The sequence below is a fragment of the Natator depressus genome, chromosome 11 (genome assembly GCF_965152275.1).
Source record: "Natator depressus isolate rNatDep1 chromosome 11, rNatDep2.hap1, whole genome shotgun sequence".
Classification (NCBI taxonomy): Eukaryota; Metazoa; Chordata; order Testudines; family Cheloniidae; genus Natator; species Natator depressus.
In genome coordinates this window covers 2,076,584-2,146,576 of record NC_134244.1, presented here as the reverse complement: position 1 = coordinate 2,146,576, position 69,993 = coordinate 2,076,584, and the positions used below count along the sequence as shown (strand labels likewise).

The 69,993-nt window shown below is 58.1% G+C and overlaps 1 protein-coding gene across 1 annotated transcript; it reads left to right on the top strand.

Moving 5' to 3' along the window:
• The first annotated feature begins 19,852 nt into the window (after window positions 1-19,852).
• Window positions 19,853-68,105, top strand: WNT10A (Wnt family member 10A). Its single transcript, XM_074966757.1, has 4 exons — window positions 19,853-20,003; window positions 25,393-25,655; window positions 45,981-46,357; window positions 67,638-68,105. The coding sequence occupies exons 1-4, from the start codon at window positions 19,942-19,944 to the stop codon at window positions 68,103-68,105; spliced, it is 1,170 nt and encodes a 389-aa protein (XP_074822858.1). The 5' UTR covers window positions 19,853-19,941.
• The last annotated feature ends 1,888 nt before the right edge of the window (window positions 68,106-69,993 follow it).

The following is a 69,993-nucleotide window of genomic DNA, read 5'->3' as shown; positions in this document are numbered from 1 at the left end:
ACTGTGGCCAGAGAGGCCACGTACGGGCCCAGTGCCCCGGGCTCAGGGACAAACTGAGCAGACCCAACCTACCCAGGGTTAACTGGGTAGGGACTCAGCTGGACGAGGGGCAGGCGACCCAGGAAAGGGGGGCTACCAGTTTGCCACCTGCTCAGGAGGGAAGAGTACCCCCAGCCAGCCCCGCCAGAGGGCTGGAGGCTCTGGACTCAGGGTGCTCGGTTTACAGGGTGGGTGCGGGGCTGTCCCTCCGGAGAGAGTGCCTTGTTCCCCTGGAGGTGGATGGGAGGAAGGTCAATGGATACTGGGATACGGGCGCGGAGGTGACGCTGGCCCGGCCCGAGGTGGTGGCCCCAGATCGGGTGGTGCCCAACACCTACCTGACCCTGACGGGGGTGGGCGGGACCCCATTTAAGGTGCCCGTGGCAAGGGTACACCTGAAATGGGGGACCAAGGAGGGCCCCAAGGATGTGGGGGTACACCACCATTTGCCCACTGAAGTTTTGATGGGGGGAGACCTAGAGGACTGGCCAAGCGACCCCCAGACCGCCCTGGTTGTGACCCGTAGCAGGAGCCGGCGAGGGGCACTGCGACCTGACCCTGGGGAGGGTACCACACTGGAGGCGCGAGACCCTACTCGGGTGGGGAGGGAGCGCCGAGGGGCACGGCTCAGAGAGGCTGCGGCCTCAGACCTGGCCACGGAGGGGGAACCGGGCCCCATCCCTTCCCCAGCCGCTGAGTTCCAGGCCGAGTTGAGGAAAGATCCCTCCTTGCAGAAGCTCAGGGACCTGGCCTGTCACGGAGTGCCCGGGCGATGCTCTGGAACTGCTCCCCATGAAGCCAGTCAGGACTCTGGGGCAGTCGCCTTCCGGTGAGCAGCCTGTCCGCAGGGCAAACAGCTCACACGGCTTCCACCCTCCTGGGGCTGACCTCGGAGCATTCAGCATCCTCTGCCCCTCCGTGTGCTTCCCACAGCAAGACCGCTCAGGCGGGGCTCCTGGGGAAGCCAGAGGGTCCTGCACCCCAACTTCGCAGTCAGACGGGACTCTCAGCCAGCCAGTAAAACAGAGGTTTATTAGACGACAGGAACATGGTCTAAAACAGAGCTTGCAGGTGCAGAGAACAGGACCCCTCAGCTGGGTCCATTTTGGAGGGCAGTGAGCCAGACAACCACGTCTGCACTTCACTCCATGTCCTAGCCAGCCCCAAACTGAAACTCCCTCCAGCCCCCCCTCCTCTGGGCTTTGTTCCTTTCCCAGGCCAGGAGGTCACCTGATTCCTTTGTTCTCCAACCCTTTAGCTCTCACCTTGCAGGGGGGAAGGGTCCAGGCCATCAGTTGCCAGGAAACAGGGTGTCGGCCATTCTCTGTGTCCAGACCCCTGCACACACCTGCCCTCTAGGGCTCTGCAGTGATCATACACCCTTACCCCACCACCTAGATACTTAAGAACTGCATAAGGGAAATTGAGGCACCCCCACAATATTCGGAGGAACCATTAAGAACAGTCCCACTTCGTCACATCTCTCCCCCCTTCGAGATCGAACTGAGCGGGGTCACTTTAGGCGGTGACCTGGGGAAGTTCGAAGCCACCAACGTTCCCATGGATGCCCCAGCGTTTCTGCCATTCCTTGGTAGGAGTTACACCAGGCCCTTCCAGTTTCACGCCCTCCCTTAGGTCGGGGGTGGTCGATAGCACTCGCAGGCCGCATGTGGGAAGGTTTCTGCGGCCCGCCCTTTGGCCACCCCAAAACCCCAGGGGGTCAAACTTGGATTGGGTCTTCTCCCCAACAAGCTGGCCAAACACAGCCACTTGGTTATAGGACTGTTTAAGTTTCTTAACAGCTTTCACTCCATCTGAGACCTTCTCAAAGCTATCCACACTGGGTCTTTCAACAGGACAGTCAGTGGATCCATTCACAACAGAAAATTTCTGGCTGTTAGGAACTGAAACTTTCTTGATTAAATCACTTTCACACCCTTCAGTTGCAGTAAACTGCTTGCAAAGACTCCATGAGGATTCCTTTCCCTAGGGCTTTTCTATGCAACAATTCACCCCTCCCAGAAATTCTGCTCTTACCCTCTTTACCTAGGGCTTGCTCTAGAGGAACACGTTCCTGAGCAACAACAGACTCTTTCTGGGTCTCCCTTACATCCAGAATTACCTATGGCCCGTCCAGTGGATTCCTACACAATCCCCTTTCAGGCAAACTGACAGACTTCCTAGATAAATGGTCAGAAGCCTTCTCCTTCCCTTTGCCACACACAAGTTCAGGAATCTTTTCCTTCTTGCTACAGGTTTCCACACCCTCCATAGGTAACACAATCACATCACCTTCACGCTCTCCTTGTGCCCTGGCTAGGATCTCACCCTGATTAGACAGAGTTGCGACACCCTTTCCCAACCACACACGAGCAACAGGCAAAATACAAGCACCAGAATTGTCTGGTCTCTGGGATTTTACATAGACACTAACTGGATGCGACCTAGTTACAGGGCCATTCTCCTGAGCAGACACAAACTTAGGACCATTCCCTTCCTGGGCTTTAGCTGAATCCAGAACCAGCTCTGAGACAACTGCACAACGCTCAACCATCACAGGCTGCAAGGCCCCTTCTGTCTGCTCCACAGACCAAGAAGAGCCGGACACACTTTCTCCTTTACCAGACACACAGCTTGGGATCTCATTCCCCTTGTCCCAGCACACAAGGCTGGTCACAGACACCTGCTTGGAGATCAGGGTAGCTCCCTCCACAGGCAAGTCAATACCTCTGACAGGCACAGGCACGTTTCCTTCACTGTCCCAATTCTCCACCCAGCTAACAGGTAAGGTCCAGGGACACTCATCTTCCACTCTCCTCGCCTTCCCACCCTGCTGACTGGACAAAGCCATCAGATCACAAGGCTGCCTAGGCTCATCCAAACTTTCCTTACCAAGCACCTTGCCACTCCCCACAGATCCCCTCCCCTGCCTGTGTCTCCCCCCACTCAGCTGGGGTCTCAGCTCCCCCTGTGCTCAGCGCTGCCCTTGCTGTGCCAGTGGGGGTAGGCAGCGAGCTCGCTGCTTTCCTCACTGCATCAGAGCCAGCGTGAGCCCCCTCTCCGGAGTGCAAGGGCGCAGGGAGCATCTCTCTGTCCCACCCAGCCCCAGGGGTCTGCTTACAGGCAGGCAGGTAGCCTGAGCCTAGCGGCTCCTCCCTGCTGCCAGCCAGGTCATCTGCATTTTCACTGACCGTTTCCCTCTCCACCGATTGGTTCCCTGGATTCAAATTCAAACCCTTGGCCGTTACAGGAGCAGGGCCTGGATCCTGTCCCAAAGAGACACAGTTGCCCCACAACAGGGTCTCGCAGCTGGTGTCCTGGAGCACCCCAAAGACCAGCCAGCCCCACCCCTCCTGGGTCTGCACAGGGATCTGGGCCATAGGCAGGGCGAGGGGCTTCGTCCCTGGGACCCTCACCCAGCTCACACAGCCCCTCAACCTCTGAGGCTGCACCACCCAGGGCCTGACAACAGTTCTCTCTGTCCCAGGATCTCGCCACCCCAGGAATGTCTCCCCATTGACCATCACCTTCCGCTCCCACTGGGGGTCCGAGGGGCCTGGCCCCAGGAAACTCCACACAGACATATAGGTTGGGGTCAGGAGTGGGAGCCTGTCCACCTCCCCACCCATCTGGCCGACAGAGTCTATGGCCTTGGGACCCAGCAAGGGAGCTAGACACCGGGGCTTTTCCGCAGGGTCCCCCTGGTTCAAATCTCCAGCCTGCTCAAAGGCAGTGAGGTGGGCATCCACATCCTCCACCTCCTTAACCAGGGGCAGCAATTTAGTCTCGAGGTTCCCTGCGGAACTGGCCCCCCGGGGTCTATCCCCACTCACCCCGGGGAGGTTCCCTAGGCCTCTCCGCTCCCCCACCGCCAGTTCATGCTGCTGCTGCTTCTGCAGCTCTTTCTCGGGCTCTCGCTGTCTCTCACGGTCCTCTAGCTCTCTCGGACTCAGCTCCAATCCCGTCCATCTCCGATCCCCGGATGGGGAACCCGATCGTGAAGACCCTCGTCTGGTCGGGGACAGGAGTCTTGGCGATGCCTGGCTCCCACTCCAGCTGCTCCCAGATCCTGCTATAGCCCCATTTGGGGTCAGGAGTCTGTCCCTTAGAGCGGTCATCCTCCTCCAGCTGCACGATTAACTGTGCTTTGGTGAACTTTCCAATGCTCAACCCTCTCTTTTTGCACAGGGTTACAATGTCCTTCTTCAGGAGACGGTGACAGGCCATCACTCCGCTCTTCCCAAGTTGTTGTGGACTCACAGGCCTGTGTGCTCGCAGCTCCCCACGGTTTCCAGGGAGAACCCCTAGTGTGCCAGCCCTTCTCGAGGTCACCACCTCTTTGCCAGGGTCGAGCTGCAGACTCCTCTGCCCCTGGGACCGCTCGCTGCAGTCCCCCGGGGGACCCTGTTACTGCAAAAGTCCTTTTCTCTGGTCACACAATCCTAGGGGTTAACCGCCCCCTGAAACCGTCTCTCTCTGAATCTTCAGCACGCCTAGTCCCCATCAATCCCCCTTTGTTTTACTGCTCCCCAGTCACTTACTGCAGGAAGCGCCATCCACGGGGTGCAGTAGATCCCACCGCTGCCACCAGTTGTCACGGAGTGCCCGGGCGATGCTCTGGAACTGCTCCCCATGAAGCCAGTCAGGACTCTGGGGCAGTCGCCTTCCGGTGAGCAGCCTGTCCGCAGGGCAAACAGCTCACACGGCTTCCACCTTCCTGGGGCTGACCTCGGAGCATTCAGCATCCTCTGCCCCTCCGTGTGCTTCCCACAGCGAGACCGCTCAGGCGGGGCTCCTGGGGAAGCCAGAGGGTCCTGCACCCCAACTTCGCAGTCAGACGGGACTCTCAGCCAGCCAGTAAAACAGAGGTTTATTAGACGACAGGAACATGGTCTAAAACAGAGCTTGCAGGTGCAGAGAACAGGACCCCTCAGCTGGGTCCATTTTGGAGGGCAGTGAGCCAGACAACCACGTCTGCACTTCACTCCATGTCCTAGCCAGCCCCAAACTGAAACTCCCTCCAGCCCCCCCCTCCTCTGGGCTTTGTTCCTTTCCCAGGCCAGGAGGTCACCTGATTCCTTTGTTCTCCAACCCTTTAGCTCTCACCTTGCAGGGGGGAAGGGTCCAGGCCATCAGTTGCCAGGAAACAGGGTGTCGGCCATTCTCTGTGTCCAGACCCCTGCACACACCTGCCCTCTAGGGCTCTGCAGTGATCATACACCCTTACCCCACCACCTAGATACTTAAGAACTGCATAAGGGAAATTGAGGCACCCCCACAATATTCGGAGGAACCATTAAGAACAGTCCCACTTCGTCACATCGCCGACCTCAGTGAGGGACGGACCATGAGGAGAGGCTGCCAGGAGAGGTTCCTGTGGGAGAAGGGGTTCCTGTACCGAGAATGGGCTCCCCCAGGGGAAGGGGAGTCCTGTGGGATCAGGAGGCAGCTGGTGGTCCCCCAGAAGTACCGCCGCAAGCTCCTGTCCTTGGCCCATGACATCCCCCTCCCAGGGCACCAGGGAATCCGGCGCACCCGGCAGAGGTTGCTACAGAACTTTTACTGGCCCGGGGTCTTTACCACCGTCCGGCAGTATTGCCGATCCTGTGACCCCTGTCAGAGGGTGGGGAAGGCCCGGGACAAGGGGAAAGCGGCGTTGAGACCTTTGCCCATCATAGAGGAGCCTTTCCAGAAGGTGGCCATGGACATCGTGGGGCCTCTCAGCAAGACGACCCGGTCGGGGAAGAAATACATTCTGGTGGTGGTAGATTTCGCCACCCGCTACCCCGAGGCAGTGCCCTTAGCTTCCATTGAAGCAGACACCGTGGCAGATGCGCTCCTGACCATTTTCAGCCGAGTGGGGTTCCCCAGGGAAGTCTTGACAGACCAAGGGTCCAACTTCATGTCGGCCCTGCTCCGGTGCTTGTGGGAGAAATGTGGGGTCCGGCATGACTGGGCCTCAGCGTATCACCCCCAGTCCAATGGGCTGGTGGAGAGGTTTAACGGGACGCTAAAGATGATGCTGAAAACCTTTATGAACCAGCACCCGCAGGATTGGGACAAGTACTTACCTCACCTGCTGTTCGCGTACAGGGAGGTGCCCCAGGAGTCTACCGGATTTTCGCCTTTCGAACTGTTATATGGAAGGAGGGTGAGGGGCCCCCTGGACCTGATGAGAGACGAGTGGGAGGGGAAGGCCACTCCCGATGGAGAGTCAGTGGTGGAGTATGTCCTGACCTTCCGAGAGAGACTGGCTGAACTCATGGGCCTGGCCAGGGAGAATCTGGCCAGAGCCCAGAGGAAGCAGAAGGTCTGGTATGACCGCACGGCGCGGGCCCGTGCCTACGCCACCGGGGATCAGGTGATGGTTCTCATCCCCGTGAGAAAGAACAAACTACAGGCCGCCTGGGAGGGCCCGTTCAAGGTCGTCAAGCAGCTCAATGAGGTAAACTATGTGGTGGAGCTGTCGAACCGGGCCCACCACCGCCGGGTGTACCATGTGAATATGATGAAGCCATATTATGCCAGGGGGAATGTGGTGTTAGCTGTGTGTGGTCAGTGGGAGGAGCAGGGAGATGACCCTTTAGTAGATCTATTCCCTGGGACCAGAGCTGGTTCCCCCCTGGAAACAATCCCCCTCTCGGATCAGCTCACCCCTGCCCAGCAAGCTGAGGTCAGGGGGGTGCTGCATCCGTACCGACAGCTGTTTTCCAACCAGCCTGGACGCACTAATCTGACTGTCCACCGGGTGCAGACAGGGTCGCACCCGCCGATAAGATGCTCCCCCTTCCGAGTCACAGGGAAAACTGCTCAGGACCTGGAAAGAGAGGTCCGGGACATGCTGGCTTTGGGGGTGATCCAGCCATCGGCCAGCCCTTGGGCCTCGCCGGTGGTGCTGGTCCCCAAAAAGGATGGGTCAGTCCGGTTCTGTGTGGACTATCGGAAGCTCAATGCCATCACTGTATCGGATGCCTACCCCATGCCCAGGCCGGACGAGCTCCTAGACAAGCTGGGAGGAGCTCGGTACCTTACCACCATGGACCTTACAAAGGGCTACTGGCAAGTGCCGCTGGATGCAGATGCCCGGCTGAAATCGGCCTTTATCACCCCTCTGGGGCTCTATGAGTTTCTGACCCTGCCTTTCGGCCTCAAGGGAGCGCCGGCCATCTTCCAGCGCCTGGTGGACCAGCTCCTGAGGGGGATGGAGAGTTTTGCCGTGGCGTATATTGACGACATCTGTGTCTTTAGCCAGACCTGGGAGGACCACGTGTCCCAGGTTAGACAAGTGCTGGACCGACTCCAGGGGGCTGGGCTGACTGTCAAAGCGGAGAAGTGCAAGGTGGGGATGGCTGAAGTATCTTACCTGGGCCATCGGGTGGGGAGCGGCCGCCTAAAGCCGGAACCGGCCAAGGTGGAGGTGATCAGAGACTGGCCCGCTCCCCACACCAAAAAGCAGGTCCAAGCCTTTATTGGGATGGCAGGATACTACCGAAGATTTGTGCCCCACTTTAGCGCCATAGCCACCCCCATCATTGAGCTATGCAAGAAGGGGAAGCCAGACAAGGTGGTCTGGACCGAGCACTGCTAGGAGGCTTTCCGGGTGCTGAAGGAGGCTCTGGTTAGGGGCCCGGTTCTGGCAAACCCAGATTTTGACAAGACCTTTGTGGTATTCACCGACGCCTCCGACACGGGACTGGGGGCGGTGCTAATGCAGGAGGATGAAAAGGGGGAGAGACACCCCATCGTGTACCTGAGCAAGAAGTTGCTACCCCGGGAGCAACACTACGCGGCCATCGAGAAGGAGTGCCTGGCCATGGTGTGGGCCCTCAAGAAACTAGAGCCCTATCTCTTCGGGCGACACTTCACCGTCTACACCGACCACTCTCCCCTGACCTGGCTGCACCAGATGAAAGGAGCCAACGCCAAGCTCCTGAGGTGGAGCCTGCTCCTGCAGGATTACGACATGGACGTGGTCCATGTGAAGGGAAGTGCCAACCTGATAGCGGATGCGCTGTCCCGGAGAGGGGGCCCCGAACTTCCCCAGGTCACTGGTCACAGTGACCCCGCTCAGTTCAGTCTCGAAGGGGGGAGAGATGTGACGATGTGACGCAGCAGGGAGGGGGGAGTGTTGACCTGGGAATGTGCCCTGGGGACGGGAGACCTGAGAGCCTGTCACCGGAGCCAGGATGGGGAGGGGGAGGTAATACCTCTGCCCGGGAATGTGAACAGAGGCTGCAGAAGGGGGCCTGCTGGGGGGGTTTAGTTTCAGTTTGGGGCTGGGTGGAGGAACACAGGGAACCCCAGGGCTGGGGTCTAAGCTCCCTGCTCCCCCAGAAGGACTTCACTGAGGGGTCCTGGGTGTACCCACAAGCTCTGTTTTGGACTGTGTTCCTGTTGTCCAATAAACCTTCTGTTTTACTGGCTGGCTGAGAGTCTCAGTGAATCCCAGGAAGAGGGGTGCAGGGCCTGGACTCCCCCACACTCCGGGACAAGGGCAAACAACCATGCAAGATGGTCGCATTTTCTTATTTTCTGTCAAGCTACCAGATCAGCTTTGCAATACAGCCTGGCTACTGAACACTCGAACCTAATCCCGACCAGTTTGGGAAGCCTGGACCATCAGTTCCTCGGGCCTGCCAGAGACAAGGCTGGTCCTCTGTCTCCTACTACCGGGTCTTCAGGGAAGGGTGTGAGTATACTAGCTTAAGTAGTCTTTTCGAATAGAAATGTTACCCCCAGGTGTCATAGAATTATATTACTTCTTTGTGACTCTGTGTTTTGTAGGGTTTATGCTTCTTACATTTATTTTAATAAAGATCTTAACAAGTTAGTATTGTCCTCAGCATAAGTGTCCTTACCATACGTATACCCTGAGAGTCCTCTCACGATATCGAACTCTCTGTGCTCTCTATCCCTGTAGCCTGAATTGGGACAAGAACCTAAAACATCTTCTGATCAGATCAGTGATGAGCCAGAATAAACTAGCCCATAAATTCAGGTCAACACCAGCTTTGGGAAGGGAGTGGGGTCTAGTGTTTAGAGCACGGGGGTTGGGGAGTCAGGATACTGGGGTTCTATTTTTGACTCTGCTACTGACTCCCTGTGTGACCTTAGTCAAGTGCCTTCCCCTCCTGGTGCCTAATTCCCCCATCTGTTTAATGAGGTTAATAATGCCACTCTCCCATTAGCTCTGCATTACGCCCGGCAGTGGGTGGTGATACATGTGCAGGGAGTGCCATGGCAGTGGAGCTGCTGCCAAGAAGGCTGTGCCCCCTCTCCCAGAGCTCGCCCACATGGGGGATGCATCCAAACTTCCCCGTCACCATCCCCACAGAGAGAGCTGTTCCGTGATGGGGCCCAGGTCTGGCTCAGCTGGGGACAAGGGTCTCCGACTGTGATGAAGTGGGACTGTTCTTAATGTTTCCTCTGAATACTGTAGGGGTGCCTCAGTTTCCCCTATGCATTTCTTAAGTCTCTAGGGGGTGGGATAAGGGGGTGTAATTCTTGCAGAGCAAAGGGCCAGGGTACATAAATGGTGACACACTGTCTCCTGGCAACTGATGGCCTGGGCCTTTCCCTCCTGCAAGGTGAAAGCTAAAGGGTTGGAGAACAAAGGAATCCAGTGACCTCCTGGCCTGGGAAAGGGGCAAAGCCCAGAGGAGGAGGGGCTGGAGGGAGTTTCAAGTTTGGGGCTGGCTGGGACATGGAGTGAAGTGCAGACGGGGTTGTCTGGCTCACTGCCCCCCAAAATGGACCCAGCTGAGGGGTCCGGTTCTCTGCACCTACAAGCTCTGGTTTAGACCATGTTCCTGTCGTCTAATAAACCTTCTGTTTTACTGGCTGGCTGAGAATCACGTCTGACTGCGAAGTTTGGGCGCAGGACCCTCTGGCTTCCCCAGGACCCCGCCTGGGTGGACTCGCTGTGGGAAGCGCAGGAGGGGCAGAGGAGGCTGAATGCTCCGAGGTCAGACCCAGGAAGGTGGAAGCCGGGTGAGCTGTGTGTCCTGCAGACAGTCTGCTCCCAGAGAGGAGACTCCCCGGAGTCCTGCCTGGCTTCGTAGGGAGCAGTTCCAGAGCATCGCCCGGGGACTCCATGGCACAGACCCAATCCCGTAGGGGCGAGAGAGGGGTGCCCCAGGGCCACGTGGCCTGGCTTGTCCTGTATTGCTTAGCAGGTGCCCTCCAGCTGCCCACCGCCGGGCTGGCTCCTGGGCAAAAGTGACGTCAGTCTCTGAACCTGGAGGTGACGAATGCAAGCGTTGCTAGGGCCAGCCCATGTCTGAGGCGGGACTGCACCCACCCCCCAGCCCTCGCCAGCAAGTCCGGGACCCCCCCGGGGCTGCCTTTGGGCTTGATGCCCTGAGGACAGACGCCCTCTAGCGGGATTAGCCAGTGCTGGGAAGTGTCCCGCTGCACCCGGTGCCACGGGGTTAGCTGGGTCCAGGCGTGGCTGGAGTGGCTGGGCAGTCGGCCTGGAAGGGACCTGGCGAGGTCATCGCAGCCCCCTGAACTGAGACCTGGCCATGCGAACCTAGACCAGCCCTGGCCAGGGTTTGTCCAGCCCGGGCTTAAAAACCTCCAGTGACAGGGATCCCACAACCCCCCTGGGAAGCCGGTTCCAGAGCTGAACGGCCCTGAGAGTTAGAAAGTTTCACCTAATATCTAACGTAAATCTCCCGTGCTGCAGATTAAGCCCGTTACTGTTTGTCCTGCCATCAGCAGCCATGGGGAACAAGCAATCGCTGGCCTCTTTACACCAGCCCTTCCCAGATTTGAAGACTGTTCTCAAGTCCCCCCTTCCTGTCTTCTTTTCTCCAGACTGAACATGCCCAGGGTTTTCACCTTTCCTCACAGCTCAGGTTTGCTAAACCTTTGGTCAGGTTTGTTGCTCTCCTCTGGACTTGCTCCAATTTGTCCACCTCTTTCCTGAAGTGCAGCGCCCAGAACTGGACACAGGCCTCACCAGTGCCGAGCAGAGTGGGTCAGTTACCGCCTGTGTCTTACATACAACACTCCTGTTAATACCAGAGTAAGACTGGCCTTTCCGCAGCTGCAGCATGCTGTTGACTTGTATTTGATCTGTGATCCACTAGTCCCCCCAGATCCCAGTTTGTAGGTGTGCATTTGAGTTTTCCTCCCTACCTGCTGCACTTTGCACTTATCTTGCATTTAATCTTGTTGATCTCCGACCAGTTCTCCAATTAGTCAAGGTGGTTTTGGATTCTAATCCTGCCTCCAAAGTGCCTGGGACCTCTCCCAGCTTGGTGCCATGTGCACATTTCATAAGCATCCTCTCCACGTCGTGACTGAAAATATTGAACAACACCAGACCCAGGACTGGCCCCCGCAGTACCCCCCAGATAAGCCTTCCCACTTGGACAATGAACCATTGATAACCACTGTCTGAGTAGGGTCTTTCAGCCGGTTGTGCACCCACCATCTAGTGATTTTATCTAGTTCCGTGGTTCTCAACCAGGGGTCTGGGGTCCCCTAGGGGGCTGCAAGCAGGTTTCAGGCGGTCCGCCAAGCAGGGCCAGAATTAGACTCGCTGGGGCCCAGGGCAGAAAGCCGAAGCCCGGGGCCCTGAGCCCCACCACCCGGGACTGAAGTTGAAGTCTGAGCAATGTCGTTTGTGGGGACCCCTGTGGCATGGGGCCCCCGGCAACTGCCCTGCTTGCTGCCCCCTAACACCGGCCCTGGCTTTTTGTATGCAGTTGTTGTGGCACTGATGGGCCGTGGAGTTTTTATTGCATGTTGGTGGTGTGTAAGGGGGGAGGCTCAAAAAGAAAAAGGTTGAAAACCAGGATCTAGATTACATTTCCCCAGCTTGTTTATGAAACTGTCACGTGGGACTGTGCCAAAAGCCTTACTGGTATCAAGATACATCGCGTCCATGCTCCCCACCGCCACTGGGCCGGCAGCCCTGTCGAAGAGACGTACAGTTGTGTCACTGTGGGGCCCGGGAGACCGAGGCATCTCACGATGTGTCCTAGTGATGAGGGAGCCGGATGAGGAAGGGGGCTCAAAAAGGCCAAGGCAGGGAACTTCTCTCCTGGCCAGCCCCATGATCTCCAGCCAGCCCAGGCTGCCCCACAGTCTGTGACCCAGCCATGGGTCCCAGAGCACTGGAGTTTCTAGCAGAGAGCATCTCCCCCCAGCTGTTAGCTCCGGCATCTGGCATCACTCCCAAGGAAGGCTGGTCCAGTTGCTGGCTAATATTTCTAATGACTCTGCGGAGGACGGGGCTGGGACGTGTGCCTTGGTTGTCCATTCTTTTTGTGCTGGAAATGGCCCACCTTGATTATCATACACATTGTAAAGAGAGTGGTCACTTTGCATGGGCTATTACCAGCAGGAGAGTGAGTTTGTCTGTGGGGGGGCGGAGGGTGAGAAAACCTGGATTTGTGCTGGAAATGGCCCAACTTGATGATCACTTTAGATAAGCTATTACCAGCAGGAGAGTGGGGTGGGAGGAGGTATTGTTTCATGGTCTCTGTGTATATAATGTCTTCTGCAGTTTCCACAGTATGCATCCGATGAAGTGAGCTGTAGCTCACGAAAGCTCACGCTCAAATAAATTGGTTAGTCTCTAAGGTGCCACAAGTCCTCCTTTTCATTCTTCCCTGGTTACCCACAACTTTTATAGCCACTTCTGAAATGCTGGGCCAGCGCTGGTCCTGCCAGGAGAAGGTCCCAGTGGGTGAGGAAGGGATGAGCCGGCGCCGGGAAATGAGAACCCACCAGAGCCCTCTTGGAGGTTTGGGGAGGCATCTGCTCCTCCCTGCTGTCTCTGCATGGCCAAGCTGCTCCGGAGCGATGCTTCTCCTGAAGAATGCTGTTCTGCTCTGAGCCCCAAGCCCTGAGCCCTGGCCCTGCTGGCTTCAAAGCATCAGTCGAGTTTGGCACAGGGCCCCCAGGAGCAGCAGCAGCTTCAGGTGCTTGCCGAAACCCAGCAAAGCATTTGAAGTGCCGGCCGGCATTAGCTGCCTGTCCCCCACCCAGGAAAGCCGAGGAGGGAGTGCCGCTGGGAAGCGGTGAGAAACCTCCCGAGGAATGTGGGTGCGATGGAGCGCGGCGGGGCGGGAGAATCGGAGGAGACGCTTGCTGATGTGGCCACCAGAGCTCTCAAACCACGCTGGGTGAGCAGCCTCCAAGGAGAATCTGGGCTGCTGACAGGGCTGGCGTGGGTGAGTCAACAGGGGATGGGCAGCACAGAAGCTAGAGATGACACAGACCTGTTAGGTCCTGCAGTCCATCCCCAGGGACCAGGGCACAGTTACGCTCCACCGCGCATCATCTAGGGCTCTGTGCCACCTAGTTTTAAATGTCCTGAGTGATGTGGCTCCCGGCCCTTCCCCGGGGGATAAGTTCCGGTCTGGATCCATCCCCCTGTTGGAGAACAATGGGCCCCCAGCCTCCCCCTGGGGATGATTTCCTGGTTCAACACATCTTCCTGTCTGGAAGTTTCCCAGATGCAATTCTGCTGTCCTGATTAACCCAGCACGTGCCACTCTAAATAATTCCTCTCCCTTCTGGATGTTCATGTCACCCACACTGGGAAGCATAGGTCTTTGTCCCCCTCCAATGGTTGGTCACTTTATGAGAATAAGAGTCTACTACTGCTGCCAGCTAGAGGAGCTACTCCCTTAGCTCAAGTTGTAGACCCTGAGTTCAGTTCCCCGCTCTTCTTGTTGTTTGCGGATGCCGGGAGAAGAATGGCCATGGCAGCAGGAAGAGTCAGCAGCAGAGTACGGAGAAGAACCCAGGAGTCCTGTGTTCACCTGCCTCTGACAGCAACACCTGAACTCAGCTGGCCAGTCTTCCTTTCAATAACCAATGAAATGCTGCACGGTGTGATCATCCTAGCCAATCAGAACTTTCCAGGGGGAGCCTGTGTCATTATGGGCTGTATCTGCCAGCCAGCTGATCCACAGCCATTGCCTATGGCAGGAGTTGGGGGCGGGGGGGAGTGCTGCGGCCTCTGCTCAGGGTTAAAGGTGCATTTGGGGGGCTCTGTAAGTGCCTCAACCTCAGGATGCCAAGAGCGCGGGCTGGCGACCTCCTGGAGGGAGCCAGGGTGAAGGGAGCGGGTTGCCCCTGGCTCCGGCCAATCGGAAAGGGAGGGGGAGCAAACGTGGGCCCAGTCGTAGGAGGTGATGAGTTTGCCTGAGTCACCGGTGGGCTGAGATGCAGTGAGATGACCGAGCACTGCTGGGCTAGGGCATCGCTCTCTGGTGACTAATGTCACAGGCACAGGCCAGGCCACCCCACACCCTCCCCACGGGAGCAGCCCCCCACAGTAGGGATGAGTTGGACAGCTTTTCCCTTCGGCCATGGCAGCAAAGGCTGGGGGGTGGTGCTGGAACCATTGGCCACCCCGGAGGACGGAGCAGGCTGTTCTCCAGAAGCTGGGAGGGGACGACAGGGGATGGATCAATCGATGATTCCCTTTTCCGTTCATTCCCTCTGGGGCACCTGGAACAGTCACTGTCGGAAGACAGGATACTGGGGTAGATGGACCATTGATCTGACCCAATATGGCCGTTCTTACATAAAAATAATTATAATAATAAAAAAGTTTAGTGCAGAAACTCCCCAAGATAATGACCTCTTGAGCCAGTGATGATGTGAGATAATGACCTGGGCAAATAATGCATTTTAAAAATCTTGGCCCACTAGGAAACATATATTTATATAAGTTTCCCAGTCACAGAACTAGCTTCTGGAGAAAAGTCACTAAAACACATAGTCCAGTGCTCTGGCTGCCGTTGTTTGTCGTGCCACCCTTCACTTTATTGCTCTGCCCCAATGGCCCTGCGCCATCACCTTCTGCGGCCACCTGCCACGGTGACCTCTGCGAGTCGGCCTCTCCCCCGGCACTCCGTGAGTTCAGCTCTCGGGGCGGGAGCCTCGGTGCTCGTGCAGGCCGGGCCGTCTCTTCCACAGAAACCAGGTCCCACAGCCGGTCTAAACACTGAGTATCAGAGATTTCAGCTCTAGGGGTCACGTAACAAACCAAAAACTCTCTATGGAGCCTAATCAGCTCTGTCTTTAAACAGTGGGCAGGGGCAGGTCCCCACCCGCTCTCTCGATGCCCTCAATCAGCACAGGCTAAGGACAGTTCTACTGCCCTTTACTCCTACAATAAAAACATTTCATTACCCCCCCCCCCCCGCATTCAAGTGATTTGTAACCCAGCCCCAGCCAAAATCCATCACTTGAGCAACACGGCTCTGTTTGCTGGATACCTGGGTAGATTAGGTGTGAATGTAAATACAATCTGGTCCTGAAGCCTCCCCCCCGCCCCAGCTCATCACGAGCTGTCAGGGAGAGCTCCTTTAGACTTGGCTTACAAATCATCATTTGAAATGGTTAGGCTGGCCAGCATCACCGACAGGAAGGCACTGACATGGTCATTAAAAAGAACAGCTGTAGAAGGAAGCTCGTCTTGTCTTCATACTTTTCAAATCTGTGATACTTTTTCAGATACAGGTATTTTATCATACCCTGCATATGCTTTTAAAGTGTGTATTAATGTTTCAATTTAAATTCAAATGTCCAAACAATCATTAAATTGGCAACACTGCATGTAATTTGTTCATAAAACTGGGGGTGGGGGGTGGTTGGAAAATTCGGGGGGGGGTAGGGAAATCCCTGCAGGGACTCCTCCGTGCCCCCTCCTGGCTGGGGGATCCTTCTGGGCCCCCTCAGCGGGCGAGCCTGGGGGCGGCCTGGCTCCAGGAGCACGGGGCAGAGCGGCCGGGTGCCCAGAGCTGCCACGGGCCTGTATCCGCAGCGGCTGGCTGGCGCGGCTGCCCAGGTCCTACCGGTGACAGGTGAATTCTGCCCTGGCCACTCCTGCAGCCCTTCCCCACCAACACGGGAACCTACCCCTAAGTGGAGCCGGTTACTGGCAGCCCCCATTTACACAGCAAACCCCGACAGGGCAAGGCCTGGAGCTGAGCAGGTTAGTGTTCCCTGGGCCCCTCCTCTCCGACCCACCCCCAGGGGCGGCTCCGCCCGGCCCCTGCCCACCAAGTGAGGGACCCCCAGCGATATCTGGGACACCCCCTTCCCCACAGGCACTGAGCCCTTGTCCGGGGACGATAAGGGCCCAGCAGCCGGCACTGGGACGCCAGGGCGCCAGAGACAAGGGGCTGGATCCTGGAGCCAGGAGTTTGCGGAGCCAGGCCCAGTGCTGCTCCCCGGGCTGCCGGTTGCTTTGGGGTTTCGCAGCTGGGAGCGAGGGTACGGCTGGGTCCCAAGAGAGGAGCAAAGGCTGGAGCTAGCCAGGGGCACTGCAGGGAAAGGGGACCCACAGACAGCTGCAGAAATAGGGGGAGGAGCCAGGGCACCCAGAGAAACGCGGGGGGCGGGTTACTGGGGGTAGGGGGGCAGGTCGGTTTGCCGGTGCTGTGGAAAGATCCCCTTGCCCCACCCCCAGTCAGATCACTCGAGGGGGGGGCGATTTTATGGGCAGCATGGACCCCCTCCCTCCATCCCCGCACAGGGACTGGCGAGCTCCTTCCCACTGGCCAGCGTGGGGGGCTCTGTACCTTGGGTCCCGCCCGGAGCCCTGCACTCCGCTGCCCCGGCCCATCCCGCACTGCGACCCCGCACCCGCCCTGCGGATGAGCCGGGGCGGTGGCAGGTCTGGGACGCTGCAGAGCCGGAGGGGCCGCAGGGCAGGAGCCGGGGAGCTGCCCGGAGCAGCAGGTGCAGGCTGGGTGCCGCGCGTCGCTCTGCTGGCGGCCAAAGTTACCGGGGATGGCAGCGCTTCCCCGGCAGCCCGGCCGGCGGCCGCCCCCCGGCTCCGGCCACCCCAGCCGCCCGGAGGGAACCAGGGCCAGTTTACGCTCCCAGAAATCAGCGGCTCTGAGGCCCAGCGGGGCGGAGAGACTGGTCCAGGCGCACGCAGGGAGTCGGTGGCAGAACTGAGCCCGGATCTCCTGAGTCCCAGCCCGGTGCATTAACCCCCAGGCCACCTTCCGTCCACCAGCGGCCGGGCTGGGCTCGCTGCAAAGGGAGGTAGTCTCTGGAGGGGAGTCTCTCCGATCTCCGGCCTGGGACTATTTCGGAGCACTACCTGCGCCCCCCCCCCCCCCCACACACACACAGGGTGTTTCTCTCCCCACAGCCCGTTACCAGGCCTGGAAAGGTCCCGCCCGGCAGAGAGACTTGGCCTGAGCGCCGCGTCCCTGGCAGGCCGGCTCGCTCGGGCAGGAACAGAGCCGTGTGGACACAGCCAGCTCCCCACTGCAACAACCGGCAGATCTGAGGCAGAGCCCCCAGGCCAGCCGCTGACACCTGGCCCCACATGCAAACCGCCGGCCCAGGGTTACCGGGACGCAGGGAATAAGGGGCGCTTAGTTAGAGGGAAACAGCAGAGCCGGAGCCCCACGGCTCCCCCCACCCATCACAACCCCACCGCATGCCGGAGACCGCTCCGGCCCCCCGGCGCTGTGGCGAGCATCAGTGCCAGCGGCTGCACCTTTCCAGGCAGGGCCCAAGGCGGCCGGGGGGCTCCGGGGAGCAGACTTCAGGGATGTGAGCAAGGTACAAGCCGAGACAGGGACTCGCAGCAGCCACACGCTATCTCCATCAGCACAGCCATACGCCTAGGGGATTTACACACCCACCTCCAACGTGCTATCTCCATCAGCACAGCCACACGCCTAGGGGATTTACACACCCACCTCCAACGTGCTATCTCCATCAGCACAGCCATACGCCTAGGGGATTTACACACCCACCTCCAACGTGCTATCTCCATCAGCACAGCCATACGCCTAGGGGATTTACACACCCACCTCCAACGTGCTATCTCCATCAGCACAGCCATACGCCTAGGGGATTTACACACCCACCTCCAACGTGCTATCTCCATCAGCACAGCCATACGCCTAGGGGATTTACACACCCACCTCCAACGTGCTATCTCCATCAGCACAGCCACACGCCTAGGGGATTTACACACCCACCTCCAACGTGCTATCTCCATCAGCACAGCCATACGCCTAGGGGATTTACACACCCACCTCCAACGTGCTATCTCCATCAGAACAGCCATACGCCTAGGTGACTTACACACCCACCTCCAACGTGCTATCTCCCTCAGCACAGCCACACGCCTAGGGGATTTACACACCCACCTCCAACGTGCTATCTCCATCAGAACAGCCATACGCCTAGGGGATTTACACACCCACCTCCAACGTGCTATCTCCATCAGCACAGCCATACGCCTAGGGGATTTACACACCCACCTCCAACGTGCTATCTCCCTCAGCACAGCCACACGCCTAGGGGATTTACACACCCACCTCCAACGTGCTATCTCCATCAGCACAGCCACACGCCTAGGGGATTTACACACCCACCTCCAACATTCTATCTCCATCAGCACAGCCATACGCCTAGGGGATTTACACCCACAGGCTGTCTCCATCAGCACAGCCATACGCCATGGGGATTTGCACACACACCTCCCCCTCCATGCACACACCCTCACCTCCATTCACTCACACATCTGCACACCCACCTTGGCAGGCCCAGCCCTCTCAAAACCAGGCACACCCCAGCCATGCTCCCAGACCACATCCATAGACACATCTTCACAACCATGCTGTCAGGCCCACACCCCTCATCCAGCTACACCCACGCGCACACACACACACACACACACATACCACATCCATGACCTCAGCCAGCCAGCCACACATGTCCATACCCCTATATCCATGCACACTTTCACATCCACAGGCATGCATAACCAGCGATGTACACCCCTATATATCCATGCACGCACACCTCCATCCACACCCCTATGTATCCATGTGCACACGCACACACGCATCCATGCACCCCCCTATAGATCCATGCACACGCACCCACCCGCCCCACCCATGCACCAACACCTCCACCCCCGCCCCGCCCCGTCCGCACGCCCCCTCCCCGGCAGGCCGTGTGTGGCACGCTCCCTCCCCGCCCCGCCTGCCCCGCTGCCGCTGCCATCCTCTGCCCCCGTCCTTCCCCTGCGGGCTCCTGCCCAGACGTGTCGGGACGAGGGCTCCGGGCGCCAAGGAACGCAGCGCGCGGCGCGATCCCAGGCAGAGCAGCCGCCGCAGCCCCTGTGCGAGGCCGGCCCGGACCCTGCCCGCTGCGCTCTTCGCCAGGGGACGGTCCCAGGCGGCTGCGGGGCGCAGGGAGGCGCTGAGCCGGAGGCAGCTGGAGAAAGCGGCGGGGAGGAGGGAGCAGCTGGGGCTCCACTTGCGCCTAAGAGATCCAGGGGAGCTTGCCCCCCCCACAAGGAGAGACACCCCCCCGCGCGCCCAGCCCCAGGGACCGGAGCGCCCCGCCCGGGGCGCACAGGACGGGGAGCTCTGAGCAAAGCGAGGCAGAGTGACAAAGAGGGAAGCCAAGGGGGGCTGGGCAGGGGGGCAGCCTGCCCCCTCATTCTGCCTCTGCCAGCAGCCTGCAGCTAGGCCCCCCTCCCCCCACTGGAGACTTGGGTGGGGGGCGGAGGGGCAGGACCTGTCCACATGGAGCCTGGAATGAGAGCAGCTCTCCCCCCTGCAAGCAGCCAGCAGCTCCTTGGAACTTGGATGTCCTGGTAGAGGGGGGAGCGGCCCTGCCTGGCCCATGTAGTTGGGGTTGTGTTGGGGGTGGGGGGCTATGGGCTGCCTGCGGCGAGGATGGCCCCGTCCTTCTGGGACTGTCAACCCACCAATCCAGGCGGGGGATCCCTGAGGTCCTGAATAGCAGAGGGAAGTGCAAGAAGCAGCGAGAAGAGACAAGAACCAGCAGCAGCCGGGGAAACCACCACGGGAAACCCAAAGGCCCCACCGCAAACCCGAGCCCGGCGCGGCTGCCAAGCCCCGCACCGAGCCAGCGGGACACGAGATGGGTCTGGCCCTGCTGCCCGGGTTCTGCCCCCTGCTTCTCCTCGGCCTCTGGCTGCGAAGGTAAGAGAACTCCCGCCGCGCTCGGGCTCCCACTTCTAAACTCGCCTGTTTTTAGCCGTGGTGGGGCCTTTAGGACCCAGGCTTGTGTCTTGGCCAATGGTCCCTCGGCAGCTGCCCCGTGCTCCCGGGAGATGAACCGCGCACCCGCACACGGGCCCTAGGAGAGGAGATGTCACTTCGGAGCCTTGTGATAATCACAGCGCCCTGTGCCTCTCCGGAATGCAACGTTTAACCAGATTGTCTCTGTTCTGTGACTGATTCGGGAGGATTATTTCCCCCGTGTGCTAACCCCCCTCCACCCCCGCCTGCTCCAGATAATCCGGGCTGCGGCTGATCGTTTCCCTTCCTAGAGATCTCCTCCGTCGTGTGGAAATTCTCCCCGCAGGGGGATTTGCTTTTCCTCGCCAGTGCCATGGAAGCCGCCTCTGCTCGGCCTTGCTTTCTGGGTCAGGCGCTGATTGGAGGACCAGCCGGGCGAGGGCCTGACTCCCGGCTCACCTCCACCGCGGCGTAAACCGGGAGCCGCGTCCCTCGCGTTGCCCCGTGCGGAACCCCGGCGGAAGCCAGGTCAGAGCCCAGCCCCTGCCGGGCCCACCTGGACCGCAGAGCAAACCCCGGGAAGGGGGAATTGTGCGTGTGAGGTGGGGACGGTCTGCTCGCCCAGGGCTCGGAGACAGAGCCCAGCGGCTCCTGTCCGGCTCCGAATCGGGTCCTCTCCTGCTGTAGCATGTGGAGAAAATAAGTTCAGAACCAGCTGTCCCGCCACCTGCTCGTGTCTAAAGGTAGCGTCCCCCGGCCAGGCCGGGCTGCCTAATCGGCTCCGCTCGCCCGCCGGCAAATGACTAACAATTCAGGGCTAAGGAGGGAGTTTTGTCCAAACTGAGGCCCAGGACTCCTGGGTTCTTTCCCCAGCTCTCTCACTGCCTTGCCGGCCGAGGTGGGCCAAGTTGTGTCCCGGGGTCGGTTCTAGGGTCCCAAGATTGGGGGGAGTGGGTATTTGGCGGAGCTCAGCTGTCCCTATTTAAAAAACAACCTCCCAGGAGTCGAGGGGCTAGATGGACCCCTGGAAAATCTTGGATTCACGCCTACAAGCCAGTCCATGTGGCTGCCGGGGCGGCATTTTGCTGGGGTTTATTGAACACGAAGACTCGCACTCTAGGCCAAGCTCCGTGCCTCTGACGGTCTCCTGGGGGATTGTTTGCCTTTCCTGGGCTGGACAGAGGGGGGTTTCTGGGGGAGGTGCGGGGCGCTCACCGACCAGCCCCTGTGCACGGCGGGGTTCGGGAAACGCCTGGAGAGCCTGGCGCTGGGCCCTACAAATGGAAGCGCAGCTGGGGGGTGTTGTTAGTCCAGGCAACTCGGGGTCTGTCCGTGCATGGAGGGTTCGGCAGGTAGCGCTGCACCCCGTCCCTGGAGGGGAACGGGGCGCCCCTGTGGCCACCCGAGCTGGGATGCTGGGGGTGGGGTGCGGGGGCCGCTCCCGAAGGGCGGGGCCAGGAGAACCCAGCTCCTTTGGTCGTTAGGTCTCTGCTTTTCCTTTCATCCCAAATCCGAGGGAAACAGAGACTGGGGGCGGGGAGCCGGCTGGTGCCCCACGTCGAGTTCCGGGGGGGACTCCCACCTCCCCCCCTTTGCATGCCATGATCCCCCCCCCCTTTTCCGCATCACAGGGCCACTCCAGAGTCTTCCTTTGATCTCCCCTGATCCCCCGCCAGCTGCCAAACTTCCGGGCGGCGGGCAGGGAAGGGTTAAACTCCCCTGTCTTTTCCTCCCCGGCTCGCTCCAGCTCCTGTTTCTGGGCTGGCTTTTTTTCTTTTTTCCCTTTCCTCCCCTTCACACAGAATGTGTTGACGCCGGGACGTGTATTAATTAAAGCCGCAGCAGCCGGTGACCCGCGGGCCTTTCACCGTGAAATCCTGTTTAAACCCACTTAGTCCGGGGGGGCGGGGGGAGCGAGGCAGCAGCGCCAGGGGATCAGAGAAGAGGATGACAGCGGCGGCACGTGATTTCCAGCCGCCCTGGCACGTTCCCTCCCTCCCCCCCTCCCCATTGGATTGGGGCGGGCGGGCCTGGGGGGAGAGGGTGAAGCGAAGGAAGAACAGGGGCAGGAGACCTGGGAGTCAGGGACGGGCGGGGCTGGGGAGGGCTGGAAGCCTCTTTGCTCGGGACATGTATAGCTGGACTCTGCTGCAGGACTGATCCTGAGCTGACAGGCGGGTGCAAATCCGGAGTGACTCCGACTCAGGGTCAGGACTTGGGGAGCTCCCTGCTCTGGTTGTTAAGGTCGCTCCCGCTCCCCTAGCGGGGTCACTCCGGATTGGCGCCGGAGCAGGCTGAATTCCGAGCCTGGCCCCGCGGCACTGAAGGGGAGAAAGGGCGTGACTTTAGCCCCCCAGTGTAAAACGGCGTCCAGGGGAACAAGCCTGGCCTGGCTGACAGTCCTGATGGGAGACAACCCCCCCCGAACCCCGATGAATTACAGCCAGAGCAGATAGCGCCCAGCGCCCCTCCAAGCGAGTCCCGTCTCCCTACAGCGCTCCAGTCACCTGGGTGGCGGCCGCCCCCGGCTGCGGGGGGCTCGGCGGGGCGCTTGGCTTGGAAGACGCCGGAGCTCTGGGGCTCTTCTCTGCCCTTGGCGAATCCTAGAGAAAGGCCCGAGTCGAGCGGCAGAGCGTAGCTCCGCGGCAGGTTCAGAGGGACCCTCCGAAGGGAGGAGCGGAGAGCCCGGTGCCAGGCCTGACTCGGACAGACCCTGGGAGCTGGGCCCAAATGAGGAGCTCGGGGCCTGGTCCCTAGCTATGAAGGGGCGAGGCTGTGCTGTCCCTACCGGACTTTCTGATCATGCCCCTCTCGGACCCTGAAATTAAACCAGGTGGGGAGGGCGGCCTGGTCCCTGGTGCCAGCGACAGGCCCGAGCCCACTGGGGTGGGCCTGGAACTGCCGACCTGGGAGCCCCACGCCGAGGAGCGGCTGAAATGGGAACTGGATACAGCCTGGGAGCACGGCGCCCAAAGTGACCGAAGAGGAACAAGCCAGCCCCGACACTTCCCAGCGGGTGCCAGAGAGCCAGCGGAGAGTCGCCAGGCAGAGCCCAGCTTGACTTTCAGATCCCTGGCAAGAGAGTCTAGGCACAGAAGCCGCCGTGGGGTGGAACGTGAGGTTCTGCCCCGGATCGCCAGTGGGGAGCGAGACAGCAGACAACGGGCCGGGCTCCGGGCTCACCTTTCCTGCAGCTCGCACACCTGGCTGGGCTGCGACATGGGCACCTGTCTCCACTCCCCGCACCGGCGCCTCACAGGCCAGGGCTCGGTCCTTGTCTTCAAGGTGCTCCAGGGGTCCGGGCTGGAGACCCGCGCAGAGCTCTGCTCCTCGGGCCCCACGGGGCGTTCTGCTTTCGGGGGGGAACAGAGCATCCTTAGGCCTGGACCCTGACTGAGGGAGGAAGGACCATCCCAACCCTCCCAGCCCCTGCTCCCTGTGCCAGGGGCACTTCTCTGGCCGACACAGAGCACCGGAGGTGTTAGAAAACCCAACCCGACCACAACGCCCACCCCGGCACGCACAGCTCCCCGCCCGGGGGAGGGTGAGAGAGAGAGAGAACCCCCGGGACAGATGGCAGCCGTGTTGTTTAATGCACGACTGGCAGGTGCCCAGATACCAGGGTGAGGGGCGTGGGCCACGAACCTGGATAGACCAGCAATAGAATTTCAACATGGCTGACGTGTGAGCCGTGCGTGCTCCGCCCACGCCCATCCCACAGGAGACACGGGGCCTGCCGGGGCTCAGGGAGTCTGATCTCAGTGACAGCCCTGAAAATCCGGGGTGACTGCCCGGGAGGGGGTGAGCCCCCTCACTGACTGGCCCTCTGCTTGGTTAACGAGCCAAAAGCTTAGGTGGTCACCCAAACCGGGCCTGGGTCTCTGGGGCTGGCTGGCTGTCCATGCGTCCCCACATGTCCTCCCACCATCTATCCCTGTATCTATCCCCATACAAATCCATCATCCGTCCCCACACCACCCATCCTTCCACCCATCCTTATACACCCCCTCCATCTGTCCCATACACACCCACCATCCAGCCCCACTCCCCTCCCACCATCCAGCCTTCCTCATACGCTCCCTCTATTTATCTATCCTCATACACCCCCATCATCCGTCCCCACACACCCTCCCACCATCCATCCTCATACACCCCCTCTACCTATCCCATACACACCCATCAGTCATTTATCCATCCCCCACCATCCCAACTACCCATCCATCCTCATACATCCCCTCTACCTATCTAATCTACCCCATACCCTCCGATCTGTCTCTACACCCCCCACATCTAGCCATCCATCCATTCATCCCCATACACCCCTCTGTCTGTCTGTCTGGGTTCTGATGCTGATTCTCTTCGCCGCCCTGTTCCACACATGACAGGTGTCGGTCACGTCACCTGGTGCATGACTAGAAGGTGCCCAGACACTGCAGTGATGGGCTGGGATAAGATCCGGTAGAGAAGAGTCCTGTCGAGTCCTGTTAGGGACCGAGGCAGAGCCGGGATGCCCGGGGAAAGCAGGCTGCTGCTGGGGATTTCTGGCTGCTTTCGGGCAGGATTTGGCCCCTGGTCTTCCTTGGCACCCCCAGGGTCTGGAGCAGCAGCCCCCCTGGAAAGCACAGGGGAGGCAATATCTTTGAGCAGCCCAGCCCGGTGTTTGGGGCTTGTACCCTGACCTCGCCGGCATCTCGCCCCCGGGTCTGTGTCACAGACACGCCCCAGGAGCCGGGGGCTGCTCTGGGGAGCGGCGCACTCTCTGCCTGCTGGGGCTTCGTTGCGGGGGCTCCAGTGGGGGCAGTTTCTGCGCCTGAACGCCTCTTTTGCTGGTCCTTAATTGATTCATCCGGGAATAAAATGGGGTGGCTCAAGGTAGAATCCTCTGATCCTGGGGATCCCGAGGCTGGGGATTGGTGCCCTGGGGCAAGATCCTGACACCCATGCCCCCCTATCGGCTGATTGGGGAGCCCACCCCGCCCTTTGCCAACACCCTAGAGTCCCCTGTCTCCATCCTTATCCCCCCGCCTTGGCCAGCTCCGTACCCATCCCCCCATCCCCTCCCTGGCTTCCGAGCCAGCCCCCCATCCCCTGCCCCGACTCCCCAGCCAGCTCCAAATCCAGCTCAGAATCGCTGGCCTGGGTGGCGGGTCTCTCTGGGGCCTGGCTCCACCCGACGCCCCGGCTGCCCCCCTGCGTGTGGGGACTTTGCACCCGGGGGGGGGGGGGTTGGGAAGCGACCCCGTGACTGGGTCTCTGCGGGGCTTTCCCCTCCCCCCAGCAGACCCCTGGCGCCAGGGGTGGGCGAGGCGGCAGGGCAGGGCGCTGAGCCGGGCTCTCCCTTCCCTTCCAGCTCCTGCCCCAATGAAATCCTGGGCCTGAAGCTGCCGTCGGAGCCGGTGCTGAACGCCAACACCGTTTGCCTGACGCTGCCCGGCCTGACGCGCCGGCAGCTGGAGGTGTGTGTCCGCCACCCCGACGTGACGGCCTCCGCCATCCAGGGCATGCAGATCGCCATCCACGAGTGCCAGCACCAGTTCCGGGACCAGCGCTGGAACTGCTCCAGCCTGGAGACCAAGAACAAGATCCCCTACGAGAGCATCATCTTCAGCCGAGGTAAGGGCCGGGGAACCCCCGCCCGGCCTTTGGGCACAAGGCGGGTCCCCCTCACCTGCCGCCAGGCCCAGGGACGGGTCCTGGACCAGGCACTCGCGGCCTCGAAGTGACCTGCCCAGGCTGGGGGCCAGTGGGAACCCCAGGGTGCGGCTGGGCCCTTTTGTGTCCCTACAGCCCAGGCCTGTTTCTTCTCCGCTCACCCCTCCGGTCCCCTGCGCACGCCCAGCGCCTGCCCCAGGCCGTCCCGGGCTCCTTTCTGAGCCCCAGCCCCGTTTCTGCGCCCCTCGCGCCGGCGGAGCTTTCTCGGGCCCCCGGGGATGTCTCTCCCGCAAAGCGGGGCCGCGGGGTTTGTCTCAGGAAGCGCCTCGGAAATGCAGCCAGCTCTGGGGTGGGACGTGGCAGCCCGCCAGCGGCAGCGCCGCAGGACAGGATGTGAACTGGAATCTTGTTCATCACTAGGAAGTGCAGGGGAAAGGAGGGGATTCTGGGGGACCGGATGTGGTCCTCCACACCGGAGTTTGGCCCGGGCAGTGGGGTAACCACCCCAACTCCTCACGTCCAGGCTCGGTTCCTGCAAGTCTGTACCTAGGGCCGGAGCCGCCTGCCCGGAGAAAGCTCCAGCGGGTCCCGCTGCCGAGGAACAAAGGGATCCCCCTGGCATCCGACTCCCTGCTCTGGGATCGTCCCCCAGCGCCAGGAGAGACGCCCCCCTCTGTGACCCGACCCCCACCACAGCCGCCCCTCCCGCGGGAGCAGTGACACTTGTTCCGTGGGGGGAGCCAGACCCGTGGGGGGAGCTGGGCCCCGGCGGTAGAAATCGGGGCCCAGACCCCCCCGGGACAGCTGTCCTTGCACAGTCTTAGGCGTCTCCCTGAACCCGTGGCGCTGGGCCCCCTCACCTCTCGCTGATTTCAGGGCAGGGTTCTGGGCACCCTGCAGGATCGGGCCCGTGGCAGCTCGCTCACGGGAGTTGCCCCCGCCTTGCCAGACAGCTCTCTCCGGGGTCTGCCCAGTGCTGGGGCCAGAGTCCCCTGCATCGCCCGAGCCGGCCCAGCCCGGTGTCTGCTTCCAGCCCTGTAGCCCCAGGGGGTCAGAGGTCCCTCCCCAGCAGTGCACGGGCCCCCAGGAGCGAGTTTCAGGGTAAAAGTAACGGCAGAGCTCAGCTGTCCCTGCTCCCAGCCGCCGCTAGACACGCTAACGGAGCCGGATTCCCACCCACGCGAGAAACTCCGATTTCCAAACCACCCAGAAAACCACCTGTGCACACGGTGGCATTAGTGGGAGATAGCCAAGCCCCAGGGCCCACCGCGGCTCCCGAGGCCGGCCAGAGCAGGCCGGGAGACGGGGAAATACTTGGCTAATGAATTTAGAGCTGGAGCTTTGAAAGCCTCCCTGGCGGGAGCCGTCCTCACTAGTGCCAGTAGGGTCGCTGTCTCCACGGGGAGACTGACCCCGGGTGGGAGGAATCCGGATTAGATCCGGGTTTATTCGCAACGCAACGCTGAAGACGCCAAATGTCATCCCAGGTCTGTAACTAACCTTAGGGCCCAACCCCCTTCGGTGTAAACCTGCTGGCGCCTCACTCCCTACAGAGCCGCAAGGGCTGTTTCCTCCGACCAAAGACCAGCTTCGGTGGACGGGCCCAGGGCGCGAGGTGCAGCTTCCCGGCAGGACGGGGCTGTCACAGCTGAGACGAATCAGAGCCTTTCCAGACGCTGGCTGCCTATGTCCCGTGTGGAGCCTCCTCAGGCGCCCGCGGACCAGTCGGTGACTCCTGCCGGCCTGTATCGCTGCTCTGTTGGGCAGAGTTTCAGAAGGACAGGACCGAAGCCCGCCCGGGGTGAGCCGTCGAGTTGTGTCCGGGATCCGCAGCGGGTCGGGAGACAGCGGGGCTAGGACGGGGCCGAAGGCTCCCAGCCAGGGCCGCGGGGCTCTGCACGCAGGCGGGGCGTTGACCGTCTTCCTCCCCGATGTGGAAGGGGGTGCGCCGGGTGCCAGGGGGCTTCAGGCCCGCCAGAGCTGGGAGGCGCTTCAGAGGGACCCCGCCAAGTCAGGGGAACGGGGAGGACAAGAAAGTTTCTCTCCCCGCCGGTGCTGGAGGCAGGACCTGGGCTAGATGGGCCGCTGCTGCTGATTTGTGATTCCTAGCTGCGGATTTGTGATGACTTTGATCTCGGCCCATGTGTAGCATGGACGCTGGGAAATGTTATTGTCGGGTTTGGGGCGGGGGGCCAAACGGGCGGTTCTCAGCTTCCTAGCGAACATCAAATCCCGCCCGCGGCTCGGAGGGCTGGCTGGGGCTTTGGAAAGAGACGTCGATGTATCCCATGACTGAGGATCTGTTGCGCCCACTGGCTAGGAGCTAGGAGCCAGCGCACACGGTCGCCGGCCCTGCCAGGTGGGCTCGCTGGCGGGTTTCCAAGCTGCTCCAGGTCTTTGGAGAACGCGGCTCCGCGCTCCGCTTTGCAGCTCCTCCCCAAACCAACCAACCAACCAACCAACCGGCCGTGAGAGTAGGGGCCGCTAATGGCCTCTCCCGAAGCCCCAGCCGACCGGGCTCGGTGCAACTGGCGCTAACGCGCGCGGCTCCCCCGGGGACCAGGCTCCGGCTCCGGCTCCGGCTCCGGGCGCCCGCAGGCTCGCTGTTCCCAACCCGAAGTGACAGAGCCCTTGAATCTTTCATCGTGTTCCCGCCGCTGCGCCATCAGCTCAGCCGGGCGTGAGCCGCCCTCTGAATTATTTGTGGAGTCCGCTCCGGAGCCTCGCTCGCTCCGAATCCGGCCGCCCCCGCGCCCTGCCCCGAGCGAGCCGCCCGGAGCGAAAGCCAGCCGGGGGAAGTAATGGAAGTCGATCGGCAGAAGAGCCTCGACAAAGAACAGCTGCGAGCGAATCCCCGGGCCCCAAACCTCTTCCTGCTTCAGATCAAACGCGGAGCTTGGGCACAGGCTCCAGGTGAACAGAAACGGTCCGATCCTCGGAGCGCCAGGCGCGGCTTGGGGTCTTTCTATTGCACCCCTCATCCAGCGCCTCTGCAGTGAGTCTGCCTCGGCCGTGGAAATGCAGCCCCCTCTGGGGTGGGACGCGGCTGCCTCCAGCAGTCACACAACAGTTCAGGACAGGAAGTGCAGCTGAGGGCTGGGTTCTGTAAACACTGGGGTTTTAGAGAGGGGAATAAATCACCTGAGCCTAAAAAACAAGGAGCAGTCCGGTGGCACGTTAAAGACTAACCGGTTTATTTGGGCATAAGCTCTCCTGGGTAAAGACCCCACTTCTCCATGCATCTGAAGAAGTGGGCTTTTTACCCACGAGAGCTTATGCCCAAATAAACCGGTTAGTCTTTAACGTGCCACCGGACTCCTCCTTGTTTTTGTGGATCCAGACTAACCCCCGATACTTGCCCCCTGAGCCGGGCCCTGGCCCCGCTGTGCAGCTGCACCTGGATTCTTACCAAGGGCATCCTGGGCTCCCGAGTGACCCCCAGTGGGCAGCGCCTGGGGTTTTACGTCTCCCCAGGGAGTTGGCACCTCCACGGGCATGGCACCCTTTGCACCTCTGGGGGCCTGGCAGGGATGCAGGGTGGGTTTTCCTGGGGAGTCTCCTGTCTGAGGGCTCTGAGCTCTGCAGAACCTGCAGGGTCACAGCCCGAGGCGAGCGAGCTGCTAGCAAATGCTTCTCCGAAACATCCAGGGCCTCCAGTCAGGCTCCCCCACCTCCCTCCTTCTAACCTCAGCCAGCCCCCGGCACCAGGCACTGTCCTCCCCAGCTCCCATCCCAGCCTCCGCCCCTTGCTGACTCTCCCCGTGGCCAGGTCTTGGCAGCTTTGGCCCTGTGTCCGCTGGGCCCTGGCCTGCGCGCTCCTCAAACCCCAGCCACACCAGGACGTTCCGGGCTTGGAGAGACGCCCTCTCCGCGGTGCCAGGCAGCACGGAGCAGCTGGCCGGCCCCACCAAGACTCGTGCCAGTGCCAGGAGGGCTGTTGAGATACGGGGGAGGTGCTAGCAGGGCCTGATGGCTTCTTGGGACTGGTTCCTCCCAGTCAAGCCCCGGCCCAACCCTTTCCCAGCCAGCCTTACCAGTGGCATTTCGAGGGTACAGCCAGCAGGTCTGGGCGTGGTCTCCTCGCGTATGGTGTGGGGGTCATTTCAGGGAAGGCACGTCTCACCAGGCCTCATACAGACTGGGGAAGACCCGTGCAAAGAGTGGGTTTTGTGAGGCAGGCCAGGGGCTTGGGGGTGCCCGAGCCAGGCAGGCGGGGGTAGTATTGGGTATTCAGCATGATGATGAATGCAGACAGCTTCTCCATCAGCACAGGGTGCTCTGCCTGCAGAGCGTGGCCCTGCTCAGGGGCCTATGCGGGACAGACCTGGTCCATCGGTCTCGTGCCAGGTGACCCTCCCTGCGTCTCCACCGGTTGTTGCGGGTGTCTAGGTATAGCAGCCACCCTCCATTTCTTTATGGGTAGAGGGGGGAGGGGGAGGCGGGTGCCGGAGCGAGTCTCTTGTAGCCTGGAGCCATGGGCTGGAGTCGGGTGCGCATGGCCATTCTCTGCCCCATGCTGGAGACGCTGTAGGCAAACCGGCCGTCGGAGTGGCCCATGAGCTGAGATCGGGGCCCCGGGGTGCTGTGTGCTACAGAGCCACAGCAGACTTGATCCCAGGGGATTTAGGTGCCTAAAGACGTTGACTGGCACCTGGGTTCAGAGGGGCCAAGGCAAGTTTGGTGCCTAATTCCCATAAATTTCAAAAATGCCTGTAGGCACTTTTCAAAATCCCACTTATCTGCCTCTCTGGGCACCTAAATCCCTTGTCCCTTAGTGCCCACCCTAAAGAGCTTAAAATCCAAGTAGGCAAGTGTGGCGGGGCGGGACTCACTCCTGGCTGGGAATTAGCTCATTTTCCAGCTCCGGAGCGCTCTCTGCAGGTCGGTCTCGTTGCTGCCGCTGGCCCCCGGGTCTTTTCCGGACCCCGGTGCCGCTTTGTCCGGGGGCTCTGCCCCAGCAGTATCCCCTCGGTCTCTGGGTCTCCCCTCCCCAGGGAACCCCCAACCTCCTAATCCCCATCTCGCCTCAGTCTTTGGCTACTGCCAGTTGCCATCTAGCCCCCGCTACCTGGGGCGTACTGCGGTATAATTGCCACTCATCATCGGCAAGGGGGGTCTGGACCTGCTGCTTCTGCCTCCCCTTGGGCTGCCCTCTGCAACCCCAGTACCCTTTTCCTAGGCCTTCATCAAGGCCTGCAGCCCAGGGGTTTCTCAGGCTGGAGCTCCCCAGCTCCTCTGGCCTTTCCCCAGCCCTGCTCCACTTTCGGTACCCGGCTCAGCTCCCAGCAGTCAGGCTCCTCCCTCTCAACATCTCAAGAGAGACTGGCCCACTGCCCTCCTATAAAGGCCAACGGGGCCCTGATTGGGGCATGGCCGCAGCTGTGGCTGTTTCCCCAACCAGCCGAGGCTTGCTGCTTTCCCTAGCAGCAGCCTTCCAGCAGCCTCAGCCCGCTCCCAGGGCTGATTTCAAGCCCTTCCGGGCAGGAGTGGGTGACCACCCTGCTACAGCAAGACACTGGGGAAAGCCAGCACAGAGAGGTGACCGTCGGTGGTCTCCTGAGCCCCACTGCAGCACCCTAGCCACTTGGGCCTGGCTCCACAGAGGTCTTTAGGCTCCTCCTTTCCACTGAAAGGTGCCTAGGGGTCTTTGTGGATCTGGGCCTGACCACTCTGAAAACAAGCAAGCAGCCCCGGGCTGTCACTGCGACTGGACTGGCAGTGGAGAGCGGCCGTGTTCTCAGAGCGGCGCGTTCGGAAGGTGCATGGAGGCAAGTTCCGATCTGCATGGAGGAATTTAGTGTCTGGCGTGTTGCCACGGCCGGATAGGTTCACCTGCAGTTTAATTAGGAAAAGAGGGAGGGGGAGGGAAGAGGAGAGAGAACAGGAAACATGTTGCAACTGGCTGCATCCCCAGTCCTCGGAGGAGCCGGGCACCCACTCTGCCTCTTTGTGTGGGCAGAACTCCGGGAGCGGGGCAGCTCTTGGAAGGCCATTGGCGCGGCCCTGCTGACACCATGCGATGGGCAGGGTCTGGAGGCTTGGCTGAGGGCCTCAATTCCTGGGAACTTCCAGGAGCCTCCTGAACCAGTCAAACCAGACCAGAAATCCAGGAGATTTGGGAGAGGTCCAGTGTTTGCTGTGTCAGGCTGGGAACGGCACCCATCAGCCATTCCCAGCCAGGTCCCAGGAGCACGGAGAGCCAGTACCAGGAAAAGTGATGGGAAAACCTCAGCGGAAATTCCTCCAAACTCAAAAAAACTGCCCGGGGTTCGGTGGCAGGTTCTGGTTGGTTCTGATTGCGGCCCAGAAAGAGCCACAGCCCTTTAATGGGGAGAGGTGACTGCACGACTCCAGCTCTCCATCCAGCTCCACTTGGCCCACCCCAGGATGGTGTTGACACCAGCAGGAGGTCTAGGTCCCCAGGTCTAGGTCCCACGCAGCAGGCTAGTTTGACCCAACCAGGCCACATTGCATGCTGGGATTGTTGTCTCTACAGTTTCTGCATCCACATTAAAGAGGAAGGCAGCTGTAATTGGCTCAGTGTAATGCAAATGAATTAGTGTGACCTTTCTATACGTACATCAGACGCAGGACGCCAGCCAAACAATCAGTGGAGCCACTGGATGGTCGAAGGGCTAACAGAGCACTCAAGGAAGACAAGGCCCTTGTGAAGACGCTAAAGGCATTATTTGCATCAGTCGTCGCTGCCAACTTTGTGAGGCAGGTTCCCACACCTGAGCCATTCTGGTTAGGGACAAACCTGAGGAACTGTCCCAGATTGAGGTGTCAGGAGAGGAGGTTTTGGAACAAATCAATAAATTAAACAGCAGTAAGTCACCAGGACCAAATGGTATCGCCCAAGAGCTCTGAAGAAACTCAGATGTGCAATTGCAGAACGACTGCCCGTGGTGCGTAACCTATTGCTTCAATCCGCCTCGGGGCCAGATGACTGGAGGGTAGCTAATGTGACGCCAATTTTTAAAAAGGGCTCCAGAGGCGATCCCGGCAATTACAGGCCGGTGAGCCTGACTTCAGTACCGGGCAAACTGGTTGAAACTAGAGTAAAGAACAGGAGGACTTGTGGCACCTTAGAGACTAACCAATTTATTTGAGCATAAGCTTTCGTGAGCTACAGCTCACTTCATCGGATGCATACTGTTGAAAGTGTAGAAGATCTTTTTATACACACAAAGCATGAAAAAATGGGTGTTTACCACTACGAAAGGTTTTCTCTCCTCCCACCCCACTCTCCTGCTGGTAATAGCTTATCTAAAGTGATCACTCTCCTTACAATGTGTATGATAATCAAGGTGGGCCATTTCCAGCACAAATCCAGGGTTTAACAAGAATGTCTGGGGGGGGAAGGGGTAGGAAAAAACAAGGGGAAATAGGTTACCTTGCATAATGACTTAGCCACTCCCAGTCTCTATTCAAGCCTAAGTTAATTGTATCCAATTTGCGAATGAATTCCAATTCAACAGTCTCTCGCTGGAGTCTGGTTTTGAAGTTTTTTTGTTGTAATATCACAACTTTCATGTCTGTAATCGCGTGACCAGAGAGATTGAAGTGTTCTCCGACTGGTTTATGAATGTTATAATTCTTGACATCTGATTTGTGTCCATTTATTCTTTTACGTAGAGACTGTCCAGTTTGACCAATGTACATGGCAGAGGGGCATTGCTGGCACATGATGGCATATATCACATTGGTGGATGTGCAGGTGAACGAGCCTCTGATAGTGTGGCTGATGTTATTAGGCCCTGTGATGGTGACCTCCGAAAGAGATATGTGGACACAGTTGGCAACGGGCTTTGTTGCAAGGATAGGTTCCTGGGTTAGTGGTTCTGTTGTGTGGTATGTGGTTGCTGGTGAGTATTTGCTTCAGGTTGGGGGGCTGTCTGTAGGCAAGGACTGGCCTGTCTCCCAAGATTTGTGAGAGTGTTGGGTCATCCTTCAGGATAGGTTGTAGATCCTTAATAACGCGTTGGAGGGGTTTTAGTTGGGGGCTGAAGGTGACGGCTAGCGGCGTTCTGTTATTTTCTTTGTTGGGCCTGTCCTGTAGTAGGTGACTTCTGGGAACTCTTCTGGCTCTGTCAATCTGTTTCTTCACTTCCGCAGGTGGGTATTGTAGTTGTAAGAACGCTTGATAGAGATCTTGTAGGTGTTTGTCTCTGTCTGAGGGGTTGGAGCAAATGCGGTTGTATCGCAGAGCTTGGCTGTAGACGATGGATCGTGTGGTGTGGTCAGGGTGAAAGCTGGAGGCATGTAGGTAGGAATAGCTGTCAGTAGGTTTCCGGTATAGGGTGGTGTTTATGTGACCATCGTTTATTAGCACTGTAGTGTCCAGGAAGTGGATCTCTTGTGTGGACTGAACCAGGCTGAGGTTGATGGTGGGAAGAAAATTGTTGAAATCATGGTGGAATTCCTCAAGGGCTTCTTTTCCATGGGTCCAGATGTTGAAGATGTCATCAATATAGCGCAAGTAGAGTAGGGGCGTTAGGGGACGAGAGCTGAGGAAGCGTTGTTCTAAATCAGCCATAAAAATGTTGGCATACTGTGGGGCCATGCGGGTACCCATAGCAGTGCCGCTGATCTGAAGGTATACATTGTCCCCAAATGTAAAATAGTTATGGGTAAGGACAAAATCACAAAGTTCAGCCACCAGGTTAGCCGTGGCATTATCGGGGATAGTGTTCTTGACGGCTTGTAGTCCATCTTTGTGTGGAATGTTGGTGTAGAGGGCTTCGACATCCATAGTGGCCAGGATGGTGTTATCAGGAAGATCACCGATGGATTGTAGTTTCCTCAGGAAGTCAGTGGTGTCTCGAAGGTAGCTGGGCGTGCTGGTAGCATAGGGCCTGAGGAGGGAGTCTACATAGCCAGACAATCCTGCTGTCAGGGTGCCAATGTCTGAGATGATAGGGCGCCACCTACAAACACCTACAAGATCTCTATCAAGCATTCTTACAATTACAATACCCACCTGCGGAAGTGAAGAAACAGATTGATAGAGCCAGAAGAGTTCCCAGAAGTCACCTACTACAGGACAGGCCTAACAAAGAAAATAACAGAACGCCACTAGCCGTCACCTTCAGCCCCCAACTAAAACCCCTCCAACACGTTATCAAGGATCTACAACCTATCCTGAAGGACGACCCAACACTCTCACAGATCTTGGGAGACAGGCCAGTCCTTGCCTACAGACAGCCCCCCAACCTGAAGCGAATACTCACCAGCAACCACATACCACACAACAGAACCACTAACCCAGGAACCTATCCTTGCAACAAAGCCCGTTGCCAACTGTGCCCACATATCTATTCAGGGGACACCATCACAGGGCCTAATAACATCAGCCACACTATCAGAGGCTCGTTCACCTGCACATCCACCAATGTGATATATGCCATCATGTGCCAGCAATGCCCCTCTGCCATGTACATTGGTCAAACTGGACAGTCTCTACGTAAAAGAATAAATGGACACATATCAGATATCAAGAATTATAACATTCATAAACCAGTCGGAGAACACTTCAATCTCTCTGGTCACGTGATTACAGACATGAAAGTTGTGATATTACAACAAAAAAACTTCAAAACCAGACTCCAGCGAGAGACTGTTGAATTGGAATTCATTTGCAAATTGGATACAATTAACTTAGGCTTGAATAGAGACTGGAAGTGGCTAAGTCATTATGCAAGGTAACCTATTTCCCCTTGTTTTTTCCTCCCCCTTCCCCCCCCAGACGTTCTTGTTAAACCCTGGATTTGTGCTGGAAATGGCCCACCTTGATTATCATACACATTGTAAGGAGAGTGATCACTTTAGATAAGCTATTACCAGCAGGAGAGTGGGGTGGGAGGAGAGAAAACCTTTCGTAGTGGTAAACACCCATTTTTTCATGCTTTGTGTGTATAAAAAGATCTTCTATACTTTTCACAGTGTGCATCCGATGAAGTGAGCTGTAGCTCACGAAAGCTTATGCTCAAATAAATTGGTTAGTCTCTAAGGTGCCACAAGTCCTCCTTTTCTTTTTGCGAATACAGACTAACACGGCTGTTACTCTGAAACCTAGAGTAAAGAACAGAATTGTCAGACACAGAGATGGACGCAAATGTTGGGGAAGAGTCGACACAGCTTTTGTCAAGGGCAATCAGGCCTCGCCAATATATTAGCATTCTTTGAGGGGGTCAACAAGCATGTGGACAAGGGGGATCCAGTGGCTGTAGGGTACTTGGACTTTCAGAAAGCCTTTGACAAGGTCCCTCACCAAAGGCTCTGAAGCAAAGTAAACTGTCATGGGATAAGAGGGAAGGTCCTCTCATAGATCAGGAACTGGTTAAAAAACAGGAAACAAAGGGTAGGAATAAACGGTCAGTTTTCACAATTGAAAGTGGTAAATAGTGACGTCTCCCAAGTATCTGTATGGGGACCTGTGCTATTCAACATATTCATAGATGATCTGGAAAAGGGGGTAAACAGTGAGGTGGCTGTTTGCAGGTGATACAGAAGTACTCAGGATAGTTACGTCCAAAACTGACTGCAAAGCGTTATGAAGGGATCTCACAAAATTGGGTGACTGAGCAACAAAACGGCAGATGAAATTCAATGTTGATAAATGCAAAGTAATGCACGTTGGGAAAACATAATCCCAACTATACCTATAAAATGATGGGGTCCAAATTAGCTGTGACCACTCAGGAAAGATCTTGGAGTCACCGTGGATAGTTCTCTGAAAACATCTACTCAATGTGCAGTGGCCGTCAAAAAAGCAAAAAGAATGTCAGGAACCATTAGGAAAGGGATCGATAATAAGAGAAAATATCATAATGACACTATAGAAATCCATGGTATGCCCACACCTTGACTTCTGGTTGCTTCATCTAAAAAAGAAATTAGAATTGGAAAAGGTACAGAGAGGGGCAGCAAAACTGAGCAGGGTGATGGAACAGCTTCTATGTGAGGAGAGAGTAATAAGACTGGGACTGTTCATCTTAGAAAAGAGACGACTAAGGGGGGATATGACAGAGGTCTATAAAACCATGACTGGTGTGGAGAAAGGGAATAGGAAGTTTAACTTACCCCTTCATATAACACAAGAACCAGGGGTCACCCAATGAAATGAATAGGCAGCTGGTTTAAAACGAACAAAAGGAAGTATTTCTCCACACAAGGCACAGTCAACCTGTGGAACTCATTGCCAGGATATGTTGTGGAGGCCAAAAGTATAACTGGATTCAAAAGAATTAGATAAGTTCACAGAAGTCCATCAATGTTATTAGCCAGCTATTCAGGGATGCAACCCCCTGCTCTGGGTGTCCCTAAACCTCTGACTGCCAGAAGCTGGGACTGGACAATAGGGGATGGATTGCTCGATAGTTGCCCTGTTCTCTTTGTTCCCTCTGAAGCACCTGGCACTGGCCACTGTCAGAGACAGGACACTGGGCTAGATGGACCCTTGGTTCTTACGTTCTCCTGGTAAACTGTCCACACTCTCTTGGTTGGCTCCAGTTTGGGTACATGGAGCCTGCACAGATGAATGCTCCCAAGCGTTCTGGACACTGGAATCTGAGCTGCAGCGGGGACGGGTGTTTTCCGAACTGCTGTCAGATAGCACCTGGTTCAGCAAGGTCTTTACGCCTGGCCACATGGGGGTTTCTGTGAGAGTTGATGGGCCTGGCTGGGTCAGAGCTGCAGTGTCCTGGGGAAGCTGACTTTCCCATGGCCTCTCTAATAGCCCCAGAGTCTGCGTAGGCTCGGGCTGTAACATCCTCTGTCGTCCCAGGAGGGTTGTGGTGACCCAGGCTGTGCCGTTGGGGTCTTATGCCTACCATGGACCAAGAACTCCTCCGTAAACATGCCGCGTGTCCCTGGGGCAGGGTTATTCACGCTCTCCTGTGCTGTCCACGGATGGGCTTCTGGGAGGTGCCTCTGCCAAGAGACGGGAAGTGACTGTGGCCGTTGCCTGCAGCCGCACTGCTCCGTTTCTGATCCCTGGTGGGTTCCAACGTGGCTCTGGTGGAACGCGGAATGCCGACAACGCTTAAAACAGACCCATGCTCACGTCATAACTGCAGTGCTTAGCGACGGCCAGACCTAGGGTGCCCTAGAGTTCCCACGCTCACACCCCCTTTTTTCAGTTGCTCAAAACCTTCCCCTTTTGGCCTGCAATTTTTTCAGGTTTGGGCTCCGTCCAAGCGTGAATCTTTTTGGAAAGTTTGAGCAAAACTGGGGCCATCATTACTGAGAACAGGTGGTGAGGGACAGCCATGGGTCTCCTTGTAAAAGACCGATATCTCCGCCGTTTTGAATGGCTCTTCCTCTGAAGCCGGAGGAGCTAGAAAAGGAGGGTTTGGCAGAGAACTGGGCCTGAGGGAGGAGAAGTACATGATGTGCTGGTGAAAATTGTCCTTGACTCGGCTGGCTCGTAAGGGTTAAAAAGAAATCACTGTTTGCAGATGCACTGGAGTTCATTTTCTAATAACCGTGATGGTGCTTTGCTTTGTAACAACGACCTCCCCGTGGTCTCCTCAAGGAGGCACTGGCGTGGCTGCGTTAGCAGAAAACATGGCACTGTTAACCTTGGGCACTGGAAGAGGCAGGGGCCCGGGGAATGAGTTTGTCAGACGGTACGGAAGAGGCCGCGAGCAGATTCTGATTGCTTTTAAGCAGCGTCTCGTTTATTTTACACCAGTGCGTTTTAAAAATGAACGTGCAAATCGGCAGCGTGGCGTTCCGTTCAGGGTTCGGAGCTGCATTTCGCGCCCGTCTCATAAGATCATAGTAGCTTGCTAAGCAGACGGCAATGAATCACTGAAAAGACACCAGGCTTTGTGAAGCTTGCTAAGTACCCGATAAATACACCAGGGGACATTTGCACTCATGTGCCTGCCATCTGACCGCGGGCGGCCATCAAAGCAGTTTTTCCTCTTATGGCACAACCGTGGCTGGCAAACCAGGTGGGCCGCCTCGCAGATCTGCGCCCCCCAATGGGTCTGGCAGTCACAGACGTTGCCAGGCCCGAGATAGGGGCCTGTCATGCCTGCAAACAGCGAGAGCCAGGCGCAGGCCAGGTGGAACCACGCTCGTGCCGCAATGTGTGTAGCTACCCTGGTCCCAGTCTCAGACCAGAGCTGCTGCGACCGTTTTCATCGAAAGCCGCCCTTCGACGGAAACCCTGGACGTTTTTGGACACCCCCCTCCCAACCCTCTGTTTGGATCAAAAATGTTCCGCATAGTTGTGGAAAAACCCGAAGGCCCCCAAAGCGAAAAAAGCAAAAACAACAAAAAATTTCAGGGCTTTCAACAAGAACCCGAAGTGTTGCAGCAACAACGGGAAATACCCACTGGTGCCGCGTCTCTCGTGGGGAAGGAACCCTGAGTTCCCAGCCGGCCCGTCTCAGAGCCTCAGTGAGGAAAGTCAGCAGGTCTGGCGCGGAGGGGCTGGGGGGGCCACCGCGCCCCCTACCTTGCAGTGGTTTCCATCATGCACAGGGTTCACCCTTGGGTTCAATGGCTCACAGCACCCCCACTATACACATTGTTCCAGCCCCCCGATCTGAAGCAGCTTTGATTAACGGTCCCTGCTCGGCACCCCTACCAGCTGCACCCCAGATCTGCCGCCTGCAGAGATCCCCAGCCCGTGCTGCTGGTGGGGGGGGCGGGGAGGGGGGCGCAGTCTGAAGCTGCCGTTGCTGGAGTTCTCCGTCCGCGGAGCTCTAATGACATCCAGCTGGAGCGTCTCCCCCGGCACGCCGCGTGCTCCCTGCAGGCTGTGGCTGGCACGAGGCGAGCTTCCCAGCTGGGCATCACTTTCACAGGCCATTTCGGGGCCTTGCGGGAGCTGGCTCAGCTGGGGGGCCTGCAGGAACATGCTGTTTGCTTTCATGTTCTCCCCATGGCTTGGCCCTCACCAGCCACCTCGGAAGGGGAGAAGATGGGGGGATTAGCATGGGAGCGCAGGGGGCTGATCCCGGACCCTTGTCCACGCACAGCATCCCTCTGCCTTCAGTGGGATTCCCGAGGCTGCAGGACGGAGCCCTTAGATGGTCTTGCCCCTGTTTCTCTTTTAGCCTCTGTTCAGAAGCTAGCGCCCCACCCTGCCCGCTGCTCTGATACCAGCCCCCCCCCACTGCTCTCCCCAGAGCGCCCTTCACTTGGTCGACATTCTCCTGGCATTGAGTGTGAAGGGGCCTGATCCTGGGCTCTACGCTCTGCTTTGACTCTGGCTTTGGCTGGATTACGCCTGCCCCATCGGAATCCCCAGCAAAGCCCCCAATCCCTGTTCAGCCCCCAATCCCTGTTCAGCCCCCAGCCCTGTACAGCCCCCAACCACTGTACAGACCCCAGTCCGCCTACAGCCCCCAGCCCCAGGCCCTGTTCATCCCCCAGCCCCCGTACAGCCCCCAACCCCACACAGCCCTCAAACCCCGTTCAGTCCTCAAACCCCATACAGCCCTCAGGCACCGTACAGCCCCCATGCCAATGGAAAAGATGCTGCTGGAGGCCAAAGGACGGAAGACAGGTCACACACTGGCCCCTCCTGCCCCAGCTCTCGCCATGCGCCCACGGTGTACGGCACGCCCACGCCGCAGCTCTTTCCCAGCTGGTGGAAGCAGCCCAGGGGCACCGCTGGGTTCGCACACTCACTGGGAGCTCTTGCCCCAGCTCTCAGGCAGAGCAGGGTGGCTGTGGTCAGTGGGGCTCTGCGGCTGCCCCGGGCAGACAGGGAAGAATTGTTGGGGACGTAGAAGTGGGTGGCAACCTGGGCAGTGGTGACCATGAGATGGTCGAGTTCAGGATCCTGACAAAAGGCGGAAAGGAGAGCAGCAGGACACAGACCCTGGACTTCAGAAAAGCAGACTGTGACTCCCGCAGGGAACTGATGGGCAGGATCCCCTGGGAGGCTAATGTGAGGGGGAAAGGAGCCCAGGAGAGCTGGCTGTATTTTAAAGAATCCTTATTGAAGGCCCAGGAACAAACCATCCTGATGCACAGAAAGAATAGCAAATATGGCAGGCGACCAGCTTGGCTTAACAGTAAAATCTTCAGTGAGCTTAAACACAAAAAGGAAACTTACAAGAAGTGGAGACTTGGACAGATGACTAGGGAGGAGCATGCAGGGGTGTAATCAGGAAGGCCAAAGCACAACTGGAGTTGCAGCTAGCGAGGGATGTGAAGGGGAACAAGAAGGGTTTCTACAGGTATGTTAGCAACAAGAAGAAGGTCAGGGAAAGTGTGGGCCCCTTACTGGATGGGGGAGGCAACCTAGTGACAGAGGATGTGGAAAAAGCTGAAATACTCAATGCTTTGTTTGCCTTGGTCTTCACAGACAAGGTCAGCTCCCAGACTACTGCACTGGGCAGCACAGCATGGGGAGGAGGTGAGCAGCCCTCGGCAGTGAAAGAACAGGTCTAGGACTATTTAGAAAAGCTGGACGTGCACAAGTCCATGGGGCCAGATGCGCTGCATCCGAGGGTGCTGAAGGAATTGGCGGATGTGATTGCAGAGCCATTGGCCATTATCTTTGAAAACTCGCGGCAATCGGGGGAAGTCCTGGACGACTGGAAAAAGGCTAATGTAGTGCCCATCTTTAAAAAAGGGAAGAAGGAGAATCCGGGGAACTACAAACCGGTCAGCCTCACCTCAGTCCCCGGAAAAATCATGGAGCAGGTCCTCAAGGTATCCATTTTGAAACACTTGGAGGAGAGGAAGGTGATCAGGAACAGTCAACATGGATCCACCAAGGGCAAGTCATGCCTGATAAACCTGATTGCCTTCTGTGATGAGATAACTAGCTCTGTGAATATGGGGAAAGCAGTGGACATGAGATACCTTGACTTTAGAAAAGCTTTTGATATGGTCTCCCACAGTATTCTTGCCAGCAAGTTAAAGAAGTATGGGCTGGATGAATGGACTATGAGGTGGATAGAAAGCTGGCTAGATCGTCAAGCTCAACGGGTAGTGATCAATGGCTCCATGTCTAGTTGGCAGCCGGTATCAAGTGGAGTGCCCCAAGGGTCGGTCCTGGGGCCGGTTCTGTTCAATATCTTCATAAGTGATCTGGATGATCGTGTGGATTGCACCCTCAGCAAGTTTGCAGATGACACTAAACTGGGAGGAGAGGTAGATACACTGAAGGGTAGGGATAGGGTCCAGAGTGACCTAGACAAATTAGAGGATTGGGCCAAAAGAAATCTGATGAGGTTCAACAAGGACAAGTGCAGAGTCCTGCACTTAGTACGGAAGAATCCTATGGGCTGCTACAGACTAGGGGCCGAATGGCTCGGCAGCAGTTCTGCAGAAAAGGACCTAGGGGTTACAGTGGATGAGAAGCTGGATATGAGTCAACAGTGTGCCCTTGTTGCCAAGAAGGCTAACGGCAAATTGAGTTGCATTAGTAGGAGCATTGCCAGCAGATCGAGGGAAGTGATTATACCCCTCTATTCGGCATTGATGAGGCCATATCTGGAGTACTGTGTCCAGTTTTGGGCCCCACACTACAGAAGGGGTGTGACAAACTGGAGAGAGTCCAGTGGAGGGCAATGAAAATGATCAGGGGGCTGGAACACATGACTTACAAGGAGAGGCTGAGGGAACTGGGATTGTTTAGTCTGCAGAAGAGAAGAACGAGGGGGGATTTGATAGCTGCTTTCAACTACCTGAAGGGGGGTTCCAAAGAGGATGGAGCTCGGCTGTTCTCAGTGGTGGTAGATGACAGAACGAGGAGTAATGGTCTCAAGTTGCAATGGGGGAGGTCTAGGTTGGATGTTAGGAAAAACTTTTTCACCAGGAGGGTGGTGACGCACTGGAATGGGTTCCCTAGGGAGGTGGTGGAATCTCCATCCTTAGAGGTTTTTAAGGCCCGGCTTGACAAAGCCCTGGCTGGGGTGATTTAGTTGGGGTTGGTCCTGCTTTGAGCAGGGGATTGGACTAGATGATCTCCTGAGGTCTCTTCCAACCCTGATATTCTATGATTCTATGACACCCTGGGGGGCATGGAGCAAGGCAGTGAGTTGGGGGTTGCTGGTTAAGACCAAGGCTGCCTTGGACATCCCCCCATCCCCACCCCGGGTGAGCTGTGGTGGGCAGAAGGCTGGCGTGGGGATTGAGCCAGGAGGCCCAGTCTGAGGGGTAGGGAACACAGGATTCACACCAGGCAGCTGTCCTGGGGACCCCGATCGCATACTGTCCTGTGCGCTCCAAGCGGGAGCCTGCCCAGCAGAGCAGTTGTCCGTTTCCGGGCTGCCCTGCCGGCCTCGCCCTGTGAAAGCCGAGCTCCCTTCCTCACCCGGACATCAGCCTGGGAGGGGCTCTTTGACCCCTTGCAGCTCTCGCTTCCCCTCGAGGCATCTGAGCAGTGGGGGCCGGGGGACAAGGGCTTGGGCAGGACTCCTGGGTTCTGTGGCCTACTCTTCTGCTCACTGACCTTGCGTGACCTTGGGGAAGGCACATCCCGGCTCCAGGCTCCAGTTTTCCTGTCTGTCCAAGGAGACTCGCGATCCTGACCCGTCTTCACAGGGCGCTGCAGGCTTCTTCTTAGTGCAGGTGGTACCGCAGGATTCATCACCGAACGTGGTCCGCTGGTTGGATCGTTAGCTTCCCCGGCTCGGGCCGGGCACTGATGGGGAGCGTGACGTGAACACTGATCCATGCCCCCAGGAACCAGCTTTCCAAAGGAAGGGGCTAGAGCACCAGCCCTGGAGAGAAACACCAGTGGATAAGCCGGATTCCTCGCCCCACCTTAGCCCTGGTGGGTGCAGTGGGTGCGACTCAGGAGTTGCAGCTCCTGGAACCCTGGGCGGCCCGACCTGGTGTGAATTAGAGCCATGAGGATCACAGGGAGCTCTGCTCGGCCCCAGCCCCTCCCTCGCCTTCAGCTGGCGTTTACACATTTTAATTAGTTTAATTTAATTGGAATGAATACTTAACAATCTAAACGTTTTCCGGGCCGCCCACAACCTTTCGACCCGCACCATCGTTTCCGCAGGAAGCTTTCGGCCTGTTGGAAAATCTTCAGCTCTCCAAAGCCGACAGATTTTCGGCTTTTTGTTGGAAATCACCAAAAAATCTGAATGGCGAATTTGGAAGGAAACCCCCTCCCCCCCGATTTTCCCCCTCCAAATTTCCCACACAAAATAATTGGCATTTTCTGAGCAGCCCGGTGTGGAGGACGGCAGAGCCTCCCCTGCCAGCTCTGCAGGCGAGTCCCCTGCGCAGGGAGTTCCCCGACAGTGTCTCCAGCAGCTTGACACCCCCTGCACCCCATGGAGCAGAGACTCCAGCCCTAGGTCAGATCAAACCAATCACTCTGCTCCCAGGCAGGGCGATGCACAAAGCAGAGAGAGGGAGGGGAAGGGTAACCCAGTGGTTAGAGCTGTATCCTGGGACTTGGGAGACTCTGGGTCAGGTCCCCATTCTGCCACAGATTTCTCATGTGACCTCTTGGGCAAGTCACATAATCTGGCCTCAGTTTACCGTCTGCACCATGGGGGATTGTGATGCAGAAAGCAAACATCTGCAAAGCTGCATCCTCCTTACCCCCCTCCTTTGCCACCGGGCACTGCTATGCTGAGACAATGCCTGCTGTGCGCTTTCCTTGTACTCCTGTCAGTCTCCACCTGATATGTGTGAATCCAGGACTTTTCTCTCGCCTCTCGAACATGCCAGCTGCCCCGGGCCGTCTCCCCTGCTGCCGGCAAGCCAGTCGGGGGCAGCATGAAATGCCCTCCGTGGAATGGGAGCGCCACCTTGGCAGACATACTGGCTCCTACCAGGAGCTACTCCAGAAGGGGTCACAGCCTGCAAAGGGGGTCCCTTCCGGAGCAGCTCATTCTTACTGTTGGAGCCTGCCCTCCCTGCCCCCCTGAAATGCAGCCCCCCGACCCAGTGGAGGAAGGGGTCCCTGAATCATGCCTGCGGCGTGGTGGGAGGGCGCTGCCAAGGCGCTACCAGATCTCTGCCCCCAAGGGCTTACAGTGAAAGGGCAACAGAAGCAGACAAGACAAGAGGGAACACAGAGCAGGGAGTGACTCCCGGAGCATGGAGGAGTCCCAGCAAGGCGGGATTCTCGCAGCACTGGGCACGTTCCAGCCGCGTGGGGAGAGCAGGGGGCAGGAAGCAGGGGGGAGGGGAGGGATGGACGGAGGCAGGGCTGGAGGTATGGAGAGCTTGGACGGGCAGGAGATCTGGCTTGAGCTGTGATGCAGAAGCAGCGTGGGACCTAGGGCAGCAGGCGAGGGGCTGCAGGGGGGTGGGGGGGCCTGCGGAAGGGGCACCCGACCAGGAATCAGGAGGTCTCAGTTTCGCTCCTTTATCTGTCACTGCCTCACTGTGAGAGCTGGGGGGGTCCCCTGCCCTGGCCCTGCCTCAGTTCCCCCTCACTGCAAAGTGGCAGTGATGATACCGACCCAGCTTTGCAACAAGCTTTGCACTCTGTGGAGGGAAGGGCTGTGGCAGGGCTATGTCTGCTGTGGGGGGGTGGGGGAGGGCGGTAGACGGACCATGGGCTGGGCAGGCCAGACAGCGGAAGGTTGCAGCAGGAGAGAGCCCAGCCTAGGCTTGGCGATCGGGGTGGGGTGAAAGGGGTGAGACGTTGGGAGCTGAGGTGGGAGGGGCAGGAAGGGAGGGAGTGAGAGAGGCGCTCTGGGCTGCGTGGGTGCAGGGCAGGGGGCTGGAGGGGTCCCCGGAGAAGGGGCCGGGGAGGCGGATGGTGGGAGGCACAGCATAGAAAGAAGCAGAGACATCTTCAACCCCTGTGGATTGGACCCTCCGTGGGTGCCTGTGGGCCTGTGCTGTCCTTGGCATCCCCCCCCCCCATGGGTGAACCCCCGTCGTCCCCTCCCCCAGGGCAGCACTGAGCACCTTGCTCAGCGCTTAGAGGGGAAGAAGTAGCGCCAGGCACTCGGTGGGGCGCCAGGCGTGCCTCCTCGTGGGAGGGCTGCCTGGCTCCCGGGGGCCGGGGTGGAGGCTCTCGGAAGGTCGCCCCCATCAGCACTTCCCCGGGGCCAGGGTGAGGGGCCTCAGGGCAGGCATCACCACATCCCAGCAGCTCCCACTGGCGCCGACCGGCCTCCGTGCTGGAGACCTCAGCAGAGCCCAGGGTGTTCTGGAGGCCGAACCAGGCCTTGTCGCCGCCCCGGCTGGCCCGTCGCTCTGCTGGGAGACCCTGACTCCTCTGGGCTGGGCTGACCCCCCCCCCGGTGCCCCGTCCTGCCTGTCCCCCGGCCGGACCCCCTGCTTTCCCAGCCTCTGACTGACTCCCTGCCCTTCGCTTCCTCGCAGGCTTCCGGGAGAGCGCCTTCGCCTACGCCATTGCGGCCGCCGGGGTGGTGCACGCCGTCTCCAACGCCTGCGCCCTCGGCAAGCTGCAGGCCTGCGGCTGCGACCAGAAGCGCCGGGGGGACGAGGAAGCCTTCCGCATGAAGCTGCACCGGCTCCAGCTGGAGGCCATGAACCGGGGCAAAGGGATGGTGCACGGGGTCCGCCTGGAGCACATGCCGGCCGAGGCCCCAGGGCTCCAGGACTCCTGGGAGTGGGGGGGCTGCAGCCCCGATGTGGACTATGGGGAGAAGTTTTCCAAGGATTTCCTCGACTCCCGGGAAACCTACAGGGACATCCACTCCCGTATGAGGCTGCACAACAACCGCGTCGGCCGGCAGGTGAGTCCGTGCGCGCTGCAGGCAGATCGCCCCTGGGGGGCGCCGTGGTGCACAGGGGGAGCAGGGGCAGGCGCGGCAGCACTGGGGGACATCCCCCCGCTCGATTCCTCTGCAAGGGGCAGCCAGGGCAGGTTCCAGGAGTGGGGGGCGGGGGAAGCTGCTCACGCCCACAGCTGCTCGAAATGTTGTTGTTGAATTAAAATTTTGACTTGAAACGGCCTTTCCACTAGGGTGACCAGTTGTCCCAATTTTATAGGGACCATCGTGATTTTGGGGTCTTTTTCTTATAGAGGCTCCTATTACCCCCCACCCCCATCCCGATTTTTCACACTTGCTGTCTGGTCGCCCTATTCCACCAAGCTGGCGTTTCTGCCAGAAAACTCCCACTTTCCTCTGCGTCTTTTGGAAGCATTTCCCCGCATTTCGTTTTGGTGGGGAAAATCCCCCCTTCTCCCTCCCTTTGGGTTTAAATCCCCCGCTCTCTTTTCCCACCTCGAGGGAAGCAAATCATCTGAAAAGCGAAGCAGAGTCGGGATTGTTTTGGTTGGGTTCTGGGTTGTCTGACAGAGACAGGAATTGGGGTTTGGTTTGGGGCACCTCAGCCAGACCGGGCTGGAAAAGAAAGCCTGGGACTCCCCCGCCTTGCAAACATCTTCCTCTTGCCGGAGCCGTGGTATCTTTGCCAGAGAGACCTGCTCTGCACCGGGGGGCTTGTTCCTCGCACCGTCACACTGCTGTACAGCCCCGTGGAGGGCATCACGCGATCAGAAGCTCTCTGCACTTCTGCAGGGCGCCTTCCATTCCATCTCCATTAGCCCCCATCCGGGCCGCGTGGCGCTGGGCGTTGGGCAGACGGATCAGGATGGCCCCTGCCCTAGAGAGCTGCCAGGCCACAGGTCGGACAGGGCAGGATCGGTAGAGGAAACAGGCAGAGAGGGGGAACAATAAGCCGAGAGCAGCAGAGAAGCAGCAGCCCCAGCTCAGCACTTGCCGGGCCAAGGCTGGGTGGGAGGGGTTGGCTGGCGCCGCAATAGAGGTGGGTTTTCAGGAGGGAGCTGAGGTGGCGGTTGCACTAATGCTGATGGGACGTTTGTCCCGTGTATGGATGTTGGGGGGGGAAGGGATGTCCCACCACCCACCACTGAGCGGCAGCCCCCTCGGGGTATGACGTGGCAGCTGGTTCACAGTGCTCAGCAGGGTAGGACGGGACGTGGAGAACAAGAGCTGTGGGGGCACTTCGGGGGCAGAATGGAATCGCCCCACTTGGAATTTGGCCAGGCTTTGCTGGAAAGGCTTCAAGGGAGCCACAGCCCTTGGGGGCCAGGGAGCTGTGTGTGCACGTGGGCATGTGTGGGTGTGTCCATGCACACCGGAGGGGTCAGCAAAGCAAAGATGGCCTGGTGCACAAGGGTGCAGGGGCGGCGAGTTATATACACTCGTGGTACCTGGGCTCCACCAATATTCAGGGCCCGGGGGCCCGGCTCCACCAATGTTTGGGGCCAGGTCTCTCCCTCGGCCCTGCCTGCCGCCCCCCTGCACCTCCCCCAAGTGTCCCCCGGCCCCCACTTGCTGCCCCCACTCACCTCCCCTGGCCCCAGAACCTGCGGCTCTCGCTGACTCTGCTCTGCAGGCTCCCCGCATCAACTGCTGCTGCAGGGTCCTAGTGCCCCCTATTCACTAACGGCAGGGCAGGCTGCCCTTACCCTGCCCTTCTGCCCTAGCCCTGAGCCTCTCCAACACCCCAAACCCCTCAACCCCAGCCCCAGCCAGAGCCCTCATCCCCCCGCACCCTAATCCTCTGCCTCAGCCCTGAGCCCCCTCCCACACCCCAAACCTCTCATCCTCAGCCCCACAGCCCTCACCCCTGCAGCCTCTCCTATACCCAAACTCCCTCCCAGCAGTTTTGGTTGTGCAGGCTGGAGAAGCAGAGATCCCCACCATGCAGGCAGGGACTCCTTCCCGTGGGGCCGGCCTGAGGGCAAATAGCACCCTGGGCGAACTGCCTGCGGGAAGAGGGGACAAAACCCCACACAGACCTTTAAAGCCTTTTAACCAATAGGAATGTAATATGCAAATAAACTAAATTATGTCATCAGGCAATTAACATAAGAACCTAAGAACGGCCAGACTGGGTCAGACCAAAGGTCCGTCTAGCCCAGTGTCCTGTCTGCTGACAGTGGCCAGGGCCAGGTGCCCCAGAGGGAATGAACCGAACAGGGAATCATCCAGTGATCCATCCCCTGTCACCCATTCCCAGCTTCTGGCAAACAGAGGCTCGGGACACCATCCCTGCCCATCCTGGCTAATAGCCATTGATGGACCTATCCTCCATGAACTTAACTAGTTCTTTTTTTAACCATGTTATAGTCTTGGCCTTCACAACATCCTCTGGCAAGGAGTTCCACAGGTTGACTGTGTGTTGTGTGAAAAAATACTTCTGTTTGTTTTAAACCTGATGCCTATTAATTTCATTGGGTGACCCCTAGTTCTTGTGTTATGAGAAGAAGTAAATAACATTTCCTTATTTACTTTCTCCACACCAGTCATGATTTTATAGACCTCTATCGTATCCCCTCCATGTCATCTCTTTTCCAAGCTGAAAAGTCTCAGTCTTATTAATCTCTCCCCATACGGCAGCTGTTCCATAGCCCTAATCATTTTTGTTGCCCTTTTCTGAACCTTTTCCAATTCCAATATATCTTTTTTGAGATGGGGCAACTACATCTGCATGCAGTATTCAAGATGTGGGCGTACCTTGGATTTATATAGAGGCAATAGGATATTTTCTGTTTTATTATCTGTCCCTTTCTTAATGATTCTCAACATTCTGTTCGCTTTTTTGACTGCCACTGCGCATGAAGTGGATGATTTCAGAGAACTATCGACCATGACGCCAAGATCTCTGTCTTGATTGGTAACAGCTAATTTAGACCCCATCATTGTATATGTAGAGTTGGGATTATGTTTTCCATTGTGCATTACTTTGCAATTATCAACATTGAATTTCATCTGCCATTTTGTTGCCAAATCACCCAGTTCTGAGAGATCCCTTTGTAGCTCTTCTCAGTCTGCCTGGGACTTAACTATCTTGAGTACTTTTGTATCATCTGCAGATTTTGCCACCTCACTGTTTACCCCTTTTTCCAGATCATTTATGAATATGTTGAATAGGACTGGTCCCAGTACAGACCCCTGGGAGACACCACTATTTACCACCATCCATTCTGAAAACTGACCATTTATTCCTACCCTTTGTTTCCTATCTTTTAACCAGTTACTGATCCATGAAAGGACCTTCCCTCTTATCCCATGACAGCTTACTTTGCTTAAGAGACTTTGGTGAGGGACCTTGTCAAAGGTTTTCTGAAAATCTAAATACACTAGATCCACTGGAACCTCCTTGTCCACATGCTTGTTGATCCCTTCAAAGAATCAGGCTGAGGCCTGATTTCCCTTGACAAAAACCATGTTGACTCTTCCCCAACAAATTATGTTCATCTCTGTGTCTGACAATTTTGGTCTTTACTATCGTTTCAACTAGTTTGCCTGGTACTGAAGTCAGGCTTACCGGCCTGTAATTGCCGGGATCGCCTCTGGAGCCTTTTTTAAAAATTGACATCACATTAGCTACCCTCCAGTCATCTGGTAGCTGATTTAAATGATAGGTTACAGACGACAGTTAGTAGTCCTGCACTTTCACATTTGAGTTCCTTCAGAACTCTTGGGGGATCCCATCTGGTCCTGGTGACTTATTGCTGTTTAGTTTATCAGTTTGTTCCAAACCCTCCTCTAGTGACACGATTGGCTTAGTTATTGGTGCTGTCACAGCTGCCCCTCCTCCAGCTCTCAGCTGTTCAGATCTGACTGCAAATCCCCCCAAAACCTCTAATCTGGGGGTTTCTTTTCTTTGAGCGGAACCATACAACCCGTATCCCTGCAGGCGACTCACGGCGGAGGGACTCGCTGAATAGGATTTAAAGAAAAGCGTGTTCTTTATTTTATTATTCTTTCTATTACAGTTGCATCTGGGAACCCCAGTCCCGGAGCAGGGCCCCATTCTGCTAGTCACTGGGCAGTGCAGACAAGTAAAACTTTCCCCATACGCTCAGACTCTAGGTGGTCTTTGGGAAGCTCTTGTGCAATTGCTGCATTGCTGATCCGCGAGCTCCATCAGTCTCCTCCTCAGCTAGTCAAAACACAGACCAGCGGGTTGACCCCCTTGCTCCTCAAGGATTTCCCATCTGAGGCCACGCTGGTGCCAGCTCTCGCATTGCTCAGACTTTGGTGCTTTTGCCAAACGTATTTGTTTGTTTTGTCCCTGTAACAAATTAGTAGCCACCTAGGAACTTTGCTGAGGCAGCCGGGATCAAACTCAGGGTGTGTCTACACAGCAAAGAAAACCCTCTGGCTGGCCAGTGCCAGCCCATGCGGGCTCACGGGGCTCAGGCTGTGGGGCTGTTCCTTTGCTGTGTAGACGCCCGGGCTTGGGCTGCAGCCCGAACTCTGGGACCCTCCCACCCTGCAGGGTCCGAGAGCTCAAGTCAGCTGGCACAAGCTGCTGTGCAGACATATCCTCAGAGTCTTTTGCTTCAAGTCCACAAGCCCCTAAGCTAAAGGAGAATCCCAATTCACTCTTAACAGTATAGACCCTATGACACACAGCTGAGGAGTTCTGATTCCATCCAATACAGGGCAGTGTAGAGTAGCAAGTAAGGGCTTGATTCTCTCATGTGCTTCATTCTGAACAGACAGCATATGTGTAAAACACACGCTCACACGCACACACACACAGAGCCCTTTCATCATGAAGCCCATGGGAGAATCAGTCCCTCGCTTGCTGCTTCACATGGGCTTTCCTAGTCTGCTGGTAGTCCTACCCACAGTTCAGGTTCTCTAACACTTCCCATTATAAGGCCCTATTTTCAGTCGCTTATAACTTTGCCAAACTTCAGCCATCCAAGCTGACATTTTCAAAGCTGGGCATCTGCCTCAGGCTGCATTTTCCTGGACAGGTTCAGCAGAAATGGTGCAGCCCTTTCCGAGAACAAGAGGAGGGGACAATATATTGTTCTGTCCCTGTTAAAACAATTCATAGGGCCTTTTGGTTGAGAAGTTCTAGTGTGTCCGTGCTTTGGCGCAGGGGCTTAAAATTTGGTGGGGAGATCACGCTGGTCACTGGGATGAGTCTTTTATTATTCCCAAGAAAAGCTGCCCAAATTTGGCCAAGTTAAGGGCCTCTGAAAAATCTCAGTTTACACGTGCTCAGTAGAACCTTGTTCGAGTTCCGCAGCTAAATTTCCCAATGATTCCGACCTCACTGAGCATGCTCAGTCCCCTTTCAGCTTCTACATGTGACCGGACAGCACATGCGCCATCCCCACACAGTGGCTGAGTGTGCTCCAGCCCCGGGATGCTGGGGCTGATCCAGACTTTCCCTGCATTTGCTCCTCCTGGCTGCCAGTCTTGCCAGAGGTTGCAGTGGCAGCCAGGCCCTGTACTGACATCAGGGAGCCTGTGTGTATCCTGGGTCCTCAGTTACCCCCCTGCTGGACCCAGGAAGTGCGGAGGAGGAAAACGCCTGATTTGAATACCGAAGGGACAAAAGAGCCATAATGCATACACACAAGGGTGCTGAATTAAGGTTATGTGGGCGCCCTTCCTTCTGGTTAGCTAGTGTGGCCTCCTGTCTAACACAGGTGTTCTGGGGCATTGCACCATGAGGCTACTCTAGTAACAAGGGGCGAATGGCACGCAGAGTCCTCTGAGCCAGACATGGACCCTGCTTGTGGCTTCTCTGTGGTTAGCAGGCGTGGAACCATTTTATCTAATTCGAGCCCAGTGCAGCCCTGGGGCTGGTGTGACAATTTGACGCAGCAGGGAGGGGGGAGTGTTGACCTGGGAATGTGGCAGGGGAGTTTCAATGGGAGACCTGAGAGCCGGTAACCTGAGCCAGGAGGGGGACGGGGAGATAACACCTCTGCCCGGGAATGTGAACAGAGGCTGCAGCAGGGAACCTGCTTAGTTTCAGTTTGGGGCTGGGTGGGGGAACGCAGGGAACCCCAGGGCTGGGATCTAAGCTCCCTGCTCCCCCAGAAGGACTTGACTGAGGGGTCCTGGGTGTACCCACAAGCTCTGTTTTGGACTGTGTTCCTGTTGTCCAATAAACCTTCTGTTTTACTGGCTGGCTGAGAGTCTCAGTGAATCCCAGGAAGAGGGGTGCAGGGCCTGGACTCCCCCACACTCCGTGACAACTGGTGGCAGTGGTGGGATGTACTGCACCCCGTGAACGGCACTTCCTGCAGTAAGTGACTGGGGAGCAGTAAAACGAAGGGGGATTGACGGGGACCAGGCGTGCTGAAGATTCAGAGAGAGACGGTTTCAGGGGGCGGTTAACCCCTGGGAGTGCGTGACCAGAGAGAAGGACTTTTGCAGTAACAGGGTCCCTCGGGGCATTGCAGCGAGCGGTCCCAGGGGCGGAGGAATCTGCAGCTCGCCCCTGGCAAAGAGGTGGTGACCTCAAGCAGGACTGGCACACTAAGCGTTTTTCCTGGAAACCGTGGAAAGCTGCCCGGCCTGCGAGTGGCCAGCAGGGATATGTACGCTAAACGCCTTAAGAGTGACCTGGTGGAGCTGTGCAGGCAGAGGGGGCTGCGCATTGGGAGGTCCACCAAGGAACAGCTGATTGCCCAGTTGGAGGAGAGGGATCGCTTGGATGACCCGATCCCTGTCCCTGAGGAAAGCCGCCCGGCAGACGCAGCATGGGTCATGGGATGGGTCAGACTGCTGCCAAGGACATCCCGAGACCCTTCCTACCTATGCCTGGGGGAGGGGTTGGGGGAAGCCCAGCAAATATCGAGGGCACCCTGACCCCGGCAGCCAGCAGGGGATCCTCCCGGCGGAGCTCCCCATCCCTGGAGCAGATGCAGCTGGAATGGGAGAGGGAGAGGAAAATGAGGGAGCTGGAGGATCATGAAAAACAACGTCAACATGAGCAGGAGGAGAAGGAGCGGGAACGTCAGGAGAAGGAGAAACAAAGACAGCAAGAACTGGAGCTGGCCAGGCTGAGGAGCAGTGGGGTGGGTGAGTGCGGTGAGTGCGGGGGGACCCAAGACTGCAAGGAGCTTTGATAAGTGCTTCCTGGCCCAGCGGAAGGAGGGGGAGGACACAGATAGCTTCCTGACGGCCTTTGAGAATGCCTGCGAGATGCACAGGGTTGACCCTGCAGACAGGCTCCAGTTTCTCACCCCCTTACTGGACCCCAAAGCTGTGGAGGTGTACAGCCAAATGACAGGGGCTCAGGCAGGGGACTATGAACTGTTCAAACAGGCCCTGCTCCGTGAGTTTGGGCTGAACCCCGAGATGTACCGGAGAAGGTTCTGGAGTCAGCGTAAAACGCCTGAGGTCACCTACCTACAACTGGCCAACCGGATGCAGGGATATGCCCGCAGGTGGACAGCGGGGGCCCAAGCTAAAGAGGACCTGCTTGACCTAATCGTACTGGAGCAGCTGTATGAACGGTGCCCTTCCGACCTGAGGCTGTGGTTGGTGGACAAAAAGCTCGAGAACACCCAGCACGCAGGGCAGCTGGCCGACGAGTTTGTGAACAGTCGGTCACGGGATAGCAGGGAGGAGTCCCGAAAGAACAGGCCCCCCCCGATGCAGAGAGAGAGTCACCATGGGGCCTCCCAGTGAGGAAATAGGGAGAACCCCCTCCCAAGGGGAACGCCTGGCGTCGGGCCCCTCCGACCCTCTCGAGGGGACCAACGTGACCTGAGCTGCTATCACTGTGGCCAGAGAGGCCATGTACAGACCCAGTGCCCCGGGCTCAGGGACAAACTGAACAGACCCAACCTACCCAGGGTTAACTGGGTAGGGACCCAACTGGACGAGGGGCAGATGACCCAGGAAAGGGGGGCTACCAGTTTACCACCTGCTCAGGAGGGAAGAGTACCCCAGGCCAGCTCCGCCAGAGGGCTGGATGCTCTGGACTCAGGGTGCTCGGTTTACAGGGTGGGCACTGGGTTGTCCCTCTGGAGAGAGTGCCTTGTTCCCCTGGAGGTGGATGGGAGGAAGGTCAATGGATACTGGGATACGGGCGTGGAGGTGACGCTGGCCCGGCCCGAGGTGGTGGCCCCAGATCGGGTGGTGCCCAACACCTACCTGACCCTGACAGGGGTGGGCGGTATTCCATTCAAGGTGCCCGTGGCAAGGGTACACCTGAAATGGGGGGCCAAGGAGGGCCCCAAGGATGTGGGGGTACACGACCATTTGCCCACTGAGGTTTTGATGGGGGGAGACCTAGAGGACTGGCCAAGCAAGCCCCAGACCGCCCTGGTTGTGACCCGTAGCCAGAGCCGGCGAGGGGCACTGCACCCTGACCTTGGGGAGGGTACCTCACTGGAGGCGCAGGACCCTACTCTGGTTGAGAGGGAGTGCCGAGGGGCACGGCTCAGAAAGGCTGAGGCCTCAGACCTGGCCACTGAGGGGGAACCGGGCCCCATCCCTTCCCCAGCCGCTGAGTTCCAGGCCGAGTTGAGGAAAGATCCCTCCTTGCGGAAGCTCAGGGACCTGGCCAACCTCAGTGTGGGACGGACCATGAGGAGAGGCTGCCAGGAGAGGTTCCTGTGGGAGAAGGGGTTCCTGTACCGAGAATGGGCTCCCCCAGGGGAAGGGGAGTCCTGTGGGATCAGGAGGCAGCTGGGGATCCCCCAGAAGTATCGCCGCAAGCTCCTGTCCCTGGCCCATGACATCCCCCTCGCAGGGCACCAGGGAATCCGGCGCACCCGGCAGAGGTTGCTACAGAACTTTTACTGGCCCGGGGTCTTTACCACCGTCCGGCAGTATTGCCGATCCTGTGACCCCTGTCAGAGGGTGGGGAAGGCCCGGGACAAGGGGAAAGCGGCTTTGAGACCTTTGCCCATCATAGAGGAGCCTTTCCAGAAGGTGGCCATGGACATCGTGGGACCTCTCAGCAAGACGACCCGGTCGGGGAAGAAATACATTCTGGTGGTGGTAGATTTTGCCACCCGCTACCCTGAGGCAGTGCCCTTGGCTTCCATTGAAGCAGACACCGTGGCAGATGCGCTCCTGACCATTTTCAGCCGAGTGGGGTTCCCCAAGGAAGTCTTGACAGACCAAGGGTCCAACTTCACGTCAGCCCTGCTCCGGTGCTTGTGGGAGAAATGTGGGGTCCGGCATGACTGGGCCTCAGCGTATCACCCCCAGTCCAATGGGCTGGTGGAGAGGTTTAACGGGACGCTAAAGATGATGCTGAAAACCTTTATGAACCAGCACCCGCAGGATTGGGACAAGTACTTACCTCACCTGCTGTTCGCGTACAGGGAGGTGCCCCAGGAGTCTACCGGATTTTCGCCTTTCGAACTGTTATATGGAAGGAGGGTGAGGGGCCCCCTGGACCTGATGAGAGACGAGTGGGAGGGGAAGGCCACTCCCGATGGAGAGTCAGTGGTGGAGTATGTCCTGATCTTCCAAGAGAGATTGGCTGAACTCATGGGCCTGGCCAGGGAGAATCTGGCCAGAGCCCAGAGGAAGCAGAAGGTCTGGTATGACCGCACGGCGTGGGCCCGTGCCTACGCCACCGGGGATCCGGTGATGGTTCTCATCCCCGTGAGAAAGAACAAACTACAGGCCGCCTGGGAGGGCCCGTTCAAGGTCGTCAAGCAGCTCAATGAGGTAAACTATGTGGTGGAGCTGTCGAACCGGGCCCACCACCGCCGGGTGTACCATGTGAATATGATGAAGCCATATTATGCCAGGGGGAATGTGGTGTTAGCTGTGTGTGGTCAGTGGGAGGAGCAGGGAGATGACCCTTTAGTAGATCTATTCCCTGGGACCAGAGCTGGTTCCCCCCTGGAAACAATCCCCCTCTCGGATCAGCTAACCCCTGCCCAGCAAGCTGAGATCAGAGGGGTGCTGCATCCGTACCGACAGCTGTTTTCCAACCAGCCTGGACGCACTAATCTGACTGTCCACCCAGGTGCAGACAGGGTCGCACCTGCTGATAAGATGCTCCCCCTTCCGAGTCACAGGGAAAACTGCTCAGGACCTGGAAAGAGAGGTCCGGGATATGCTGGCTTTGGGGGTGATCCAGCCCTTGGGCCTCGCCGGTGGTGCTGGTCCCCAAAAAGGACGGGTTGGTCCGGTTCTGTGTGGACTATCGGAAGCTCAATGCCATCACTGTATCGGATGCCTACCCCATGCCCAGGCCGGACGAGCTCCTCGACAAGCTGGGAGGAGCTCAGTACCTTACCACCATGGACCTTACAAAGGGCTACTGGCAAGTGCCGCTGGATGCAGATGCCCGGCTGAAATCGGCCTTTATCACCCCTCTGGGGCTCTATGAGTTTCTGACCCTGCCTTTCGGCCTCAAGGGAGCGCCGGCCACCTTCCAGCGCCTGGTGGACCAGCTCCTGAGGGGGATGGAGAGTTTTGCCGTGGCGTATATTGATGACATCTGTGTCTTTAGCCAGACCTGGGAGGACCACGTGTCCCAGGTTAGACAAGTGCTGGACCGACTCCAGGGGGCTGAGCTGACTGTAAATTCGGAGAAGTGCAAGGTGGGGATGGCGGAAGTATCTTACCTGGGCCATCGGGTGGGGAGCGGCCGCCTAAAGCCGGAACCGGCCAAGGTGGAGGTGATCAGAGACTGGCCCGCTCCCCACACCAAAAAGCAGGTCCAAGCCTTTATTGGGATGGCAGGATACTACCGAAGGTTTGTGCCTCACTTTAGCGCCATAGCCACCCCCATCACTGCGCTATGCAAGAAGGGGAAGCCAGACAAGGTGGTCTGGACCGAGCAGCGCCAGGAGGCTTTCCGGGCGCTGAAGGAGGCTCTGGTCAGTGGCCCAGTTCTAGCAAACCCAGACTTTGACAAGCCCTTTGTGGTGTTCACCGACGCCTCCGACACGGGACTGGGGGCGGTGTTAATGCAGGAGGATGAAAAGGGGGAGAGACACCCCATCGTGTACCTGAGCAAGAAGTTGCTACCCCGGGAGCAACACTACGCGGCCATCGAGAAGGAGTGCCTGGCCATGGTGTGGGCCCTCAAGAAACTAGAGCCCTATCTCTTCGGGCGACACTTCACCGTGTACACCGACCACGCTCCCCTGACCTGGCTGCACCAGATGAAAGGAGCCAACGCCAAGCTCCTGAGGTGGAGCCTGCTCCTGCAGGATTACGACATGGACGTGGTCCATGTGAAGGGAAGTGCCAACCTGATAGCGGATGCGCTGTCCCGGAGAGGGGGCCCTGAACTTCCCCAGGACACTGGTCACAGTGACCCCGCTCAGTTCAGTCTCGAAGGGGGGAGAGATGTGACGATGTGACGCAGCAGGGAGGGGAGAGTGTTGACCTGGGAATGTGGCAGGGGAGTTTCAATGGGAGACCGGAGAGCCTGTCACCTGAGCCAGGAGGGGGAGGGGGAGGTAACACCTCTGCCCAGGAATGTGGAGGAGGCTGCAGAAGGGAGCCTGCTGGGGGGGGTTAGTTTCAGTTTGGGGCTGGGTGGAGGAACACAGGGAACCCCAGGGCTGGGGTCTAAGCTCCCTGCTCCCCAAGAAGGACTTGACTGAGGGGCCCTGGGTGTACCCACAAGCTCTGTTTTGGACTGTGTTCCTGTTGTCCAATAAACCTTCCATTTTACTGGCTGGCTGAGAGTCTCAGTGAATCCCAGGAAGGGGGGTGCAGGGCCTGGACTCCCCCACACTCCGTGACAGCTGGTCTCAGGGACAGGAACAGAACATGATATTGTGACAAACCGGTGGCCATCTAGGACGTGCCAGCTGCCATCGCAGAACACAGGCGGCATGGTCTGTTGCATGTGGAGGCCACTTGAAATGCCATGGCTACAGCTAGGATAGAATCCAGGGCCTCCTGGTCCAAGAGCCCTGATCACACACTGAAGGGAAATCTCCACTAGCGAGCTGCAGTACACGGCCAAGGACACACAATGGAACATTTCTGTCCAGCAGGGCGCCATAAGGAATCACACATGCGATTACAACAAATTTTGTTCCAGCCAGTCATCGAAAGTGTATAGGACACAGATTCCTGCCGGTATTATTTCATGTCTCCGCTCTCATTCCTGACCCCGCCTACGGGAATGTTCCTGAGTGAACCCTGAGTTGAGACTGGAGGCAAAAACAGGCCATGGTCCCTGCTACCAACATAGAAACTGCAAATCTGCCTGCCTGGGTGAAAAAGCACCTGAAATCTGCCAGTGGCTGGTTGTCCCGGCCACAAAGACTGGACTGAGGCTCTGTCTACACTGGGGATTGCTGCAATTGCACCCAGTGGTGAAGCTGCTCAAGTGCAAACCCCGAGCGCAGGCACATTCGGACCCCTGGCCATGCTGGTGTGAGCTCACCCTGCTTGCAAGAACCTCTGCAAAGGTGCTAGAGGTTTGTACTGGGAGAGCCTGATAGGCTGGACTCAGGGCAAAGCTGCAGGGCCGCAGCCCAGCCTTGCTCCTGTCTCCACAGCTGCCGTCCCTGCAAGAGACGCTCCAGGGTGCTGTCCGGACACTGGTGCTTCCATCACTCCCTCTTGGAGGCCATTGGTGATCTCTTCATTAGCAGCTGTTTGGGTACAACTAAGCTGGAGGGAGGCATTATCATCACCCCCGCCCAGCTGCCCCTCCCGGAGCCAGCCCGCTGGGCCTCACGCTGGGGCCGTGAGAGTGAGCGATGGCCCCGGATGATGCTGGAGGGCGTGTCGCTGGCTGGCTATTGTGCGGTGCAGCTTCAAGGGTGAACGCCCGGCCCTGTGCAGCGCGCACACTGCTGCCTGGCCAGGTGATTGCCCGGCCTCCTGAGTCTGCGATCGCTCAGCAGGGTGGTGCCACGCGTCTGCTGAGTGTAAAACCCGATCCACCGAGCAACCAGTGCACCTAGAAAACCACAGCCAGCATCGAGAGCAGAGACAGCCCAGATCCCCCAGCTCCTTAAACTCTCATCAGAATGGTCACACTGGGTCAGACCAAGGGTCCATCGAGCCCAGTGTCCTGTCTCTGACAGCGGCTGGTGCTGGATGCTTCAGAGGCAATGAACAGAACAGGGCAATGATCCATCCCCTGCCATCCAGTCCCAGCTTCTCTCATGGTATTTTCTCCAAGAACGGGGCTATTAACCGGGGGACTCCTGGCCAGACTAACTCCGTGTCTTTATCATCCACCTCTCTCCCTGCAGGGTCGGTGAGATGTGATTAGTACTTGCAATGCAGCAGGCCCACAACCCCAAAGCAGGGCTGTCATCCCAATGTGTTAGTAGCTGTACAAACACCTGCCGCACAGAGTTAATATTCTAATTCCACATGAGAGGCGACAAATGGGTATAAAACATCTGGGGAAGGGGAAGGACACTATCAGGGCTAGGAACTCATGTGACACTGTGGGCATGACTAGCTGGTTTCAAAGCTGAGTTTTTATTTTATTTTTTAGTTATATTTTGTAACACACACACACACACACAAAGATGAAGACAGAAGTGAAGAGACTCTCATAGCAAACTGCTGTGGAGTTTTGCCATGAACAGTTAATCAGCTGCCACGTCCCAGCCCAGAGGTGGCTGCATTTGAGTGGTGGTGTAGCGATTCCTGTCTTTGCATAGGTCCCCATTGCGCTGGGTGCTGAGGGGTTTCAGTAATCCTGCAGGGTTCAGCCCACCCTGCAAAGCGCTTGGTGACCGCTTGAGACGGAAGGGGGGAGAGAGGGCATGAGGCGCCATTACTCCCCGCTAATCCGTGTTTGCTCTGTCGGGCTTACAGGCTGGGCTGGGACACAGGTTTCGTTGGCATGGCTTTGGGATGGATGCAGTGCGGAAGCCACCCCAAATGGGTGCCTATAAACCTCTGCTCGTCCCCACGTGGCCGGGGTGTGCCACCGGTTTTGCAGCGCTCATAGCAATGGTTTAGGGAGCACTTTGATGCATACTGCTTTCCGTATCCCTCCACCTACACGCCTGGGAAGGCTTCGCTCCCAGCTGGCCTGGGACGGTCACAGCTGATAAATGGGAATCCTGGGACCGTGACCCAAAATGGAGCTTCTTCTCAGCCACAGAATGCTGCGATCGCTGGCACCTGGCCCAGGCTAGTCGGCAGTGGTCCATCCCCTTGGAGAGGGGGTTTCCAGGGCCATAACACAGGAACAGAACAGCTGAGAATGGGGCCCGAGGGAGGGCTGGGGACGGGACCTCAGAGCCCAGCTCCCTCGTAGGGTTGTATTTTATGGAGCACTCAGGATCAGAGGGCTGAGATGAAAGGGGAGCGGGAGCCTATTAATCTCACAACAAAGGCTTCCCGGAGTTAAGAATGGCAATAAAATGCTTTGGGTGTGTGTGGGAAGCACTGGGTGGGGGTGGGGGTGGGAGAGCCCAAGCATGCATGTGCAAGGACATGTGTGTCAGTGAACAAGGGACAGAGGTGTGTCCAGGCACGGAAGAATGGCTGAGCTAGTGGTTAATGGGACTTGGGAGGGCCGGGTTTGATTCCCAGCTGGGCCCCAGCTGCCCTGTGGGACCATGGAGCTTAACTCCGAAGAGGGGTTGAGTTTAGCTCCCACATTGCTAACATGCACCAGCAGGGCCCAGCCTGTCTCTGAGCGTAGACCCAGGGCAGCCCTGTGGAGCTCGACGTCGCTGGATTGGCTGCGATGCAGTCTAATGGCTTTGGGCCTCAGTTTCCCCATCTGTGCAGTGGGGATAACAGTCCTTCCTTTGTCGGTCTGGGCTCCTTGGACTGTGAGCTCTTGCCTGGCACACGGTGTCTGTGCAGCACCTTTGGAGCTGAGAGCTTGGGAGGGATGGGCGGGGTGGGGCAGACACTGCCCTTTCAGTTACTTTGCTCTCACATTCTAGGGCTGCGTGTGGCTGAGCCCAGGTCAGGGCTGGTGCAAGCGCCAGCAGACCTCCGTGACCTCACAGCCGCAGGGGCAGGTGTGGGACCTACAGTGTGCTAGGCGGGCGCTCTCTGAGAAGGGGCCATGGGGTGGAGTCTCCCCAGCAAGGTGCAGCTCAGATACATAGATGGGCTGCTGCCCTGGACCCTGATAACATGCCCAGGGCCCTCACTGGGATTTCCAGGCCGCTGTGCTGCACCTTGAACAGACATGGGCCAGGGACAAAGCCAGAGATCACAGCAGCTACCTCCACTCCAAGCTCCAAAGCTTTTGATCACCGCTCTGTCTCCCACCTAACATTAACCCCGTGGTTACATCAGTGTCACTGAGAGCAGAGTTGGACCCTAGAGACAGGTTGTGATGTTATTGACTTGAACTGGGACCGTATAGATCATTGTTGCAACCAAGGTCCTGTAGTGGCACCAAATGTTCTCCAGAGACTTGATTTGAACCTGCCATTTATTCTATGCCCACCAAGGCAAACCAAACTAGCCAGACAGAGAAGACTTTGGTTTTACCCCCCTGGCTAACCACAAGTCACACAAGCAATTCCCTTAGACACTCCAGTTTCCCAGTATCCCCACCAGTGCCACTCGGTATGGGGACAGACGGTTATGAAAACCAATACCCCAGTAAAAGAACAAAGGTTCTCTCGATCCCAAAGGACCAAGCCCCAGACCCCGGTCAATGTACAAGTCAGCTCTTACCCACAAATCATGCTGTTGCCAATCCTTTAGAATCTAAAATCTAAAGGTTTATTCAGAAAAGGAAAAATATATAGACGGGAGCTAGAATTGGTGAAATGGAATCAATGACATCCAGTGATGGCCAAGTTCTTGGTTCAGGCTTGTAGCAGGGATGGAATAAACGGCAGGTTCAAATCAAGTCTCTGGAGAACATCCCCAGCTGGGATGGGTCCTTCAGTCCTTGGTTCAAAGCTTCAGTGTAGCCACTTCCCTCCAGAGGTCAGAAGCAGGACTGAAGACAAGATGGAGGAGCTGCAGCAGCTTTGTATAGTCTCTTGCCGTGTGGTCTCTGCTTTCTGTGTCCCAAGGACAAGCTGCCCATCCCATGGCCTGGAAACACCTCAGAGTCCTGTCCATAGGCAGGTCCCTGCACACCTGGCTGAGTCCCCAGACGTGTCTGCCTTCTCTCAATGGGTCAGTTGTGTCGCTGATGGTCCTTAATGGGCCACCCAGCAGGCTAGGCAGAGCTGACACCAGCTTGTCTGGGGTGTCCCCCAGAAGGAGAGCACAAGTTTGAACTACAGACAGTACAGAGCCAATATTCATAACTTCAACTACAAAAATGATACACACAGATAGACAGCATCATCCTAACCAGCCAACCATAACCTCGTCTGAGACACCTCATTTGACCCCCTTTATATAAGATTTGGTGCCACTACAGGACCTTGGTTGCAACAATGATCTATATGGTCCCAGTTCAAGTCAATAACGTCACACAGGTGCATGCTAGACCCTCCGTTGCAACAATGTAACATTCCTTCTAGCCGCTAGGAACACAGCACCGGCTTCAGCTGAGCCCCTCTGTGCCCAGGGAAGTAAATGGTGCCGATGGAGCAAGGGGTAACACGGCCCAGCGTGCGTGCACCTGAGGAGGGATAGAACAGGGAGAAGTGGTGCTAGCCCTTCCTGCAGGATTTCTAGCCCACATGGAAATACGGGAGAAGACGGAGGCTCTGAGCCCTCCAGCTTGTTCCACACGCTGGCCTGGCTCCTGTCCGTGCCGCAACTGAGCAGCACGCTATCCCCACCGGCTCCCAAGGCTGCAGTTCTTGCCCTCTGCCATAGAGATGAGGGCATCTGCCTCTTCTCCCTCCTCTCGCTCCAGGGACAACGAAGGCAAAGGGGGTTCGATCCCAAAGGCCCAGCAGCAGGTCCCCCAGGTGAGCCCCTGTGCTCCGATGGCCCAGGGACTGCAGGGTGAGGGGGCGTCTCAGGTAGCTTGGGCCCGTGGAGGGCTCTGGAGGCAGAGAGGGGAGACCAGTGTAGGGAGCCGAGCCCTCGGTGCCAAGCAGGCGGGTCGCAGCACTCTGGAGAAGTTGTGTGACCGGATTTGTCATTCCACAGTGCAATGATCACGGGGGGCGCTGCGGACACATGTGAAACAGACGGGCAGCTGTAGCGGGGAGAGGGGCTTTCATGACCACAGCTATTTGGGCATCCGGTGGCGCCAGAGGGGGTACGGGACGGGTGCCACGGAGTGCAGCAGGATGCTCGGAGCACTGCGTCTGAGAAGCGTCCGAGTGTTTTGCTGAACCACGGTCACTCGGGGCCTTTTGGGGCTTGGCCATCCTGGTGCGGCTCCAGTGGGACCTTCTACAGCAGGAAGGGGCTGGCACCAGCGCCCATGCCAGGCTGCACTGGCTTGAGGCAGGCGCCCTGGACAGTGCACAAGAAATTGCCTTCCTACCACGAAACGCGTTGCAAAGACTTCAAAGTGGTGAATGCCTCCCAGCTCTTCGTGCTCTGGAATTTGGTGCTAATTTTCCTTATTACAGGGTTACCACATGGTGGGGGGCTGCCCAATCTGTGCTCCAGAGGTTTTAGAAGCAAGGGCTGTGCTGGGCGAAGGTGAGACTAGCGCCCCCAACAGGCCAACCCTGGGGCTACCCTCACCCTGGGCAGGGCACCAGAGCCGTGCCTGGGGTCTCCAAGGAACATCCTCATCCAGCTGTCTGGACAGGCAGACCAAGGCTGGGCCGGCTGCTCTCAGGTGCACTGGGATGCTGCCAGGGATACACTCGTGGTACTAGGGGGCACAGCTGTTCACGGGCGGAGGGCAAAGCCCTGAGATCTTGGGATGGGTACCGATGCTGCGCTTGGCCCCTCTGGCTCTGGGCCCAGCGAGCCAGAATTACCTGTTCAGCCCCAGCAAACCCCCTTCCTTCCCCTCCCAGAGCTGGGGTTTCCCGGGCTGGAGGTGCTGAGCTCTCCCCCACCGGGATGTGCTAGCAAGGCAGTTCGGGGGGTCCGGAGCAGCAGCTGTGTGGGCTGGCGACCCTGCTGGGTGGGTGGGTGGGAGGGAGGTGGTACAATAGGCTGGATTGCAGGATATTGACACTGTGTTCCAGGCTGGCACACCCAGGGGCATCTGGTGGGATCACCCTGCCCTGCCCCTGGGAGGGTGTGTGCGGCCCGGGGAGGCCAGCGATCAGAAGCAGGCCCCTCCCGTCTCAGTGCCAGTCTCCGTTCTTGCTCACACCCAGCACCACACTTTCCTTGCACCCTGGCTCTCAGCAGCGGCAGACTCCAGGGGAACGCTCTGGCTTCCAGCCAGGCTTTGGCCAATGTTCTTCCACCCACACAGGCCGTGGCCACCCACATCAAACAAATCAACCCCCCCTCCCCGAGTCCCCACAAACCACCAACTCCCGGCTCCTGGCCAACACCACAAACACCTGCCCTGTCCGCCCACACCCTGCAGCAACCGCACGCGGCATTGCCCTCCGCCGCCCCGCCCCAAGTACAGGCCTGCTGCGTCCCCACGCGGAGACCAGGGGCCTGGCTGCTGACCGGGGCTAACCACCCGCCCACGCCAGCACGCCACCTGCACCCAGCATGGCACCAGCCAAACCCACCACCCGGGCCATGCCCACGCCCTACGTCACGGCTGCTGGGGAGAGCCAGGAACCACGGCGCTGCCGGCCCCCACCATTCAGACAGTGCGAGTCAGGGCCCCACAATCCCACTCTCTTTAGGAATAATAAATACGGGGTTCTGCTTAGGAATCGGACCATTGGATGGGGAGGGACGTCCTGGGTCAGCTGCCCCCACAGATCATCCCCTTCGTAAACTGATCAAGTTCCATCTTCAGAGCAGACAGGTGTCTTGGCCCCCATTCTTCCCACCTCCGCTGCTTAGAAACCTCCTTCTCCTTCCCAGCCTGTGTCTATGCATGGCCAGTTTATCCCCTTTGGCTACCATAACTCTCCTCCCTTCCTGAGGTTTGCCCCCCTGCTGCATTTAGAGACAGCAATCAGATCTCGTAAGAGCGGCCCTCCATCCCCCTGGTCGTCTCAGGATCGGCTCGTCTTCAAATTCTTCTTCCTTGAAGGCGGGCGGCCCACCGTGTGCACAGCCCGGTCCGATGGCATTAACACATCCCTATCTCGATGGGGAACGCCTCGCCTCACACAGCTTCCCATCGTGTATGCCTTTTTCACAGCTGCAGCACATGGGTGGTGCGGTTATCCTGGGCTAGGCTGGCTGGTTCCTGAGCCTTTATGTCATGCTCATGCCAGGTTTTCACGCTTTCCTCTGCAACCAGGGTCCAGATCCTCAGAGGTGTTTAGGCACCTAACTCCCATTGCCCCGTACTTCATTTTCCTTTTTAAATGAAACCCGAGTCTCTTCATAATCACAGGACTCCAGGAGCTGGGGCTTTAAGAAATAAACCAAATATCATGAGTTGGCAACACTATCGTTATACAATCTTTTACAGGGCAGATATGACACCCCACCCACCCACACACACCATATGTACATCCTCCCCCAACATATATCACAGGGACCCCTCCATTGTCCCTCCCCCCACCACTACATCACAGACAATAATGCTACAGTCCCTGTGCTGAGAGTCACAGGCAAGGCAGATGCTGGTATTTTTGACCCAAAGTCTGGTTATATGAAGGGTGGAGGGGACCCAGGCAGAGTGGGGGTATAGGGAGGAAGGGCAGGAGGTGGGGACACACTCCAACACGGCTGTATAAAATCTCTGGATTTCTGGATTTTAAACAGAACTGAGAGGGGCTCCGGGGTCAGACTCTGGCTCCAGGGGAAGACTTTTGTTTTGTCATAAGAAAGGACAAGAGAATCAATCAAATCTCTCCAGGTCTGCCAGAGCCCAGGTGGAAGAGGTAGACATGGGGGGATTTGATTTTTTGCTGTCTTGCCTAAAAACCTTGTGGTTCTGTTTCAACCATCTGTCAAAGTACAATCCTGTGTGTGTACGTGTGGTGTTGTAAGGTAGTGGTTGGCTGGATCTCTCTTGCTCCATCCCTGTTTGTGTCAGAGAGACTGCTGCCCTCTTCTGACTGGAATCAGAACTGCTCAATAGTGTGTCCTATGACCTGTACTGCTAACAGCTCATGGAGATTTTCCTTTAGCTCAGCGTATTAGGGGCCACCTCTGCTTTTGGGGTAGGCGGCTCCAAGTTACTCAAGAGTTTCTGGCTCCTAACTGGGGGAATCCAGTGTGAATTCCCTTGGAACGGCAAACAGCAAGCAGCCTTTATGAGAAGCCTAATTGACCGAGAAAGAGACGGCAGTGCCCAGAAACCGGCCGGCTCAGCTGGATGGCTTTAGTGGTGCGTGCTGGCTGCGTTAATGGAAGGAGAAGGTGGATCGATCATGGAAGTGGGCGGGGAATGGAGAAGACCCTGCTGATGAGGGCAGCAGAGTTTAGCGCTCACGAGCAGCTGCTTTCATGCTAGTCGGCTCTATTTCCAAGCCTGGGTGCTGGGGCGGCTGCCCAGCAAAAGCAGCAAGCGGCTCCGCCATGCTGGCATTTTCAGAGATGTTTTAACACGAGTGGACGTTTAGCGGAAGCAGGACCGGCAGGTTTGGTCCAGCCCCCTTTAGCCGTAAGCTGCCCTGCAACCACCGTTCGCATTGTGTCCACACTGGGGTTTACGAGCGTGTCCGTTCGAGCTAAACTCAACCCCTCTCCGGAGCAGCCGAGCACCTCCCACTCAGTGAGGAGTTTTATCTTCACAGCTCTCCTGGGAGGCAGGGAGGGAGCTTCCCCATTTGACTGCTAGGAAGACGGAGGGTCTGCAGGCGGGAGGTGTGACGGCAGCTCGCGTACCCGAGCCAGTGGCTATCCAGCGAGATCAAAGCCAGCCTGAGTGACGATTGCAGCGACGCCGCGGGAGCTGCCCTTCGTAGCCGGGTTCTGGGTGGGTGGGGCTGACCCACGGAGCCTCCTGTGCTCCGCCAAAGCCAGCCTGGCGTGTCCTCGTGCGAGCAGCCAGGCCTCCGGCTGCCCAGCGCACGTCCCCAAAGGGCCACGGTCACTGAGCCGCGACTGCAACCTGGGGCTCCAGGCCCAGGCCTGTGCACTCTCGCTAGCCGGCCCGTTCAGGTACCATCAACCCTCTTCCCTAAAGACCAGGGCTTACGTGGCTGCTGCTACCGATCCCCCATGTTCGGAGTCCCCTTCGTCCTCGGCGACTAACGCAGCTCGCTAACGGGCCATAGCAAAGGCAGGCGCTGCTCCGGGGCAGCGAGCTCGCGGCTCAGTTCCCGTTGCACACGGGGGCTGGTCTGCTCTCTGCACTGCGATTGCAGCAGGGGGTGCTGTGCTGGGGTCAGGCTGGGCTTAACGAACCCCCTTGTCCCCCCAGGTGATGCTGGATAACATGCGGAGGAAATGCAAGTGCCACGGCACCTCCGGCAGCTGCCAGCTGAAGACGTGCTGGCAGGTGACCCCCGAGTTCCGCCTGGTGGGCTCCTTGCTCAAGGACCGCTTCTCCGGGGCCACGCTGATCCGGCCCCACAACAGGAACACGGGGCAGCTGGAGCCAGGCCCCGTGCGGCACCGGCGCCGAGCCAGCGTCGGCGACCTCATCTACTTCGAGAAATCGCCCGACTTCTGCGAGCGGGAGCCGGCCCTGGACTCCCTGGGCACCCAGGGCCGGCTGTGCAACAAGAGCAGCCCGGGCATGGACAACTGCGAGAGCCTGTGCTGCGGGCGGGGCCACAACCTCCTGCGCCAGACCCGCAGCGAGCGCTGCAACTGCAGGTTCCACTGGTGCTGCTTCGTGGCCTGCGAGGACTGCCGCCGCACCCAGTGGGTCAGCGTGTGCAAGTGAGGCGGGCCCCGGGCCCGGCTTCCCTTGGCCCCGGCCGGCACCGCGGGGGGAGCGGCTCCCGGGGGGCGCCGCCCAGCCCGGTTAATCCACCCTGCGCCTTCCGCCCTTCGGCGGCACCCCGGGGTCGCACCAGCGCCTGCCGCGGGGAGCGTTCCGACGACGGCCCGGCAAACCCGGTGCTGCTCACGGATGGGGAGAGACCCCGCGCCGGGACCCGCAGGGCAACTCTGTAGCAGGGCGGCGGGTGGGATGGGAAGGATGGGGGGGCGTTTCCGAGCTATATACCGTTCCTTCTGCTCAGGGACAGCATTAGCCACAGCCCACGGGCTGCAGAGGCTGGATGGGATTCGGGCCGTGAGCAGTTCCGGCAAAAGCTCCGTCCCCACCCAGTGTGGACACGTGCAGAGACCTCCAGGGAGCAGGGGACTAAATATCGCGGCAGCCTCCCCTCGCCCGCCCGGCTCATTCAATGGAGAGGGGCAGCTCAGGACTCACCAGACTGCACTGAAAGGGATTTTCATATGAAAAAAACATGTAAACAAGATTTGTAAGGACACTAACCCAGCGTTTCGAAGAGGAGGAGGGGTCCCCAGCGCCCCGGGGCGGTGCCATGCGCGCCCGCGGCTGGTGGTGTCTGGTAAGTTATTTTATTATTGTGAATAAAAGTGGATTGGAGACGGTGCCGTGCAGCGGTTCTGAGCGTGGGCTGGGGGGTGGGAGATTGGGAGAGGATTTTAATGGAGGGGCAGCCCCCTCCCTGCTCTGCAGAGTCCTCAGGGGTTTAAAGGGTGTTTATGCGGCTAGCCGCTGAAGAAACAGGAAGGCAGAAGAGACCCCCCTAGAAACATGGGGTGCTCCTTTGACCACTTTAACCTCCTTCACCCATTGGCTCTGCAGTCCCACTGAGCCTCCTGGCCCCACACAGGATCCACCCCTGGGAGCAGAGGGGTCAGGATCTCCGCAGATCAGTGGGAGCCGGTGGGAAGCTAGGCCCCAGGCGGTTGTGAAATGGACGCGGGACCCAACACAGCCACAGAGGCAGCCTCCTGTCCTGCCGCCGGCCACGCTGTATGTGTTCTGGGGATACAGCTGGGCACAGAGGCCCTGGAGCTGCGGGGGGCTGGGATCTTCCACCAGCACAAACGTCACTCGGGAAAGACAGGCAACCCATGGGGACAGGGGCAGTTCTGCATCCCCTGGGACTGGGCAGGAGGGGAGTCGGGGGAGCCCTGGAATAGCCCAACCCCCTTCAAATTCACCCACCCAGCATAAGAGTGGCCTGGCACATCCTGCGCCCACGAGCTCCTGCAGCACCAGCAGTGACCCCAGGCCCCATGGGCAGGATCCCGCAGAGCTCAGGGGACTGAGCCGCGCCGGTTTCCATGGTCTCAGGCGTTGGCGGGGCCCGAGGAGAGTGCCCGTCACACACGAGCCCCCGCTGCCCTGCACGCGGATTCCTGCTGCTGGCATCTCCCCGGCCATCCTGGGCTCAGCCCCCAGGCTACGCGAAAGGAAAACACCAGAGTGGAAGGAAAGGCCCCGCTGCCCCAGCTAGGGAGGGCCCCCCGAAGCGCTGCAGGAGGGATCCAGCCTTGCCAGGTTCTGGGCTTGAGCCAGCTGCTCTCCCCGTGCCAGGGGAAGGAGCCGGCCCGGCAGCCCAGCGGATCCAAGGCCTCTACCTGTGGCATGGAGAAAGCAGGGCCCGCTGCCCCCAGCCTGCCCCAGAGGGACCCCCTTTCAGGGCGAGAGGGGAGGTCAGTCCCTCGGGCTGGCGCAGGTCTTGGCACATACTGTGATGTGGAGGGAACAGGGAGCGAAGGCCGGCTCCGCTCCCAGAGCCAGCTCTTACCCTGGCCGAGCCTGCGCCACGCCCCTGACAGCTGCTGGC

What these genes read in the sequence shown, in the direction of transcription:
- WNT10A (XM_074966757.1), top strand. Translation starts at nt 19,942, where the DNA reads ATGGGTCTGGCCCTGCTGCCCGGGTTCTGCCCCCTGCTTCTCCTCGGC. An exon ending in CTCGGCCTCTGGCTGCGAAG is followed by an intron (nt 20,004 to 25,392) that starts GTAAGAGAACTC and finishes CTTCCCTTCCAG; the next exon opens with CTCCTGCCCCAATGAAATCC. An exon ending in ACAACCGCGTCGGCCGGCAG is followed by an intron (nt 46,358 to 67,637) that starts GTGAGTCCGTGC and finishes TTGTCCCCCCAG; the next exon opens with GTGATGCTGGATAACATGCG.